The sequence below is a fragment of the Sapajus apella genome, unplaced genomic scaffold, assembly GCF_009761245.1.
Source record: "Sapajus apella isolate SASKATOON/1434 unplaced genomic scaffold, GSC_monkey_1.0 scaffold27, whole genome shotgun sequence".
Taxonomy (NCBI): Eukaryota; Metazoa; Chordata; class Mammalia; order Primates; family Cebidae; genus Sapajus; species Sapajus apella.
The window spans coordinates 17973647-18045735 of record NW_022436967.1 but is presented as its reverse complement, the minus strand read 5'-3'; the positions used below and the strand labels follow the sequence as shown (position 1 = coordinate 18045735).

At 38.4% G+C, this 72089-nt stretch overlaps 1 protein-coding gene across 3 annotated transcripts; it reads right to left on the bottom strand.

The window, feature by feature from the left end:
* Positions 1-22607: 22607 nt before the first annotated feature.
* NDNF (neuron derived neurotrophic factor) lies at positions 22608-66847 on the bottom strand. 3 transcript variants are annotated; one of them, XM_032292417.1, is made up of 4 exons: positions 66279-66847; positions 39126-39314; positions 33731-33855; positions 22608-30990 (listed from the first exon to the last, which is right to left on the bottom strand). In XM_032292417.1, the coding sequence occupies exons 2-4, from the start codon at positions 39311-39313 to the stop codon at positions 29597-29599; spliced, it is 1707 nt and encodes a 568-aa protein (XP_032148308.1). In that variant the 5' UTR covers position 39314; positions 66279-66847; the 3' UTR covers positions 22608-29596. The 3 variants fall into 3 exon arrangements, with proteins under 3 accessions (XP_032148308.1, XP_032148307.1, XP_032148309.1); XM_032292416.1 differs by lacking the exon at positions 66279-66847 and adding an exon at positions 39533-39537; XM_032292418.1 differs by lacking the exon at positions 66279-66847 and adding an exon at positions 65472-65539 and having other exon boundaries at positions 23531-30990.
* Positions 66848-72089: the final 5242 nt, after the last annotated feature.

The window sequence follows — 72089 nt, the reverse complement described above, 5'->3', positions numbered from 1 at the left end:
TAAATATATGTATATATAAAGTAGGCATTTAAATATGGCTTAGTAGGTTGAATTTAAGATGAGATAGCTGAGGTCAAAAATAGCAAAAATCTAAAGGATTATAATGACCATCAAATAGCAGCTTCCCCTTGTATCTCCAGGTCTGCAATCAAGTATAACACTCATAATGGATCAAAGAAAGTCAGCACACAAAGGGGGTCTTCACATTCTTGAGTTTCTGTCACTTTGATTCTACACCTAGTGGGAAACTCAATTGTGTCTCTTAAAATTTTGACTTAACAGTTGTGAAAATGTCTTAAATGATAGAGGTTTTACCTCAACTTGAAGATCAAATGTTAATCACAACTGAAATAACACCCTTTACAGACTGTTTTGTTTAGCAGCATCTTTCTTTTCTCCATCAAAAATAATGAAGAGATATTTGTTTGAGTTTTCAAATTCCATTTGCTCTGTTAAAACAGCATTGCAGCCAAAAGACTCTAATGAAAGTTTCCCTGTGACAAGCCTAAACAATGATCCAATAGGAGTGAAAAACCAAACTAATGAGAAAATGATGTAAAAGGCCAGCTTTCTGCTCTCCCTACAAGGATTTTAATTACAGAGAAATCAACAGCTGTGCCAGGGGTAACACAGGAGCGCTGGCCATGCAAAACAACACCTTGGAGGGAATGAATTTGAAGTAAATGGGCTGGAAATATTGGTTTTCCAAGCAATCAACAACAACACACGAGGGGTAACAGAGCCTTTAGTTTGGTTAAGTGTGCCGATCCCAAATTTAAGTATAGCAAATGAATTCCCATGAGTGTGTGGATATGTGTGATCCCTAATTAAATGGAAAAATTATCTTTCACTTACACTGCCAGTCACAAGATCTGGGAAAGCAAGATGATGTCCAGCCCAGGACCTCAAAACCTACTGTATATTTTCCCAAGACATGAACGTAAATGTTCTCCTGACCCTATCACTCATTGTAGGAATATAATGTTATTCCATATTGTTTCTTTTCTGTTCAGTTCACCTTATACAGAATATTTTGAACAAAAGTTTTTTCTCTCACTTCAGGATGGCTTATATCTTTTTCTTCTCCTGCTCCTTTCTATGTGAAGGTTGTGCTTAAACTGAAATTACTTAAAACATGCTTTTATTAATCAGCTCACTAATGAGAAGCTTAAATATACCCCTGGATACTAGAAATACTATGTCAACCAATAGAGTCAACCAAAAACCAATGTTAAATAGGTTCAAAATAGCATAATAATGCAAAATCCAAAGCAAAAGAGACAACATTTTCAGCCTTTCTGATTAGACGATAACCTTGAGCTTTTATTATTCCTTTTTTTTTTTTTTTTTTAACGTGAGTGTTGTGATACATTTGAGTCATGACTTCAGTGTTTTATGATAGTGGTCCCCAAGCTTTTTGGCAGCAGGGACCGGTTTCCAGAGACAGAGGTGGGGAGATGATTTTGGGATGAAGCTGTTCTCAGGCATTGGGTTTGCATAAGGAGCACACAGATCACTTGCAAGAGCAGTTCACAATAGGGTTCCTGCTCTGAGAATCTAATGGCGCTACTGACCTGACGGGAAGCAGAGCTCCCGCAGTATTGCTCACTTGCGTGCAACTCACCACCTGCTCTGTGGCCTGGTTCCTAACACGGTCCAGTACTGGTCTGTGGCCCATGGGTTGGGGACCCGTGTTCTATGACACATCACAAAATGAAAGGCAATCATTTTTATTGAGGAAAGGAAATAAGCACTTCCGTTCACCAGTTAGGGGTGTGGCAAGGTGCAGCTCTGTTTGCTCACTCTGGACATTCTTTTCCTGGGGACAGGCAGCTGGACACCCTGACCATGTGGGACGACACAGCTCGGTCTCTCAGGGCGTTCTGCACAGGACAGCAGCTTTGGGAAGTGGATAAAGCCAGTGGTTGGAATTTCACTTGAGTTCAAATTTCACTCAGCTCAGCTGTGTGATTCAAGTAGCTTGCTTAACCTTTCTAAGCCTTGGTTTGCTTAATTAAGCAACTAACCTGAGGTAATTTTGTTAGAAGGTAGAAGAGACAGCATTCGAATTCAAGGTGACTTTAAGCCTGTGCTAACTTAATTCCTGTTTTCATGGTAAAGATGGGTGTCTCACATGTTTAATACAGAGGATTAAACATATACTGATTTCCTTAGAAGGCTCTACCTCCTTCCTGAACGCCTTGCAAAATTCTGGTTGCTGCTCACTTTATAACAAGATAATTCTGTGATGCCATGGCTCTCACCCCTGACCAAGCGTTCTGTGGCTGTGCTCCACCTGCAGCTCTGCTCTGCTCCCATGCCCCAGGTTCTTTTCTGTGCTGTGCCAGTGCTAGAAACTGCTGAAGGAAAGAAAGTCTACATTTTAATGTAGAAGCCCGAGCATCAGAGTCAGTGGTAATGGTCTCCTGATTTGCGAGAAACAGAAAAACAGGGCTACATTCTGACAGTTTTGTTTTGCTTTGTTTTGTTTTAATTTTTGAGACAGAATCTTGGTCTTGCTCTGTCACCCAGGCTGGAGTGCAACTAACACCATGATCTTGGCTCCCTGCAGCCTTGACTTCCAGGGTTCAATGAATTCCCCACCTCAGTTTGCTTAGTAGCTGGGACTACAGGCGTGTGCCACCAAGCCTGGCTAATGTTTCTGATTTTTAGTAGAGACAAGATCTTGCTGTGTTTCCCAGGCTGGTCTTGAACTCCTGGGCTCAAGTGATTCTCCTGTCTTGCTTGGCCCTACAAAGTGCTAAGATTATAGGTAGGAGTTATTGCGCCTGACCTCTAGCAGGTTTTTTTGTTTTTTGTTTGTTTGTTTGTTTTTGGCTTCCTTTACTTATTTTATTTTAAATTTGTATTGAAACTGTTTCTAAAGTCCTGGGTACCTTCTTATTCCTTTGATCCCCATGCTAAAGACTCAGAAAATATCCAGGATTCTATCTGTTGCCTATACATTGCTACTGCTGTAGCTGGAAGTCATGTCGGTAGGCATTGCCTTCACTCAGCTGTCAGAAAAAATAGTTTAGTATTCAGTAGACTAGACTTTCTAGGGAAGGCAGTGACCATGTCTGGTTTTTCCCTATTTTCTGCCCGTTACCTAGAATGGTGCCTGGGTCATGGGGAGCACTCCATAAATATTTACCAAATGAATAAGTGAATAAACTATTATAAAACTTATCACTGGTTTTTTCCCACAAGTCTTCACTATTTGTTTCATATCCAGTAACTTCATACAGTGGATATATTTGTCTAGATGCTAAGTGGTATATTTACACTAGACCATTCTTGTGGATTCATAGGAAACTATATTTTTCAATATCAGTCATGTGCTGCTAGTGTTTTCCATATTTTCCTAAGGTCATAAGGCAACATGTATTGTAAAATAATAAATCTTTTTTTTAGAAGAATATTAGATTTATAGAAAAATTGTAAAGAGAGGACAGAGGGTCCTCATCTACCCCACAGCCAGTCTCCCCCCTATTATTAGCATCATATGTTGGGATGGCACATTTGTTACAATTAATGAACCAATACTGATACATTATTGTTAAACAAAGTTCACACTTTACGGAGAATTCCTTAGTTTTTACCTAATATTCTTTTTCCTTTCCAGGATCCCACTGAAGTTAGCATGCTACGTTTAATGGTCATGTCTCTTGGGGCTTCTCTTGGTTGAGATAATTTCTCAGGCTTTCCTTGTTTTTGATGACCTTGACAGTTTTGAGGAGAACTGGTCAGGCATTTTGCAGCAGGTCCCTCAACTGGAATTTGATGATCTTTCTCATGATTAGATTAAGGTAGTAGGGTTTTGGAACCCAGAAAGACCGTAAAGATAAAGTACCATTTTTCACTGCTTCATGTGTCAGAGTACTTACTGTCAAGATGACTTGTCGTTGCTGATGTTGCCCTTAATCACCTGACGGCGGTAGGGTTTTGTCAGGTTTTTCCACTGTGAAGTAACTTCCTCCACTTGGCTTTCCCTACTGTACTCTTTGGAAGACAGCTTACACTTAAGGAATGGGGAGTTTGGAGAGTTTTGCTTTCTACTCCCTCCAGGGAGAGTATGTACGTAATTATTGGGAATTCTGCCTGGAAGATTTGTCTCTTCTTACCCTCTTATTAATTTATTTAATTATTTATATTAGTATAAACACATAAATATTTACTTATGCTTTAAGTTATAATTCAACACTACTTTATTAACTTTATTGCTCAAATTGTTCCTGGTTTGGCACTGGGAACACTTTCAGCTGGTTCCTGTGTTCTACTGACATGCACTTACCATTGTGGGGTTTAAAACTTTTTATTTTTTTTGAATCACTTCCCTACTTTCTGGTAGTATAAAATGTTCCAGGCTCATCTTGTGTATTTTGGCCCCAGTCATAGAATCAACCATTTCTCCAAGGAACCCAGAATCTTTTTTTGGAGAATGGTGTTAGAAACAAAGATTTGGGTACTAGATGTGCCCATTGTGATAAGGGTATTATTGCTTCTAGGCCTTCTCGGATGGCAGAGTGTGGGAAAATGTATATGTATAGTAACCCTAGCATATACAAAAGTGATAAATATTTCTATATATAAATATTTATATTAATCAAAACATGAATATATACTGGCATCTTTGACTCTAATTCATTATCACTTGAATCATTCTTGTCTCCTCTCCTTGCTTACCTGTAAACTCCCACTCCAACAGTGAGAAACCTGCCTTCAACTATCTGTAATCCATTTACCTAATTGCACAATTTTATTATGCATGCATGGCATTCTCAGAATTGTTCACTTTTGCCCCCATTGGAAAGAACTTTATCAAGTAGGCTACAGTGCTTATATACAACTTATTTTGGCCTTAACCTTACAAAATGTATTTACAAAGTTACTGAGGTCAGCAACTTTTCCCCACACTTTCTCCACTGAGGTTGTTTCATACATTTGTAATACAGTAAGAGTCTCTGATCAAAGTCTGCATTCTATTCTTGGATCCCTGAGCTCCCAAATGATTTTTTAAAAATTTGCATACATTTACCAAGACCAGCTCTGCCGTAGAGACTCCCACCCAGTCGGCACTGAAGGAATTGAGAAGCAAACACCCAGATGGAACAACAAAGTGGGGCTATCGGGGGCCAACAGACTTCTGAGCTGAGAGCCTCAGGGTGCTGACAGCATTCTGGGCTGAGGGCCTCGAGCAGCCTCTGACCCACTCATTTAGTCTCTCTGAACAGGTGATGATCATTAACAAATAGATGTTTGGTATTTTCTCATAACACAAAAATAAACTAGGTAGGCAGCTGGTGCCTGCTTACCACTGATCACAGACAAACTAAAAAGTATTCTCCATGAGGGAGCCATGAGGGCAGGGTCACCTATCCCATACTTAAAGAAATGTTTTAACCTGTGTATGATATTTATATATTGTCCTGCCACTTTAGAATGCCCCAAAAAGTTTTCCACTGTAGGGGGCAGCTAGGTTTTCCTTGCCCTTGTTCTTCCTAGCAAACAATATATTCTATCATACACTCAGCATTTCTCAGCAATTATACACTTAGCATTTCTTAACATACCTTAAGGTATACGTAGTTGTGCTGTAAAGTTTAATGGATTTTAAAAAATGCAAAGTGTGCAACATCTACTTTTTTTAACATGGCCAAAATCATGGCCATGTTATACACTGTAGAAATGTGTTTTTTTAAGCAATCACTTCCCATGTATAAAATGGACACCTTCTTTTTAAAAATCATTTGTTGTTTGTGGTTGAACACTCTGTGTATAGTTGAGATGGACCTACATTCATCATGTATTCTTGCTTAGATTGTTCAATTCCATGAAAAGATGGCCACATCATTTTCATGTTTTGCTTTTAATGTACATGGAGTAAATTTCAATCCATAACTCAACAGTTCAAGTCCTCACCAGAGAATTCAATCTGAAGTGACAATGCTAGTCTATCTTTATCAGAATCCCACATTAGAAAAATATATGTGGTGAGACTAAATCAAGACTATGTTTTATGGAACACTGACTCACTTGATCAGATATTCTACAGTTCTAGCAAATCAGATTATCAAGTACATGCTGGTGCCATATTGTCTTGGCCCCAGGCAGATTGTCTACATGGACCTTGTGTTTTAAGGTTAAGCAGGTTAAGCCTTAGGCTTTTTGTTGAGGGATTAGAAGAAACAGCCACATTAACAGCCCTAACTGCACTTGCTATGGGAAGGCTGTTGAAGATATTTTTTATTACATAACCTCATTTCTCTACCTTCCATAAGAAGTTCCAAATGAGAAATGCAGGCATTTTTTTTTTAAAGAAGAGCTTTTTAGAGCTTCACTCAGGGGAATGTAATTATTCATATAATCCTTCTAAAGAAAATCCTCCTCAGCTAGGAAGATAGATCCTCATAATATGATTGTCCAATTTTGCACAAATAGGAATGGTATGAATACAACACACATTTTGCTGATCAGATCATATAAGCCCTGATAAATAAAAGCATACTGAGTTAATGACAGATCACTCTCACATCCAATTCTATTTAAAATTTAGTGATAGGAAACACTTTATTTCTTTAAGGAATTGGCATGATACCATTCCTCTATGACAGTACAATCTATGTAACTGGCCATGTCTTCTTTTTAACCTGGCCATCAAGGAGAGTTTAGAATTTAAAATTCAACTTGAATGACTAGCCTTTGTAATTAATGCATCATTGTTACTAATTTTGTAGTCTCATGTTGTGTTCTCATATAGTCTGGTTTCACACTGCTGATAAAGACATACTCAAGACTGGGCAATTTACAAAAGAAAGAGGTTGTAAATTGGACTTACAGTTCCACATGGCTGGGGAAGCCTCACAATCATGGAGGAAGGCAATGAGGAGAAAGTTGCTCTTACATGAGTGGCAGCAGAAAATAGAGAATGAGAGCCAAGTGAAATGGGTTTCCCTTTATCAAACCATCAGATCTCATGAAACTCATTCACTATCATAAGAACAGTGCAGGAAAGACTACCTCCTACTTCCTCCCCCCACACCCCTGCCCCCAGTCTCTTTGACAACACACGGGATTCAAGATGAGATTTGGGTGGGTAGGGACACCGCCAAACAATATCATTCCACCCTTGGCTCCTCCCAAATCTCTTGTCTTCACATTTGAAAACAAATCATGCTTTCTCAACAGTCCCCCAAAGGCTTAAATCATTTCAGTATAACTCCATAGTCCAAAGTCTCATCTGAGACAAGGGAAGTCCCTTCTGTCTATGAGCCTGTAAAATCAAAAGCAAGTTAGTTACCTCCTAGATACAATGGGGGCATAGGCATTGTGGAAATACAGCCATTCCAAATGGGAGAAATTGGCCAAACCAAAGGGGCTACAGGCCTCATGCAAGTTTGAAATCCAGAGGGGCAGTCAAATCTTAAAGTTCCAAAATTATCTCCTTTGACTCCATGTCTCATATCCAGGTCATGTGGATGCAAAAGGTGGGCTCCCATAGCCTTGGGCAGCTCACCCCTGTGGCTTTGCAGGATATAGCCCCCTTTCTGCTGGTGTTGAGTGTCTGTGGCTTTTCCAGGTACATGGCACAAGCTATAGTTGGATTCATCATTCTGAGGTCTGGAGGACAATGAATGGTCCTCTTCTCACTCACAGTTCCACTAGATGGTGCCCCGGTAGGGACTCAGTGTGAGGGCTCTGTCCTCATATTTCCCTTCTGTACTGCTCTAGCAGAAGTTCTCCATGAGAATCCCTCCTCCCCCAACAGCAAACTTCTGCCTGGACATCCAGGCATTTCCATACATCTTCTGAAATTTAGTTAGAACTTCCCAAACCCCAGTTCTTGACTTCTGTGCACTTGTAGGCTCAACACCACATGTAAGCTGTCAAGGCTTGGGGCTTGCATGCTCTGAAGCCATGGCCTAAGCTCTATGTTGGCCCCTTTTATCCATGGCTGGAGTGGCTGGGATGCAGGGGACCAAGTGACCAGGCTGCACAAAGCATGAGAACCCTGGCCCTGGCCCACAAAACCATTTTTTCCTCCCGGATCTCTGGACCTGTAATGGAAGGCGCTGCTATGAAGACCTCTGACATACCCTAGAGGCATTTTCTTCATTTTCCTGGGGATTAACTTTTACCTTCTTGTTACTTATGCAAATTTCTGGAGCCTGCTTGAATTTCTTCTCAGAAAATTGGATTTTCTTCCCTATCACACTGTCAGGTTGTAATTTTTTAGAACTTTATGTTCTACTTGCCTTATAAAACTGAATGCCTTTAACAGGACTCAAGTCACCTCTTGAATACTTTGCTGCTTAGAAATTTCTTCCAAATGACACCCTAAATCATCTCTCTCAAGTTCAAAGTTATACAGATCTCTAGAGCAGTGGCAAAATGCTGCCACTCTTTTTGCTGAAACATAACAAAAGTCACCTTAGTTCCAGTTCCCAGCAAGTTCCTCATCTCCATCTGAGACCACCTCAATCTGGATTTAATTGTCTGTATAGCTATTAGCATTTTTGGCAAAGTCATTCAACAAGCCTCTAGGGAGTTCCAAATTTGCCCACATTTTCCTGTTTTTTCTGAGCCCTCCAAACTGTGCCAACCTCTGCCTGTTACCCAGTTCCAAAGTTGCTTCCACATCTTCATGTATCTTTTCAGCACTGGCCTACTCTACTGGTACCAATTTACTGTATTAGTCCTTTTTCACACTGCTGATAAAAACATACCTGAGACTGGGGGATTTGCAAAAGAAAAAGATTTAATTGGACTTACAGTTCCATGTGGCTGGGGAAACCTCATAATCATGGTGGAAGGCAAGGAGGAGTAAGTCATGTTTTAAATGAATGGCAGCATGCAAAGAGAATGAGAGCCAAGTGAAATGGTTTTCCCTTATCAAACCATCAGATTTTGTGAGACTCATTCACCATCATGAGAACAGCACAGGAAAGACCTGCCCCATAATTTAATTACCTACCACCAAGTCCCTCCCACAACACATGGGAATTCAAGATGAGATTTGGGTGGGGACATAGTCAAACCACATTACATGTGTATTTTACCATTATGCTGTTCAAAAGAAATGTAATTTAAACATATTTGTAAAGGGACAAAAAAGAAAAAAAAAAAAGGGCTGTACCAAACAACTGCTAACCTAAAGAAAGTTGAGATAGAAATAAAAATATTAGACAAAAAAATTCATTAAGGAAATGACTAGTATAAATATTATTTTTTAATAACAAGGGAAAATCATTGAAAAGTTATAAATATTGAGCTTGCATGCACATAGCAAGACAACTTCATAATATATGAAGCAAAATAACAATATTACATGGAATATTTGATAATTCTACAATTGTTGGAAATTTTAATAAACTTTTCTCAAAAGTGATGTATCAAATAAACCACAAAAGAAAAGATATAGAATGTTTGAATCACACAATTTACAAGCTGTGTGAATGGGCATGTTTTCTGTAGAAACTTAATAGTTTGAGAATATATGTTCTTTACAGACTCACGAAACATTTTATAAAGTGATCATAAATATGACATAAAGAAAATCTTAATAACTATGACTCCTATAGAATTAATTGCACACAGACCACACTCTCTGACCATAATGAAATTATCTATATAAATAACCAAAAGAAAATAATACTCCAATTGTTGAATAATAGAAGAAATCATGGTGAGAATCATGAATGTCTTCTCACTTAACAAAACACATTATATAAAAACAAATAGAACACTGCTTGAGTTCTACTCAAAAGGAATGTAATTGTGGCACTTAGAAGGAAATGTAGGGTCGGAAAACCATATATTAGAAAGTAAAAACATAAAAACAAGCAAGCCAAATGATTAACTCAGGGAATTAGAAAAGCAGTATAGGGCCAGGCATGGTGGCTAATGCCTATAATCTCAGCACTTTGGGAGGCCAAGGCAGGCAGATCACCTGAGGTCAGGAGTTCAAAACCAGCCTGGCCAACATGATGAAACCCCATCTCTACAAAAATACAAAAATTAGCCAGGCCTGATGGTGGGTGCCTGCAATACCAGCTACCCAGAAGTCTGAGGTGGGAGAATTGCTTGAACCCAGGAGGTGGAGGTTGTAGTAAGTCAAGGTCATGCCACTAAACTCCAGTCTGGACAACAGAGCAAGACTCCATCTTAAAAAAAAAGAAAAAACAACAACAAACAAACAACAACAAGTACAAATGCAAGAAAGCCAAAAAAAGAAAATAATAAGATTAGAAATCAACAAAACATAAGACAAAAAAACAAATTGTAAGATTAACAAAACTAGAAACTGCTGCTCCTGAAAAAAAATACAGCAATAGGTAAGCTCTTGGGAAGATTTTTAAGAAAATGATAAGACACAATTTAAAACATAATAAAGGAAACAATGCTATAAATAGGTAAAATATGTAAGGACCATAACATAATATTATGAACAGCTTGAGGGTAATACATTTAAAATTTTAAGTCAAATGGCAAATTTTAAAGAAAAATGTGAATTGAACTTTTGACTCAAAAAGAAATGGAAAACTTGGATAGAATATAATCAGTAATGAAGTAGGATAATAAAGTAGTCATAACACCCCAAATGATAATAGAATGAGATAAAACACAGCTGTGTTTTATCAAATATTCAAGAAAACAATAATACCTAATATACAAAATTTGTCTTAGATAGAGAAGGAATACCTCCCAATTCATTTTGTGAGGCAAGGATAATATTTATAAGAAAACCAGACAAAGGCAGTATGAGAAGGAGAAATTAAAAATTAAAAGGTATTCTCATTCTGGAACATGAAAACATAAATCATAGTCAAGTATGTCATGGTTAATATATGCCATATATAGTTTTTATACATAACTCTATATCTTCTATTTATTCAGGTAAAACATACATTTCTGTAAGTATGCGTAAAATCAGGACATATACAACAAACCAGATGTTAGCATTAACTGTATATTTTATCATACCCCAAATACAGATGCAATAATAATTTTTACTGTATATTCCTTAAATATACTTTTCAAGTCTTAGTCTTCTATGGATCCCTTGAGAGTCTTTTCAGTTTACTTTTTTATGGTCACTTCATTTAACCAGAATTTGGAATGAGCATGAAATGGAAATTTTAAATGTATTTTTGCTCAAGTTCTTTACAGAGACAGCTGTCTTGACATTTAATCCCCAGACAACAGAGACACCGAACCCACATCTCTGTCTTCTTTTGGGCCAGCCACACGTCAGTCTTCTGCCTGAACATTCCAAAGAGCAGCATGCAAAGAAGAAAGCTGCCATATAGATTGAAGATGTTGATTCTTCTCTCCTATGACTGGATTGTTTGGCCGTAATAGATGAAAAGGTAAGAGTCTTTCTCTTCCCACTACCCATTACCCAACCAAGACACTACTAAACTCTTCAGAATATTGAATTGTTGTTCAAACATACATGTAGAGTGAAGATTTACTTTGAAAGGGCACGGATATGACACCAAAAGCACAGCCAACAAATTAAAAAATAAACAACTGGGATTATATTGAACTAAAAATCTTCTCCACAGCAAAGGAAATATCAACAGAGTGAGAGACATTCTATGAAACCTATGGGAGAAAATATTTGTAAATCATATATCTGATAAAGAGTTAATCTTCAAAATATATTTTAAAACTCCTATAACTCAGTAGGAAATAACTAGTTACTGGGTAGTGGGAAGTGAGAGATAGAAAAAGATTGGTACAAACTTACAGCTAGATAATACGGAAAAGTTCTGGTGTTCTGTTGCACAGTGGGATGATGGCATGATTAACAATGTTATATTATATATTACAAAACAGCTCAAAGAGAAAATTTTGAATTTTTTCGCCAAAATGATAAATGTTTGAGGGTATGAATATGCTAAGTATCCTAATTTTATCATTACACAATGTATACATGTATCAAAAATCACGTAACACCTCATAAATGCATGCAATTATGTGTTTATTAAAAACACATTTTAAAAATTGGCTGAGGACATAAATAGACATTGCTCCAAAGAAGACATGCAAATGGCCAACAAGTTTATGAAGAAAATGCTCAACATAGCTAATTATCAGGAAAATGCAAATTAAAACCCCAATGAGATTTTTTTTATCACTTCACACCTGTTAGGAGGCTGTTATTAAAACAACAACAACAAGAACAAGAACAACAAAAAAGACAAGTGTTTCTGAGGATGTAGAGAAATTGAAACACTTGAATGCAAAATGGTGAAGCCACTATGGAGAACAGTATTGAAGTGTCCCCCACATTAAAAATAGAGCTACCAAATGATGCAGGAATCCCACTTTTGGATATTTATTCAAAGAATTGAGATCAGCATATTGAAAAGATATTAACATTCCCATGTTCATGGTAGCACTATTCACAGTGGCTGAGATATGGAAACAATCTAAATGTCCATTGATAGATGAATGGATAAACAAAATGTGGCAAATTCATACATTGGAATAATATTCAGCCTTAAAAAACAGTAAATTCTGCAATGTGCAACAATGGGTATGAAGCTTGAGGATACTATGCTGACTGAAATAAGCTAGTTGCAGAAATGCAAATACTGCATTATTCCACTTATATGATGTATCTAACATAGTCGAATTCATACAGTAAAAGGGTGGAAGGCTGAGTGTGGTGGCTCACATCTGTAAATCACAGCATTTTGGGAGACCAAGGCGGGTGAATTGTTTGAAGCCAGGAGTTTGGGACTAGCCTGGGCAACATGGGGAAACCACCTCTTTAAAAAAAAAAAAAAATGGAGGTTGCTGGAAAGATGGCCAAATAGGAACAGCTCCTGTCTGCAGCTCCCAGCAAGATGGATGCAGAAGATGGGTGATTTCTGCATTTCCAACTGAGGAACCCAGTTCATCTTATTAGGACTGGTTGGATGGTGGGTGCAGCCTACAGAAGGTGAGCCGAAGCAAGGTGGGTTGTCACCTCAACCAGGAAGTGCAAGGGGTTGGGGGATTTCCCTCTTCAAGCTAAGGGAAGCCATGAGAGACTGTACCAGGAGAAATGGTGCATTCTGGCCCAGATACTGTGCTTTTCCCATAGTCATCACAACCGGCAAACCAGGAGATTCCCTCTGGTGCCTATGCCACCAAGGCCCTGGGTTTCAAGCACAAAACTGGGCAGCAGTTTGGGCAGACATCAAGCCAGCTGTAGGATTTTTTTTTTTTTTTTTTTTTTTTTTGCATTCCAGTGGCACCTGGAACACCAGCAAGACAGAACTGTTCACTCCCCTGGAAAGGGGCCTAAAGCCAGGAAGCCAAGTGGTCTGGCTTGAGGGTCACACTCCCATAGCAGCCAGTAAGCTATGATCCACTGGCTTGAAATTCTCACTGCCAGAACAGCAGTCTGACATCAACCTGGGATGCTCAACGGTGGTGGGGGGATGAGCATCCACCATTGCTAAGGCTTGAATAGATAGTTTTACCATCACAGTATAAACAAAGAAAACTGGGAAATTCAAACTGAGTGGAGCCCAATGCAGTTCAGCAAGGCCACTGTGGCCAGACTGCCTCTCTAGATTCCTCCTCTCTGGGCAGGGCTTCTCTAAAAGAAAGGCAGCAGCCCCAGGCAGGGAATTATAGATAAAACTCCCCTCTCCCTGGGACAGAACGCATGCGGGAAGGGGTGGTTGTGGGCACAGCTTCAGCAGACTTAAATGTTCCTGGCTGACAGCCCCGAAGAGAGCAGCAGATCTCCCAGCACAGCATTTGACCTCTGATAAGGGACAGACAGCCTCCTCAAGGAGTTCCTGATCCCCATGCATCCTGACTGGGAGTCACCTCCCAGTAGGGGCTGACAGACACCTCATACAGGAGAGCTCTGGATGGCATTTGGTGGGTGCCCCTCTGGGACAAAGCTTCAAGAGGAGGAAACAGGCAGCAATCTTTGCTGTTCTGCAGCCTCCACTGGTGATACCCAGGCAAACAGGGTCTGGAGTGGACCTCCAGCAAACTCCAGCAGACCTGCAGCAGAAGGGCCTGACTGTTCGAAGGAATACTAACAAACAGAAAGGAATAGTATCAACATAAACAAAACAGATATCCATTCAGAGACTCCATCCAAAGGTCATCAATATCAAATACCAAAAATAGATAAATCCATGAAGATGCAGAGAAACTAGCACAAAAAGGCTGAAAATTCCAAAAACCAGAAAACCTCTTCCCCTCCAAAGGATCTCAACTCCTCGCCAGCAAGGGAACAAAACTGGAGGGAGAATGTGTTTGACGAATTGACAGAAGTAGGCTTCAGAAGATGGGTAATAACCTTGAAAAAAGGCTAGACCAATTGTTAACCAGAATAATCAGTTTAGAGAAGAATGTAAATGACCTGATTGAGCTGACAAACATAGCATGTGAACTTTGTGAAGCGTACAAAAGTATCAATAGCCAAATTGATATAGTGGAAGAAAGGATTCAATCAGAGATTGAAGATTAGAGAAAAAAAAAAAAGAATGAAAAGGAATGAACAAAGCCTCCAAGAAATATAGGTCTATGTGAAAAGACCAAACCTACATTTGATTGGTGTACCTGAAAGTGACAGGGAGAATGGAACCAAGTTGGAAAACATTCTTCAGGATATTACCTAGGAAAACTTCCCCAACCTAGCAAGACAGGTCAACATTCAAATTCAAGAAATACAGAGAATGGCACAAAGGCACTCCTTGAGAAGAGCAACCCCAAGATATATAATCATCAGTTTCACCAAGGTTGAAATGAAGGAAAAAATGTTAAGGGCAGCCAGAAAGAAAGGTCAGATTATCTACAAAGGGAAGCCTATTGGACTTACAGCAGATCTCTCTGCAGAAACTCTACAAGTCAGAAGAGAGTGAGGGCCAATATTCAACATCCTTAAAGAAAAGAATTTTCAACCCAGAATTTCATATCCAGCCAAACTAAGCTTCTTAAGCAAAGGAGAAATGAAATCCTTTACAAACATACAAATGCTGAGAGATTTCATCACCACCAGGCCTGCCTTACAAGATCTGATGGAAGCACTAAACATGGAAAGGAAATACCAGTACCAGTCACTGCAAAAACACACCAAATTATAAAGACCATTGTTGCTGTGAAGAAACTGCATCAACTAATAGGCAAAATAACCAGCTAGCATCATAATGCCAGAATAAAATTCACACATAACAATATTAACCTTAAATTTAAATGGGGTAAATGCCCCAATCAAAAGGCACAGACTGGCAAATTGGACAAAGAGTCAAGACCCATGGGTGTACTATATTCAGTAGACCTATCTTACGTGCAAAGACAAACATAGGCTCAAAATAAAGGGATGGAGGAAGATTTGCCCAGCAAATGGAGAAAAAAAAAAAAAAAATCAAGTATTGCAATCTTTTTTTTTTTTTCCCATTTATTTATTTTATTGCATTTTAGGTTTTGGGGGTACATGTGAATAACATGCAAAATTGTTGCATAGGTACACACGTGGCAGTGTGATTTGCTGCCTTCCCCCCCATCACCTACATCTGGCATTTCTCCCCTTGCTATCTCTTCAGCTCCCCACCCCCCACCGTCCCTCCCCTATTTCCCCCCAACTGACCCCAGTGTGTAGTGTTCCCCTCCCTGTGTCCATGTGTTCTCATTGTTCAACACCCGCCTATGAGTGAGAACATGTGGTGTTTGATCTTCTGCTCTTCTATCAGTTTGCTGAGAATGATGGTTTCCAGGTTCATCCATGTCCCTACAAAGGACCCAAACTCATCGTTTTTGATGGCTGCATAATATTCCATGGTGTATATGTGCCACATTTTCCCTATCCAGTCTATCGTCGATGGGCATTTGGATTGGTTCCAGGTCTTTGCTATTGTAAACAGTGCTGCAATGAACATTCGTGTGCACGTGTCCTTATAGTGGAACGATTTGTAATCCTTTGGATATATACCCAGTAATGGGATTGCTGGGTCAAATGGAATTTCTATTTCTAGGTCCTTGAGGAATCGCCACACTGTCTTCCACAATGGTTGAACTAATTTACACTCCCACCAACAGTGCAAAACTGTTCCTATTTCTCCACATCCTCTCCAGCATCTGTTGTCTCCAGATTTTTTAATGATCGCCATTCTAACTGGCATGAGATGGTATCTCAATGTTGTTTTGATTTGCATTTCTCTGATGACCAGTGATGATGAGCATTTTTTCATATGTTTGTTGGCCTCATGTATGTCTTCTTTTGTAAAGTGTCTGTTCATATCCTTTGCCCACTTTTGAATGGGCTTGTTAGTTTTTTTCTTGTAAATCTGTTTTAGTTCTTTGTAAATTCTGGATATCAGCCCTTTGTCAGATGGGTAAACTGCAAAAAATTTTTCCCATTCTGTTGGTTGCCGATTCACTCTAATGACTGTTTCTTTTGCTGTGCAGAAGCTGTGGAGTTTGATTAGATCCCATTTGTCTATTTTGGCAATCTTAGTCTCTGATAAAACAGACTTTTAACCAACAAAGATCAAAAGAGACAAAGAAGGGCATTACATAATGGAAAATGGATCAATGTAACAAGAAGGGTTAACTATTCTAAATATATATATATGCATCCAATAAAGGAGCACCCAGATTCATAAAGCAAGTTCTTACAGACCTACAAAGAAACTTAGACTCCCAAGCAATAATAGTGGGAGACTTTAACACCCCACGGTCAATACTAGATCGAGACAGAAAATTAAAAAAGATATCCAGGACTTGAACTCAGCTCTGGCCCAGGTGGACCTAATAGACACCTACAGAACTCTCCACCCCAAATCAACAGAATATACATTCTCCTCAGCACCACATTGCACTTATTCTAAAATTGACCACATAATTGGAAGTAAAACACTCCTCAGCAAATGCAAAAGAATGGAAATCATGACAAATAGTCTGTCAGACCACAGTTAAATCAAATTAAAACTCAGGATTGGCCGAGGCGGGTGGATCACGAGGTCAAGAGATCGAGACCATGCTGGTCAACATGGTGAAACCCCGTCTCTACTAAACATACAAAAATCAGCTGGGCATGGTGGTGTGTGCCTGTAATCCCAGCTACTCAGGAGGCTGAGGCAGGAGAATTGCCTGAACCCAGGAGGCGGAGGTTGCGGTGAGCCGAGATCGCGCCATTGCACTCCAGCCTGGGTAACAAGAGCGAAACTCCCTCTCCAAAAAAAAAAAAAGTAAAAAAAAACTCAGGATTAAGAAACTCACTCAAAACCACACAATACATGGAAACTGAACAATCTGCTCTTGAATGACTACTAGGTAAATAACAAAATTAAGGCAGAGATAAAGAGGTTCTTTGAAACCAATGAGAACAACGACGCAATGTACCAGAATATTAGGGACACATTTAAAGCAGTGTGTAGAGGGAAATTTATAGCACTAAATGCCCACAAAAGAAAGCAGAAATGATCTAAAATCAATACCCTAAGATCCCAATTAAAATAACTAGAGAAGCAAGAGCCAACAAATTCAAAAGCTACCAGAAGACAAGAAATAAGAGCAGAGCAGAACTGAAGAAGATAGAGACATGAAAAACCCTTCAAAAAATCAATGAATCCAGGAGCTGGTTTTTTGAAAAGATCAACAAACTAGACTGCTAGCCAGACTAATAAAGAAGAAACAAGAGAATAAACAAATAGACATAATAAAAAATGATAAGGGGGATATCACCACTGATCCCACAGAAATACAAAACACCATCAGATAATACTATAAACACCTCTACACAAATAAATTACAAAATCTAGAAGAAATAGATAAATTCCTGGACAGATACACTAAACCAGGAAGAAGTCAAATCCCTGAATACACCAATAACAAGTTCTGAAATTGAGGCAGTAATTAACAGTCTACCAACAGAAAAGGCCAGGACCAGACAGATTCATGGCTGAATTCTACCAAACGTACAAAGAGGAGCTTGTACCATTTAGAAGGAAAGTACATTTCAGAAGGAAAGTACCATTCCTTCTGAAACTATTCCAAACAATAGAGAGAAAAAAAAATTCCAAATAGGGAACCCTCCCTACTTCATTTTATAAGGCCAGCATCATCCTGTTACCCAAACCTCACAGAGACACAACAAAACAAAAAAAATTTCAGGCCAATATACCTGATGAACATCTATGCATAAATCCTCAATAAAATATTACCAAACCGAATTCAGCAGTACATCAAAAAGCTCATCCACCACAACAAAGTCAGCTTCATCCCTGGGATGCAAGACTGGTTCAACATATGCAAAGCAATAAACTTAATCCATCACAAACAGAAACAATGATAAAACCACATGATTATCTCAATAGATGCAGAAAAGGCATTCAACAAAATTCAACAGCGCTTCATGCTAAAAACTCTCAATAAAATAGGTATTGATGGAATGTATCTCAATATAATAAGAGTTATTTATGACAAACCCATAGCCAACATCATACTGACTGGGCAAAAAAAGTTGAAAGCATTACCTGTGAAAACCAGCAGAAGACAAGAATGCCCTCTCTCACAGCTCCTATTCAACATAGTATTGGAAGTTCTAGCCAGGGCAATCAGGAAAGAGAAAGAAATAAAGGTATTCATTTAGGAAAAGAAGAAGAAGTCAAATTGTCTCTGTTTGTAGAGGACATGATTGTATATTTAGAAAACCCCATCGTTTCATCCCCAAATCTCCTTAAGCTGATAAAGAACTTCAGCAAAGTCTCTGGATACAAAATCAATGTACAAAAATCACGAGCATTAATATACACTAATAACAGACAAACAGAGCCGAATCATGAGTGAACTCCCATTGATAATTGCCACAGAGAATAAAATACCTAAGAATACAACTTAAAAGGGATGTGAAGGACCTTTTCAAGGAGAATTACAAACCACTGCTCAAGGAAATAAGAGAGGACACAAACAAATGGAAAAACATTTCATGCTCATGGATAGAAAGAATCAATATTGTGAAAATGGCCATACTGCCCAAAGTAATTTATAGATTTAATGCTATCCCCATCAAGCTACCACTGATCTTCCTCACAGAATTGGGAAAAACTCCTTTAAGTTTCATATGGACCCAAATAAGAGCCCACATAGCCAAGACAATCCTAAACAAAAGATCAAACCTGGTGACATCACCTTACCTGACTTCAAACTATACTACAAGGCTGCTATAACCAATACAGCATGGTACTGGTACCAAAACAGATATATAGACCAATGGAACAGAACAGAGGTCTCAGAAATAACACTGCACATCTACAACCATCTGATCTTTGACAAATCTGATAAAAACAAGCAATGGGGAAAGGATTCCCTATTTAACAAATGGCATTGGGAAAACTGGCTAGCCATATGAAGAAAGTTGAAACTGGACCTATTCCTTACACCTTATACAAAAATTAACTCAAGAGGAATTAAAGACTTAAACATAATACCTAAAACCATAAAGACCCTAGAAGAAAACCTAGGCAATACCATTCAGGACTTAGACATGGGCAAAGTCTTCACGACTAAAACACCAAAAGCAATGGCAACAAAACCAAAATTGACAAATGACATCTAATTAAACTAAAGTGCTTCTGCACATTAAAAGAAACTATCATCAGAGTGAACTGGCAACCTACAGAATGAGAGAAAATTTTTTCAATCTATTCATCTGACAAAGGGCTAATATCCAGAATCTACAAAGAACTTAAACAAATTTACAAGAAAAAAACAACCCCATCAAAAAGTGGGCAAAGGATATAAGCAGACACTTCTCAAGAGAAGACATTTATGCAGCCAACAATCATATGAAAAAAGGCTCATCATCACTGGTTATTAGAGAAATGCAAATCAAAACTACATTGAGATACCATCTCACACCAGCTAGAATGGTGATCATTAAAAAGTCAGGAGGCAACAGATGCTGGAGAGGATGTGGAGAAGTAGAAATGCTTTTATACTGTTGGTGGGAGTGTAAGTTAGTTCAACCATTGTGGAAGACAATGTGGCAACTCCTCAAGGATCTAAAAGTAGAAATACCATTTGACCCAGCAATCCCATTCCTGGGTACATACCCAAAGGTTTATAAATCATTCTACTATAAGTACACATGCACATGTATGTTTCTGTGTGCAGCACTATTCACAATAGCAAAGACTCAGAACCAACCCAAATGCCCATGAATGATAGACTGGATAAAGAAAATGTGGCACATATACGATATGGAATACTATGCAGTCATAAAAAAGGATGAGTTCATGTCCTTTGCAAGGACATGGATGAAGCTGGAAACCATCATTCTCAACAAACTAACACAAGAACAGAAAATCAAATACCACATGTTCTCACTTTTAAGTGTGAGTTGAACAACGAGAACACATGGGCACAGGGCAGAGACCATCATACACCAGGGATTATCAGGGGTTTGTGGGTTAGGGGAGGGATAACATTAAGAGGAATGCCTAATGTAGATGATGGTTGATGGGTACAGCAAACCACCATGGCACATGTAGACCTATGCAACAAACCTGCACGTTCTGCACATGTACTCCAGAACCTAAAGTATAATTAAAAATAGCAAAAATTAATTGGATGTGGTGGTACACACCTGTAGTCCCAGCTACTTGGGAGACTCTGGTGGGAGGATCGCCTTAGCCCAGGAGGTCAAGGCTGTAGTTAACTGTGATTGTACCACTGCACTCCAGCACTTTAGCGTCAGAGCAAGATCCTGTCTAAAACAAAACAAAACAAAACAAAACAAAAAAACGGAATGATGATTGTCAGAGGCTGAGAGGAGAAGACGTAGGGAATTACTAATCTATGGGGATAAAGTTTTAGTCAAGCAAGATAAGTACCCTCTAGGGAACTGCTGTGCACATGGTACCGTACCGTCAATCATATCGTATCATACACTTAAAATTTTATTAAGCAGATATCATTTTAGATATTTTGACTAGCATAAAATAAAATTTAAAAAAAAGAAAGTACTTGCTTTTTGGCTTTTATTAGATCAGGCGGTTGGGAGTAGAGATTTGTGGAAGATAGGAAAAGAGAAACCAGGGGATGACCTGCTTTTTAAATTTTATTATTTATAGTTATTATTCTTCTTTCAGATCCCACTCCACCAGGATGGTTGACTTGCTTTTAACACAACCTCTTTGTCACAGGTACTCAGGGAAAATTTCTTCACAGAATGTCGTCTTTCCTTGCCAAATATCAACTTGATTAGTGTGAAGCAGACACAGAATTCAGTAAAATCTTAATATAAAAATCACTTAACTGGGCTTTAAGAACATTTTCTTTGAATTGACATTTAAATATATTTGTCTGACTCTTAAAATCATGCATCCATGAACTCCTAAGAAATATCCCATTTTGTCTGGGAAATACTCCCACAAAGATGCTGATGAGCCTAAAGATGAAAACAAGTTCTAGAGTATGTTACTTGTTGGAGAGGAAGCTTATATGCAACAGTGAGCATAGAAGAGGTAGGTGATGGTTCAGCACTAAATTTGAGGATGGTTTAATATATTTGCTCATAAGACACACGCCTTCACAAATCATTGGAGAATGTCTGGAAAGAATTGATTTTTTAAAAGGTCGGGTTGGCAGGGATTGTAGGTCAAAATATCAAATTCAATGAAAAAAGCAAAACTGAGTATTCATATTTCATTAAAATGAAAGATAATAAATATTATTTTATGAACAGGAAAGAAAAAGTATTGGAATGCAAGTAGAATTGTAAAAATTAATTTTCTTTGGGGACAATAATCAGGGCATATGTTCAAGTTTCATGTCATGTGTTTCAGTAATTTGTAGTTTATATATAATATTACTTTAGCAACTAGAAAAAAATATTTTCAAGTTTGAGGAGGACCCAGAGAATAAACATTACCATCATTCTTCCCTAGCCTTGTCCAGGAAGGAGTCCAACCAAACAAGCCCTGATGACGCTACCTGAACCCTGTCATAGCCGGCTTCTTTCCCATGCAGGACATGAAGTTCCCAGGCTGATTCATTAACTCTCAGACTGGGACTCTGGAAGTGGCTGTGTGAACTCCTTAACTGTGAAGTACATGAGGAAAACTTTATATGGGAACAAAAGTGTAATAAAGCAAATCATAAGAATGTCAGTAGCAAGTATCTGATGTGCCATCAAAAGAAGTGCTTTGTAGAATGAGCACAAGTCTAACAAATTCAAAGGTAGATTTGTGCCAGTAATTTCTTGGAAAACAGTCAAAGGATCTTTCCCAAAGGCAGTAAATGAGTATCTTGTCTTCCCACATTGGCATTATGTAAAACCCTGAATTGGACACAGAAATGCACCCCATATTAACTTCATGAAATTGGGCAAGTTACTTAACTTCTCTGACCCTCAGCTTCTTCATCAGTAAAATGTGAAAAATAACAGTGCCTACTTCATAAGGTTATTACATGGACTAAAGACATGCCTCAGCTCAGGCTATAACTCTCATCTCAGGATGTGGCACCTAATGAAGGCCCAGTAAACATCTGCTGTTAAAAAATGATAACAGAAATCAAACATGCAAGGGCAAAACAGGAACAGAAACAAAGACAACCACAGACAACTCTTTATGTGCTAAAACACAAAAGCATTAAATAAAGGTTTATTAACATCATATCGAAGACACATTATATCATATGTAAGCATTACATCAAACTCTGTATAATAAGACACAAACAAATACCAAGCAAAATTGCTATGGTAGTATAAGTTACCATGAAAACAGGAAAGTTCTACACGATTAAGAGCAGCTTAGCAATACTTTGTCAATTATTCATCTTCTGTCCCTAGTGCTTGATATTTATCCATGTCAGAGAAAACTTGTTTATATATAGAAAACATATTTATGCAGGCCAAGCTTTAATACACTTTAACTTTCCCCAGTTTTAGTAAGTTACTCATCATGTATGCTATTGTGGTGAAATTCACTAAGTAGCACTAGAGTTCACAATCATACAGGTGGATGTGGAAAAATGCATTCACTGGGTACCAGATGTATCTGAGTTTTAATTTCAACTCCATCTTGTATTAACTTTGTGACCTTGAGCACATTATATAATTTATTTGTTCTTTGGGTTCCCCCTGTGCTTAATGAGAATACAAAATGTCTTCATCTCAGGGTTGTTATGAGGATTAAATAATGCCATTTCAAACGCTTGGCACTCAGTATGTGCTTAAAAGTTGTTAGTTTCTCTGCTTCTCCAAAAAGGAATCTAGGAGATCATCACCCTTCTCATTTTACCAATGAGAAAGCTCAGGTCCACAGAAGTTTTAAAAAATGCCCAAAGTCCCACTTCTGCACTCTTTCCTCTGCTGTCCTCTTATTAGCTTGCTTAACTTCAATAGAGAAGAGAAAACTCAGTGGAATAAAAAAAAATTATTTTCCTCTTTTTAATATAGGTAAGCCACCAAGAGACTTTTAAAGTAGGAGTGAGTTTTATGAAAGGTAATAAGTAGTCTAAGAACTGTTTTAAATCCTCAGAGCTATCAAAACCAGAAGTTCTGTTCTTCCAAGATTTCCATAGCAGAACATAAGTATTCTGTATGCTTTGGCACCAAAAAACTCCAGAACTGAGTATTTATCTGCACATTTTTACTCAGGCCTCTCAGAATGCTTGCCCATGGAACTGGCAAAGGAACTGGCATTCAGTATTTAGAGCAGCGAAGTTTGCTCAGCCCACAGCTGTATTTGAAGCACAGCTCTCTACCATTAGTCAATGGAACATGTACAAAATGCAATTTAGATGTAAATTTTGTGATTCTTACCCTGCTTTCATATCTCTGTCATCTTTTCCATACCTGAAGATCACCCCAGGACAACCCAACAGAACCCGTGATCCCGTGCAGAAGAGAAGGCAAAATTCTGCAACCTGTAATTTACAGCTTGACCGCTTTATTTGAAGGAGAATGACAAGTTTTATTTAGCAGGAAGGAGATATTCAATACTACTCTTTTAAAATAGTCAACCAAGAAAGAGTCTGCTATTTCTTTAAAAATGTTTTTAAAGTTATATTTTACCATAAGAGAACTGGTTGAATTTTATTTGGTTATTTAAAACATATACATATGGTTGTTTGTCTCTCTCACTTGAAGTTCTTACCACATCCAGAAGAGCTGGAAACATCCAATGTTGCTAAAGCTACTGTAGCTACTGTGATACATGGAAACTCAACCATTGGAAATGGGGCATATTTATGACTAGATCAGTTGCTCTTATCAAATTGCTCATACAGCAATCTATGTCTATAGTTATAACTCTGACATTGGTTAAGCCACAATCTTGTTACTTCAGTTGTATGGACCCGCAGAGCACAAACCAGGTCAGACAAATGTAGATGCTTATGAGACATTTCCCAGTGGTTCTTGAGGGTGGCATGCTATTTCCAAAAACTTTTGGTCTGGCAATGTGGAAATTATCAGGCCTACATGATGAAAGAAACTAATATATTAATCCTATTTAAATAGGTCTGAGTTCATTTTATAGGAAGGGATGAGAATAAACAATCAGACTTCTATGCCAGTGATGTATTAATATACTTGGTTCTGTTTATTATAAATATTTTCTCTCAGAAACACACTACTGTCAGAATTATAACAATTAAATGTGGGCATTTTGGGGTTTTTTTCAGTCTATCTTAAAACAACTATTGGTGTTATTCTGTTAGATCCTATTTACACAAATTGAAAAGATTATACCAAAAGGTAATTATAGAGAAGAAACGGATATTTGTTTATTTCCAAGTCAAGGCATTTGATTGGGTATTAGTCTTGGCAGATATTTATAAGAAAAGAGAAAGACAAACTACATTTTGAAGTTTCCCCTAAAAACTGACCAGTTTCAGACATAAATACTACTAGACTCAAAAACAAAGTAACACATCCATCACACCCCCTCATTGTAAGACAGTTATTTTTTTCAAGACTATTTTGTCTGGATCTCATCACCCATAACCAGTACTGATCTGCTCTGACCTCTCTGTTTTACACCTCTGTTTCAATTCAAAACATTATTCCCAATTCTGAAGAGGCTTGGGGCCTGGCTATATCCCGGGAGGTTACTTGATTGTGTTCCTGGCTCAATGTCTAGACGACATTTCTAACAAATTTCAGGGAAATCTTACACTGTCTTGCAAGCTCTCCTCTGTAGCATAAAGGGATGATGAATTACATTCTGGCACATCATCCTTAGCTCAGTTTTTTAATGGATCTTTTACTAGGAATCAATGTCTTTCCCTGCACTGTCTTCCTCCCCACAATACTGTGGGATAATCAATCCCACCCTCTCTTTGTTGGGATCTAAATAACGACAGTGTAAGATGTAACCGTGCCTAAGACCTTGAACTATTCAATCTTGAGCTAATGGTTTTTCCATAACAAAGATCTACAGCTTTTTATTTCTTTTACACTTAGAGTGAATATTTACAAATATCTTTGAAAGAGTTCTAAGAGTCAATCTGGAAAGGCATTCTAAAAGACTTTATTTCTGAACTTTGATGACTATTTCTCAACGGTCAGGAATGGGGAATGTAAAGAAAAATGAAGGAAATCTTGCCCAGATGCATGATCAACCACTCCTGGGAAATGAAAATGTCCACAAAATGTCCAGAATTGCAGAGATGCAATTCTGGCAGAGAGGATGGTGATCCAGGTCCAGTGCTCCAGTGTAAGGTTGCATGAAAGGCAGAATGCAAACATTAATAAAATCAAGTTACACTGAATCTCTTATCTTGACTTCTTAGACATCTCAGAGAAAGAAGTGAGATAAAACTAAACTTCTCTCCACACCCCACTTCTCTCCGTTTTCCTTTCTCCTACTTCCCACTTTCAAAACAACAAAGGCCCAAATCCCCAAAGACCCTGTATTTTTCAGGCTAAAACTCTCCGGTGAAACAATGGTAAGTGTGTCCTGATGCTTTCCAGGTCATTTAGACGACTACATATAAAGGCCAGTTAAAGTCTGGCAGTGGTCACTCTACTTGGTCACAGGGAGAGGGCCAGAAGGCAGGTTCCCAATCGAATGAATCTCTGTCACACCATATCAGAGTTGGGGGAGGAAGTGGCTGGAGATGCTCCAGATGACCTTGTCCTCCAAATTAGACACTTGTTTTTCTTTTGTTTTGAAGTGAGCCAGTGAATAAAGACAAAAGAAGTACACTCTGGGTGAGTTGTCCCATACTTTCTACAGTGAAGAAGTGTTTAAGATGAAGTCCTGAGTGGACATTAAAGTGGGTGTAAAGGAATCTGGATTCTAGTCTTAATTGGGCCTCAATTTCCTCATCTGTAAAATGAGATGGTAGAACTGATAATCTCTAGAAGCAATTGGTGAAATATTGGAAGGAATACTGGACTGGTTTCAGCAACAATGAATCCCTTGAATTATATACAAAAGTGTGTGTGTGTGTGTGTGTGTGTGTGTGTGTGTGTGTGTGTATGGTTTTATTGAGTCAAACCATTAAGAATCATTAAGCCTTTTTCAAACTCTAAAGTTCATCTTTGTCATCTTTTAAGTCTCTTCATCTTACACAAATTGTAATTTTCTCAAATGTGTTCTGAGTAATGAAAATAAGTGCTTTTCAGCACTAACCCTTTAATGCATGTTTAAACATTTAATCTAGAAATTGATTATAAGGTAATTTAATGAAGAAAATAATCTGTCATAATTCTTATAGATTCTGGTTAGTTTTAGATTTAAAAAAAACAGGGCTTATAATTAAAGCAACTGACTAATGATCTCACAGCCTCAAGTTTATATGTGCAATGCAAACCTAGATTAGAAATACTTTGTGTCTCTAAAAATAACAAAATGACCACAAAATTTTTTTTTCTTACAAGTTTGAAATGGTCAATTATGGGTAACACATACATTCCTAAGGAAATCTGAAATGGTCTTGAAGAATAAGTTTCTTTGAAATAGTAAGTAACACAAAAAGTGTACTACTTTTTTTGGAAAATGATTCACAAAAAAAACCCTTTAAACCAAGAATTGGTGATTTATATTCTGGTCAGGATTTTGGAGTCTGGGCAATGCCATTACTTAGCTGTTTTGACTATGAGAACTTTTACAAATTTATTCTGACTTCTATGATCTTTAATCTCTTTTCAACACCTGAAAAATAACAAAGATTGTAAACTAAATGTCCTTAAAGATTCTTCCCTCCCCAGCGATGTATGACAATACTTGGGACTCTAAATGCCCTGCTGTCTGCAGAGCTATCCTGGAGCTGAATGAACACAAGGTGGTGCTTTCATATTAGCTACTTTCTAGTTCTTTTGTTAATTAAGAACAAGTTTTTGTTTTTGTCCCCAGTTTAGCCAAATGCTCCTAAAATAGAAATGCAATAGTAAATAAGAGAGCTTCATTTTTAATAGGCTTCCCCTTTCTTTAGGAAAATGGTAGAAATTTCACATGTGTATTCCATTTTTCTAATAATTTCAAAAAGGCAAATTTTGCTGGGACCATGAAATAATTTTGGATTTATCCAGACTATGTAGAAACCACCATCACAGCTGACTAAAAAGCAAAACCTTGGTTAAATTGACTTGGCCTGGTTCCCAGGTTTCCCAGGCATTAAGCAATATCTGAAAGTTAAGTCTGTCACCTTCAGAAGCTGCAATAACTCTTTCATTCACTACAGTCCCACTTAGCACATTGTTCTGTAATAATATATATGTGCCTACTATGAGAAAGTTGATATTTATTCAAAGGCAACACAATCGTAACTTAGGATACGACATCTCTGGGATGTTGTCAATTTTAAAGTCTCCCCTTCCAAGTTGGTTGGGTATATAACCATGGGGTACTCCTTTTTATCATTTAAAAAATTCTTTCAGGTGTCATTACTGTTGTGTACAGATATGGTCACTTGTTTAGATACCTTAACACTGAGGATTGGATGATAACATTTTTAAGGAACTATTTTCTCCTAAGGTAAGCAGAGAATATTTTATAAGGACCACCACTCACACTACCTTAACCATAGCCATCTATACTCCAGAGCAATGTTGCTGTTGAATGCCTACCATATGGAGGCAGTGTCAGCATGCAGGGGCAGTGTAGGGGTAAAGAGATTATACCCATCCACACTTAGAGTCACAGCACTTTGGAATCATAGAATTCTACCAAAAACAACCTCTTAGGATAGAAGGTATCTGACAATGTCATCTCATCTAAATCTATCATGTAATGTTACAGATGGGAAAGAGAGATGATGGGAGGTAAGATTTCTTAACGTCATATGCTTTAGGTGATTGTAAATTCCAGACTTTTCTGACTCCTGGACCAATGTTCTCGTAATACCTCATGATTTATGTATAGAACCTATGGAGAATGAAGCTACTTAAAAGTGCCCTTTGTTCATGGTCTCTTATAAAAGATTTCTGTTATTATTTGCCTAAACTGCTTCTAACACCCGAAATTACTTTAAAAAAAACCCATGAAAAATCAAAGTTAAAAGTAGTAGACCATTAATGCTATGAAACAGCAACTTTCCTAGTTTTCTTCTTACTAATCAAAGTCCTGATTGGTGTTTGTTGTGTCAGCTAGAGATTAAAATAATTATTTAACTATTTTGGTAGTATTGAAACATACTTGAAATATCCCAATTTTGTACTTAAAATCAATGCTTATAATGTGATGTATTTTATGTTATTAACAACAATTTGTTGAATAGTTATCAAGTTAGTGTTTGGCTTCTCCTATTCTTTTAAAACAAGTCTATTGTAGCTCTCTCAAATCTCATAACAGCTGGCTCCTATTCAATGTCAAAAATACAAATTTTAATAACTATTTCTAATGCCATAGTAACTTTAGAGAGAGGAGGCATCCCTTTTTAACTACTGAAAAGGGGCTTATTTTGGTGCCAAACTACAGAAGATGCAGTTTTGAGGACAGATTAAATTGAATACACCAAAGTAGCTGCTTGGGAAAAAGAACAGCATATAATCTAGTATCTTTAATTTTATGTACATGAATATAATGTATGTCAACTTTGTACATGAGATACATACAGTATTTAAACATTTTACTCAACAAATAAGAATTTACAATAGCAATATAACTGACTAGAGGGCTGTCCACTTAATAATACTTAGATTAGATCTGTACTTTAACAGGAAAAGAACTTAATAGTTTACAATCATAGAAACACTGACATTTAAAACAAGAATTTATAAAATAATTTATATATATATATATATCCTAGCATCTATAGAGAGGAATGATTTGCATTTGTGGGTGTGTGCAATGAATGGTATATTTTAAATTTTTAGGTAATAAAATAATTTAGAAGCAGTTCATGCAGGGGTCAAAGCAAGGAATGGCAAGTTCCTTCAAGAAGTCCTCTATCTTTGACACCAACCGGCATCAGACACACACTAGGTACCACGGGGCACTCTAGAACAAGTCTCCTTCAAGAGTTACTTATTAAACATCAATAAACACATGTTGATATCCTTCCTTCCGTAGTACAAGTACAGGTCACAACTTCTCTCAGCTGTGGGAGTAGTCAGTTTATACTTAAAGTGATTTAATGTCCCTCCTGAAGTTCTACGTAATATATCTCTATCATAAGGTAACTAACAGAACTTCCTAGTTTTCACAACCTTACTCTGATACTTTACAGAGTGCCCCCCATGTCCTATGACATAAACATCCAGCAGGTAAGATTTGCCAGGCTGAAGACCTTTAATTGTTTCTGTGGTCACTGCTTTCTGCAGGTTTTGACTGTGGAAATATTTACAGAGGACCTTTTCTGACTTCTTCCTTATATCTGGTCCTAGGCATTGGTTTTGCTCTCTTTTCTTCTGGTCTTCATTGTAGTTATCATCCACTTCTTTTTTGTAGATGCAAAACTTGTTCCTTTCCTGAGTGCCTAGCCAAGCCACGGTGGCCGAGGAACAGGTACGGAGCTTGTCAAAAGCTTTGATTCTTGTGTCTTCAGGAAGAGAGGGAAATGACTGCTTAGTAGGCCTTGTGGTAGCTAGTATTTTCAACATAGATGCTCCCTTCTTGTTTCCTTTCAGCCGAATGAGGTATTTCGCTTTAGGTTTTCCTCTAAGCTGAAACTGCCGAATGCCTTCCACATTCTGAGACAGAAGAAGTTTCCCATCTCTTCTCACTTGGATTTGGACAGCATCCAGACAAGAGTGAATAAAGAAGGTGACTTTTTGGTGAGAAGAGACTGGAGCAAACCGTAGAATCTTTGCTCCCTTCCTTTTAACAAATACATCTGTAACCTTCCCGTCTTTTAGCTCGACTGTCTTCTGTTTGGCTTCTTCCTTGGTCCTGGCAAAGGTGCCTACATAAGCGGTGCTCATGTTGCTGTTGATGTTGACTACAAATACATCAAAGTAGTACTGCGTGTCAGGTTTCAGATCAGAGACAGTAAAGATGTTCTTGTTTCCTATGCAGATTTTTTGAATGTCAACCTTGGGCCTGGAGTAGACATGACGCCCCAGTTTTGGAGAAGGCTTTGCTTGGAAGCCGCGTTCTTTACCTGAATTATCTGAAGGAAATCCAAAATGGGCAAAGTCAAAGGGACTGAAGTCTAGACCAGGTTTCGGTGCCATCATAAAAGTATCATCTGCACTCAGTTTTGCTTCCACTGCACAGAGACTTTTGAAATTGTGCTCTTTGTTGATGACCACACAGTACTGAATGGGTTGTTTCAGCAAAGAGGCAGTGGGGCTCGGTTTCCAGGCCAAAGTGACTGTGGTGCGCCCCAGGGAGGTCACATCTACTCTTGGGTCATAGGGTAACTCAGGGTATGGCTGATCAGATTCTGGAGTTGTTGTGGCATATATTTTGAAATGTGTGTCTTTCTCTGTTGAAAGAAGATCCAACTGATATAAACCAGATGGGGAACTAGAAGATATAAAATACTCAACATCATTGCCTTTGTAGGAGAATAACTCAGTGCCTTCCTCATTAATGATCTGCTGCTTCTGCTGCTCAAGAGGTTCCAGATCACCTAGAAGATACACAAGAAGAACAGGCTACTGTCAGGGCATACACTGTGGCTTGCTAACCTTAACTTATGCTTTTATCTCATTTTTTCTCATTATGAAAATAATATATGTTCATACGTAAAAGTATTCATAAATGTATTAGAAGTAATATTTATTTTGACCATTATACATAATGCTTTCATATATGTGTAAGGCATTTCTGAATTTAAATTATTTCTTCAGAACAGAAGGCAATTAGTAAAAATTTTAGGTCAGAGGCTGTAAGCTTTTGAGAAATTATTAATCCTATCAATCTGCTTATGAAAAGAATTTTATCAGTTTGCATTTGGATGGCTAGCCATTTTGCTAATTTCACTATTGTTAGAAGGACTAGACATTCTGATTAAAATACAAATATAGAACCATCCCAGCAACCCAATCACAGCTGGTCTTCCCTGGACGCCATGAACCACACTGTCCAAACCTTCTTCACTCCTGCCAACACCAACTGTCCCACCGTCCCTCCAACTATGAGATGCTGAAGGGGGAGCATGAGGCGGATGTGCTGTGGGTGCCCCATAACACTGCTCCCCCAACATCCACTGTGATCCACATCTATACCGAGACTTCCATGCCCGACCATGTTGTCTGGTCCCTGTTCAACATCCTTTTCATGAACTCCTGCTGCCTGGGCTTCATAGTGTTCCCCTACTCCTTGAAGTCTAGGGACAGGAAGATGGTTGGCGACCTGACCGGGGCCCAGGCCTATGCCTCTACCGCCAAGTGCCTGAACATCTGGGCCCTGATTTGGGCATCATCATGACCATTCTGCTGATCATCATCCCAGTATTGATCTTGCAAGTCTATCAATAGATCAAGAGGAATCATCCGGGCCAGGGGCTCTGCCCGTGACTGGTTTCCCATGTACTCCACCTTCCATTCCTCGCCCTGCCCCGAGCTGAATCCTGTATCAGCCCTTTATCTTCACACACTTTTCTATAATGGCATTCAATAAAGTGCACGTGTTCCTGGTAAATAAATAAATAATACGAAATAAAATACAGAATATAAAGTACCAGTAAGACTGTTTGGCCAGGTGTCATGGCTTATGCCTGTTATCCCAGCATTTTGGGATGCTGCAGCTAGAAGATCACTTGAAGCCAAGCCTGGACAACAAAGAGGGACCCTGTCTCTACAAAAAATAAAGATTAAAAAAATTAGCTGGGCACAGTGGCAAGTGCCTATAGTTCCAGCTACTTGGGAGGCTGAGGCAGGAGGATTGGTTAAGCCCAGGAATTCAAGGCTGCAGTGAGCTATGATTGCACCACTACGCTCCAGCCTGGGCAACAGAGCAAGACCCTGTCTCAATAAATAAATAAATAAATAAATAAATAAATAAATAAATAAATAAAGGATCGTTTAAGGTGCATTGTATAGAACATGCATGCAGGAATAACACGGGAATAGTATTACAGCTAAACTAATTTTTTACATCGTTTGTTACTATAAGCATCAGATATCACACAGGTATCAGTGTATAGATAAGTTTCCAGGGCTTGGTGAATGATTGGATAGCTACAGTAAGAAGAAACCTTTTCCAGCTTATCACTGCAGGTTGAAAGTGAGCTACACAGAATTTCATATTCCTAAAACATGGGATAAACACAATCATCAAACAGGTATATTAGCATCAAGATTTGGCCAGGTGCGGTGGCTCACGCCTGTAATCCCAGCAGTTTGGGAGGCCGAAGTGGGCAAATTGCTTGAGCTCAGGCATTCGAGACCAGCCTAGGCAGCATAGTGAAACCCCGTCTCTACAAAAATACAAAAAGTTAGCTGGGTCTAGTGGCATACACCTGCGATCCCAGCTACTTTGGAGGCTGAGGCAGGGGAACTGCTTGAGCCTGGAAGGTGGAGGTTGTAGTGAGCCAAGATTACACCATTGCACTCCAGCCTAGGTGACAGAGCAAAAGCCCATCAAGATTCATTTTCTGTATCTTAGTCTCATTACTCCCCATACATACTTCCATAATTTTCCTAATTGCTTTCCAATTTTCCTAATTGTTCCTCTTTGGAACTACTATGGCTCCCTGTTAGCCTCTTTTGTAGGGCACCCGTTGTCAAGCCTTCATCTTTAACCTATGATGCCCTTAAAGAGCCTTACTCCAGGGCTCCACACAGACTCTTCTCGTTTCCCTTTTATCTTATTATTTGCTCCCCATCATCTGTGTCTTCTTTAAATGCTTAGCCCACTCATCCTACTAACTTTGTTTTCATCTTGGCCTTTAACTGCTGCTGAATGCCTCTCTGTTTCCACCTCTTATTCCCTGGAGATCAGAGGTTCTTAACCTTGGCTGTAATCAGAATTACCTGGAGGGTGCGGGCTAAAAATCCCAATGTTCAGACCTCACCCCATGGCAATTAAATCAGACCTTTGCAAGATCTAGGCATCAGCGGTTTTTAAAGCCTTACATGAGATTAAGGTGCTTAGGCAAGATTGCAAACCACAGCTGAAGAGGTTAGTCCAAACCTCTCCCCTTCTCCTCAATCTGTCAGTCCCCCTACCTGTCTCTCCTAGCCTTTTATTTTACCAGGGTCAATGTCATCTGATGCCACCCTCCCACTTTCCTTGTCTCCATCTCATACCTCCAGCTTCACCTGTGCATGCTACTTTTTCTTACTAACACACAGAAGGTTGTATGTTTCACAAGCCTTAAAACCAACCACTCAAAGGTCCAGGGTCAGACCTATCCTGCTGCTTACCTGACCCTTCCCCACTCGTGTCCTCTGGCAGCTCCTGGAGGCTCAGCTTCCACTCCAGAGGTGCATCACAGGGTGTCACTGTGACTGATAATGGAGTATTGTCTTCTTCAACCACAAAGAAATACCTGTGGGAAAGTGGGCCAGGTTAAACTGTGGTAATTTTTTCTAACATATACAATCAAAACTTACTGCAGAAATCATTTGTGGTTTTTTCATTGTATAAATTTTATAAAATTTTCATCAAACGTCACTGTATTTTCACTTAACAGAGAATAAAATTGGCTATTTGACACAAAAGATGATACAGCATTGACTGTGGAAGTCCAACAGCCCCAAGAATCTGCAACCAGATTTATCATCAGATACAGTGTGAAATAAAATACATTGAACCCAAAGTGTTTTGAGTTAAAAATCAACACTTACCTGTTGTCTGTTATTATTTAACACGGGCCCTGCCATTGCAAAATAAATCACAACCAAGAAAATTTCCAGGTTTGTAGCCTGTTAGGTGCTATGCCTTCCATACGTTTGGTGACAAATTTGTACATTACCTTGTGGGCACTCTGACATAATTGCAACTATTTCAATAGACCATTTTCACAGCATCCTAGTTCTAAAGTGTTTGTCTCTGGCAAAAAAAAGAAAACATGCTGTATTCACATTTTTATATTGGTGACTTTTATTCACAGCTTTACTATTTCTTATCTTTTTGTTTGTTTGTTTTGAGACAGTCTTGCACTGTCTCCCAGGCTGGAGTGCAGCAGCGTGATCATAGCTCCCTGCAGCCTCAAACTCCTGGGCTCAAACGATCCTCCCAACTCAGCTTCCTGAGTAGCTGGGACTACAGGCGTACACCACCATATCTGGCTAATCTTTAAATTTTTTGGTACAGATGGGGGTCTCACTCTGGTGCCCTGACTGGTCTCAAACTCTTGGCCTCCAGTGATCCTCCTGCCTCAGCCTCCCAAAGCACCGGGATTACATGTGTGAGCCACCATGTCTGGCCCATTTCATATCTTTTTGAGTGGTGTTATCTAATCACCAGATTGTGAAATATTTTAAAAAACTAAAGATCACTGAGTCAGTCAGTAGAAAGATACATTTCTTGATCACAAGATTTTCTGTTGAATTAAATAAGTTAATGATTTTAAAACAAAAATTTAAAAATCAAATGTTCTACTCTATGCCTTCACCTGAGCCTTTATTGTAATGCTTTAAAAAGAATAAAAATATTGCTTAACTATAGAAATACCATACATTGTTACTCCAAATGACTTACACAGTTTCACTTACTTATCTTTCAAAACCTATAATCTTGCCAATCAGGAGACCGTGGTTTCAGTTCTGCAAGCCCAGAGTTGCTCATTGATTCCATGCAGGGAAAAGCAGGCCTTGCCTCCTGTGGATTGAACCTCCTGGGTATCTCTCGTCTTCCTATTCTCTCCATAACCATGACCAACACTGACCACCAGAGTCTCCAACCCCAGAGGTCTCTACTGGTTCCTTCTCACCTCCCCAAACTCTAATGTCAGGAGTGAACCACAAGACTATGCTTGGACGTCTCTTTTCCACCTATGCTCATTCCCTGTGTGACCTCAACCAGGCTCATACAATTAAGGAATTGTTTCCCACAGCTAAAATCTAAAGCTCTTATAGGACTCTGAGCTGGAAGACACATAGTATATTTGCTTTTTTAGGAGATTCCTCTTGCTGCAGTTTTAAGGAATGATTTGGAGGTAGTGAAAGTGAATATATAGGAAACTACTCATTAGTTCATCCAACAAACATTCCTTGAGATTTATTTTAGCCTTTTAAACTAAAGGAAATTCATCCTTGAAGAAGTGACTTTCAATGTGAGTAGGGACAAAGGAGTTCATTTCAGGCAGAGAAAACCACATCCCATAAATGATAGGGTAGGTAGGGTTTGGGAACTAAGGATGCCCTTTGGGGTTTGAGCACAGAGACTTAAATGGGTAGTCACAGGACAAAAGACAGGTGAGGTGGGCAGAGGCCCTGTCACTGCAGAGGTTTGTGACACAGACCCACATTTAAAGTCATTTCTTCAGGGGTGCATTTTCCACCTCACTCTGGATCAGATCCTCTTATGTATTCTCAGAATGTCCTTTACTTTTTACTTTTGGGCACGTATTATAACTTGTGACTACATAATTGTATTATTATTTGATTATTATCATTTTCCTCAAAAGGGCCTTGTTAGGGTTCATTTATCACCTTTGTATTCCCATCACTTAGCACAGATTTCTGCATGTAGGTGCTTGATCAACATTTTAAAATCATTGAATTACTAAATGAGTAAATAAAACCTAAGAATCCTAACACCAAACTTCTTGCTCTGGCCTGGTTCATATACCTAGAATCTGCTTCTATCTGAAGATACAGGATCTGAATGGAAATATAAGTACCTCCCCCCAACCACCGCCATTCAAAGATGCATTTGGAGATGGAGAATGTGAAGGGGGCAGTGGGTGGACAAATAAAGCGAAGACCCTATAAATGCAAAAGCAACTTATTTATAAACAGTAAAGTTAAACAATCATCTAGACGAAATAGGTGATTGAATTGTTTACTGTATGGAAAGTTTAATGTACCATAAGCATTCCTGAGGAGAGTGTCGGAAGGCTTAATTTTCATTGCAGTCTACTTTTTGTGAGTAGAATTTTGTCCCTTTGGCCAGGTCGCATGGGAGTTATTAACCATATAAACACAATTGAGCCTATCTATATTACAAAGACATAGGTACAACAATGTAACTAGTTTGACATCATGAAAGTAAAAGAGTTTTGAAAACCTCTTGTTTGATGTTGAGTTTTATCTGAACAGCAGAGCTAACCAATGCCACAGAAGGAAACAATGTCCACATTGGTCTATTATCTTCTGTTCTCATTTCATACAAGGAAGTAGTTTATTTCCCAAACTGTGTCTCAGTAACTTAAATATCGGTCACAGGTGACCAATTACAAATAAAACAATACTTGCATTCCACAAGGTAACCATTATGCATATAAAGCAGCAGGGAGTCCCTCTAAGTCAACATTTTCATATGGAAGCACTTACGATTAGGGATACATGATAGTTTGAATATATTTAACAATTTGACAGACATTTATTGTCTACCATCCACAAAGCAGCTGTAGAAGAGAGTGACAATCAGAGATAACAGGACATAATCTACGTATTCAAGAGATTTACTGGCTAGTGAGGGATACAGAAACGTAATTAATAACTAAGGAAACATGGCACAGAATTATAGTGCCAAAGCTGAGGGATAAACGCACCATGAGTCATTTAGCCTTTGGAATTTATGTATAAAAATAAGAATAATTAATGTGTTTGTTGTCTTTTTAAATTTACTGCTATGCAACTTTATCTGGAATTTCTTTTTTTAGTTGGAATATCAACAACATCTATGTGTGTTTATCACTGCACGTTTCACCCCTAGAAATGAAGTTTCTACTTGTGGCTATAATTCATTACTAGTGTAAGTCTGCTTTTACTAGTTCATGTTAACATTTTTTCCAGTTGTGGCTACCAAGGGCCTCAATGATTATTGCTGGAAAAAAGATAAAAATAAAGAATGAATAAATGAAAGAAATAAAAATGAGAAAATGCTGTTTTATAATGTCTCATAATAAAAACATGGAATTTTTCTTAAAAAGTGTAATTTCTAAAACAACTCTTAGAGGCAAAACTTATTTAAGTTTTAAGAAACTGGAAGACTAAAGAAGATAAATTATTTGCTTAAGTGATGATTATATAATGAGGAATGCTGTGTTTAAACTATGCTGCAAAGAAGGCAGTGCACAAGTGCATTTGGGAAATGAAGGTAATTTCTACAGAAAAATTTTGATTTGATTTCACTCACACGTAAATTTCAAAGGGCAAAATAATATGAAAAGCCAAATGTGTTCACCAAGAGCTCAGTTAACATTTAAGATTAAGTTAAAGTAGTACGACTGCTTTATATGCCTTTTACTATTTTTACAGACTCAATTTTAGTCAGGACCAAGACAGCAAGCAAGTTCCTTCAATGTAATCATCCTTTCCTCTTCTGCCTTTACTCTCAGGAATGTCATTTAAAGATTCATAATTATTTTATATGTTACTGACAAGTCAGTTACTAGTCTAGTGTGTTCATGCAAACAAATAATTTCACTCAAGCAGTGCTGAAATAATATCCAAACAATAGTTCACTCCAGTCAATGTAGGAAAACTGATCACCTGCCATCATTTTGACTAAGCAGATGGAGATGCAACTGGGCCATTAAGTGGAAGGGGTTCAGATCACCAACTTTCATGATTACTGTTAATCAGAACTGAAAAGATGACTAAGTATCTGATACACCTCAATCTCTAGAAAATGAATTACTGATGTTCTCAGACAGTTTAATCCTTTGGAATGTCAATGTATCCCAGGTTAGAAGGAGCAACTGGTTTTGAAATGTAATTATCCGAAGATTAACTGTGTGTTCTAAACTTGTAAAGGGAGAAAAGAGTTTGATCACTACAAAGTAGATAAGGTTAAATACAAGTAATTTATAACATATTATATATATATATATATATAAATTTTAAAGGTCAAAATATTTAGAAACTTTATGTGAGCCCAATTTGTTGATGTTGGAGTAAAGGTAAATAAACAATGTCAGTTGCTATGACTTTTTAGTTTGATTCTCTTAGTATCTGATGATATTTGGTAAAGAAATATTATACTCCTAAAACAATGTGTTGAGTGTGGTGTCTCACACCTGTAATTCCAACACTTTGGGATGCTGAGGCAGGAGGATCACTTGAGCAAAGGAGTTAGAGATCAGCCTGGGCAACATAGTGAAACCCCCATCTCTACTAAAAATTTTAAAAATTTGCTGGGCGAGGTGGCACACCAGACCTGTAGTACTAGCTACTTGTGAGGCTGAGGTGGGAGGATTGTGTCCTCCTGGGATGTTGAGGCTACAGTTAGCCATGATTGTGCTACTGTACTCCAACCTGGGCTACAGAGTGAGACCTTGTCTCAAAAACAAAAATGAAGCTTAATGCAAACTCTTGAAGAATCATACATATTCATGAAAATTGATTTCATTTTAATCCTACAGAATCCTTCTTAGTTCTATTGTAATGAAAATAAGAAAATAATCATTCTAAAGTTTAAGAAATGTAAGCATTGCCTCCTCTACCCAAAAGGAGATGACAATCAGCAGGCATCAAACAGTTTCTATGTCATAATTAGAAGTTGCATGTCCATCTTCACCCAGAAAATCAGTAATACCATTCATAGGTTGATTTGTAAATTATCTGAACTAAGTCTAAAAGATTATTTTCTTTTTTGGAGGCATCACTTGTGAGCATTTTAATAAAGAAAATACTGCAGGGAGAATACCTTTTAGGTGTATCTCTAAAGAGATAACTGCTGATTTCAGCTCCATCTGGAATTACTGATGAATCATGAAAAAATGCCTTGTCCCGGATCTGCATCTGAAATAGTTCCTCATCCCTGGTGGGTAACTTCTGGGTCCTTGAGCTGAGTGGAAACAGGAGCCACAGCAGACACCAGTGGAGCAGCACCATCCTGAGGCAACAGAAATGACTGCTTGTATTAGTTCTGCAGGCAGACACTCAGGCAAGTCACAGACTTTCTAAAGGGTCAACACTATTTTAGTTTTGATGGAAACTTAGGGAGGCATCACATATTTTGGATACATGCACATGATCTTGAAGGGAACTTTCCTACATTTTTTCTTCAAATGACTTCATGATGTTGAGAATAAATTCACTAGAATTTCAGACATTAAAAAGATTTTGAAATGAAAAGACTCTTGTTGCATTAACTTCCCTGGGTATTCAGAGAGAAAACCCTCACTTCATTACAGCAGAAGCCTATATGAACATTGTAGATAACACTGTGTCAATGTCTCAAAGCTTATACAAAAATAATCTCTTATGGTCAGTTCTTTGAACTATTCTAAAGCTTAAACCAATGGTTGGTTGGTATCATTGCTCAGCAGTGAAGTTGCTAATTGATGGTGTGGTTGAACTATTACATTCAACATAAATCACAGAGACTCTTTGAGAACCAGAAAATCATCACTGCTCAGTTGTTTTTATTCTTCCCTAAAATCTGACTACAGACTAAACATGTATAACTCTCTCTATATAGTATTATGCTTTTTCCAAGATCAAACTTTCATAAGTCAGGGATTTTTAGAAATCATAAAGTTCATCTTCCTCGCAGATTAAGCAATTTGTTCAAAATTACAAGATGAGTTAGTTGTTGATGTCTAGTTATCGGGTACGAGAGTCTTCAACACAGCGTTGACATATACATCCCATCATTTTAGGAAGTGGGCTTGAACCCCCACTCACATATCAAGCTAGAAAGATGTATATTTAAAACATTTGTTTTAACCTACAGCAGAGTTACATTTTGGCATGTGTCACTGACTTTCATCAAAGATTCTCTAAATAAAGATGAGTCATTCTCTACTGTACATTGCTGTAGGGGTGTTGTCACAGACACTGTGTTCCACATGTCTTGGTGTTCCCAACAGGAAGCCCCAGGTAGGCAAATTCCTTGACATGACAGGTGCGCGTGAAAAATTTTGCTTCCTCTGACCATTTGGTAAATTTTTTTCTCACAGAAAGAAATATGTAAAGAATTGTTTTCCTTTACTTCTTTGACTTAATATTCATCAGGGAATTATCTTTCTCATCAGAGAAATATGTTTTTACATTGAGGTACTTTAAATAGCAAATATTTGTGATAACTTAAGATGAGGTGAATGCCAGTTTTATTTTTAAATGGACATTACTGTAATCAACCTCTACTTAAAACATCATTTGATTTTAGTTTTATCTTTTTTTGAATGCTATCAAAAACAGATTCAGATAGCAAAAAAATGTATATTTTAAAAGAAATAAACATTCTCTTTTTTACAATGTGGACATGAGAGTTGTTTTTTTCACAGTGAGCTTGTGCAAAAAGCATTTTACTTCTTTTTTCCAAATATTCTTTTCTGCTCTGTGTTGTGCAGTTTTCAAACAAAATATCTGAAGTGATTTAGAGCTACTATGTGCAAAGCACTGTGCTAAGTTCATATGTTGCACCACTACATTTAGTCCTCACAATCAGCCTGTGAAGTCGCTGCTATCCTATGCAAAAATAAACCTCCATTATGTAAGTAGAGAAAGGATACAAATACAGGTGGTTCTGACTGCAGGGCCCAGTGTTCATCCTCTGTAATATCTCTCCAGAAAGCCATAATAACTTATTACGAGGCTTTTATTTCCTACTCTTATTTCTTAATTGTATTGAAAATGTAAGAAAATTCAACTGAGAACTAAGAAACTTGATGTTTAGTTTCAGTTCCTAACTAGATGTGTGATCTTAGGCAATTCACATAGCCACTCCGGACCTCGGTTTTCCAAAGAGTTTGAATGGGTGATCTCTGATGAGCAATGCTTCTGTGACTGAACTAAAACCTCTTCTTCCTAACAAGCTGGCAGTTTAAGAATGAGACCAGGACTCCTTAAGTAGCATGAAATAATCTCTCCCTCAGGTATCCAGACGATTGTCAAGGAGAAATCTGAAAGAAGTTGGGGATGCCAGTGGGAGCTCATGAGAGTTACTAACAGTACACAAGGGTTATGTCTGCAAAAGACGGCTGGATGGGTCAAAATCAAGACTAGGTTGATCTAGTCTAACCAAGCAAGGACATGGTGGACTGACCTGAATGGGACCTCCCTCGCCGCTTTCTGTCCCTTCCCTTTGCTCCTCTTTTGTTTGGAGCTAACAAAAATGGAAAATCCAAATGGCATTTGCTATGCTACCTCTGTTTAGAAATACCATAGAAATGCCACATACAACTCTACCAGTTCATCTCTCTTTGTAGTACCATCCCCAAAACTTGCCTTGTAAGGACAGAAGAGGCCAATTAAAGAAGAAAATCTCTTTAGAAATAGCTAGAATTTGGCTCTCCATACTTGTTAGGAACTTATAGCAAACATACTACGAGAGAACTTGAAAGTGAGATACACAGGCATGTTTGCCTCAGAGCCACTCAAGGCTTACCTCCTCAGGCCCCATGTTTGCCCACAAAGCTACCAATGGCAGTGCCACAGTATGACTTAGCAGGACAAGCTGCCCAACGACCCAGGATATCTGGGATATTTAGGTCAGCCCCTGAGTTGGGAAAATAGTCACGATGGTTAGGAACTTTCTCTGCATCCTAAACTGCCCTAGGAAAGAACTCTTTCTTTATTAAATTGACTAACTAAAAAAATGAGAAAAAAGAATAGTGCCTACTTCATAATGTTGTTGCTAGCATTAGATGAAATAATATATTTAAAGAACTTAGAAGAATGCCTGGTATGTGGCATGTTTATAATCCCCTCACTTCGGGAAACCAAGGCAGGAGATCACCTGAGGTCAGGTCAGGAGTTCAAGACCAGCCTGGCCAACATGGTGAAACCCTCTCTCTACTAAAAATACAAAAATTAGCTGGGTGTGGTGGTGGGTGCCTGTAATCCCAGCTACTCGGGAGACTGAGGCAGGAGAATCTCTTGAACCCTGCGCTGCCAAGGCTGTAGTGAGCGGAGGTCGCACCATTCATTGCACTCCAGCCTGGTGACAGAGCAAGACTCCATCTTAAAAAAAGAAAAAAAAACAATTCTGAGATTTCTGAAATAAAAACAATATTAATAAATTTTGTTGTATACATGCCGCATACCAGGCATTCTTCTAAGTTCTTTAAATATATTATTTCATCTAATGCTAGCAACAACATTATGAAGTAGGCACTATTCTTTTTTCTCTTTTTAAAAATGATCAAATTGAGACTTAGCTAAGTAAGGTTACATGGTAAATACTATCTGATGTAAAAAACATGAACTATTTATTTTAGGTGGCTTAAAATATGGTAAATCTGATTATTATATATTCTCCAAGTCAGCTACTTAGCAAATTAATATTAATAAACAATTTCAAGTTATAGAATTATGCAGAGTAAGTGTTGGGTGGCAATTCTCCATGGGTCTCTGTGTTTCTTTTTGCATATCTTGGGAGCAGAAGTACTGATTGCTTTTGTTCCACATTACCTTTTCAATAATATTGAGCGACCTTGGAAGATAAAGCCTCTGGAACAAAGAGCAGGCATGACTACCACCCATTATAAAAGATTTTAGGTCCCTAAATTCAGGGATCCTCTCCTCTCCTGTAATAAAATCCAAAGCATGGGCTGGTGGTCTCTGGCCCTCTTTGCATTATCCTGTGGGAAATAGTGGTCAGGCAGCCAGTAGAAAAAATAATGATACTATGCCTACTGCATTGTTCTGAGTAATAAAGTCCTTTATCTGATCCAGGAGTATCATGCCTTCTTCTAGCATCCATGAAACCATGACAGACTAATTTATTAGATTGCAAGTGCACTAAAATCTCAACTCTTCCAATAGTTTTTGACATTAAGCTTCAATTTATAAACTATTTTACTGGTTTACCTACTTTATTGGCTCAGGTAGATACTATTTAGACTATCACCAATAGGTAATAGACTCAACTTTATCTTTTGCTTTATCAAAAACATCATACTTCCCAAACTAAAATTCCATCAGGTCATATTTTTTTGTTTCTGAAATCGTTTTAACCATTTAATTGCTATACCAATTATGGGCAAAACACGCTTTTCAAAAAAGTTTTAAAAATTAGTATGGCCCCCAAACACAGGAATTTATACTCTGTCGGATTCTGATTCTCAAAATATTATTCTAGTAACATGCAACTATTATTGGGAGAAAGCTTAAATATTAGGGAACATTGTTGGCTTGTTCAATATGATCAGGTTACAGGAAGAAGTTAAAATGTATTTAAAAGAAGCACTGAATATAGCTAATAAAAAAATGACAGAGCAGATACATTGTGTATGTTTTTACAACTTACATTTACTGTCCAAAAATTGAAGGTTTACATAGATATTATTTAAATGGTGGTTTTTTAAGATTTTATACGTTTTCCCCACCCATAAAATGTTCTCTCTCAGGTATACAGTTTAAGAATTACTCACTTAAAATAAACAAATGAATATTCATTCTTCTTAAGCATAAGCCTTAAATTAATTTATAATAACAGACTTTTTTTCTAAGATTACAAAGTGCCTTCTAATGGCATAACTTCTCCTCTCATTTCTTTTTTGTTACTTCTAGGTATCCAGAGCTTATCTAGATTTAAACTTTATATTAAATAACACTAATCAGAGTTTCACTTTAAGCACTCTTTCTTTTCTCATGGCCATCTGGTGGATGATGTAGGAAATGTGTTTGCACAGCAACAAATCTTGCTATCTTTCTACAATTTAGGCTTTAGTTCAAACATAAGTTGAAAGTTGCTAGGATAATTCCAAATATTTTTGTTTTGCTAGGCAGATCAACTTGGTTGCAGTTATTCACAACCCAGAAGAACTTGGTGGTGTTACTCTATTACTGAGAAAATTGACTTTGTTTCAACTGAAAACTTGTAATGAATAAAAGATAGATGCTAATCCATAATTCTGCTATTTTTATGTTGTCAAAGGCCTTCTTCATATTTGGCACAAGCCCTCAGATCCTGCTAAAACTGAGGTGAGAAAATAAAAATGACCTAATTATTTGATACACTTCAATCTTTGGAAAATAGATTATTGGTAATATGAGACAGTTTTTTTCTTTGGAATGCCAATATCCCACAAGTTAAAAGGAAAAATAAAATTGTCCCAAGATTAACCATATAGTCTATTCTTAGAAATGTAGAGATAGGTTTGGATAATCCAAAGTAAATAGTTTATATGGTGTATGAATATATACATACACATATTTTTATATCAAAAATGTAGAAACATTATAAGTTCAACCAGTTGACGTTGTAGTTAAGGCAAATGAATAGTAGTCCCCAAAGAGGAAACTTTTAAATATAAAATGGAACATCTGCTGCCCTCTTTCTGGTGAGCAGGCAAATACTATACAACCCAAGAGATGTGGAGAAGGGATTCCTTGTAATGTTTTAGGACTATAGTGATGGGAACTTGCTTCTCCCTTTCATCTCCTCCAGTTTTAAAGAAAATGTCAGTGAATAGATTGAAAGCATTTTTATTGTTTTGCAAGGAGTAGGGAGGGGAGTAAATGTTGGATAGCTGAACATGTACAAACAATTCTAAAACTTTCTTTACATTATTTTGAACTTCATATTCTACGGAACTTTTAGATAAAATAAATGGTCCAACTGACCTGCCATACCCTTTTCCCACAAGCCTGTGGAAATGCTTGTGAATTATAAAATGGTCAATGGTAAGCAAAGTAAAACTTTAAAGGGAATTTGGATAATTCATCAGTTTCAATTAAATATCCAGAATTACCTCTATCATCAAAAAAGCACAAAATACCTTTAAAAAAATTGAACTTGCCCAGAATGTCTATAGCCATTTCACTGATGTCATTTTGCAAAATTTATCTGCAATTACACAAGATCAACTAGTCAACTTAACAATTTTGGTCAAACCACTGGTTCACTTAGTTACCCTAACATTTATTATTCAAAATTGTATGAACAGTGATTAGAAATAAATCTGGCTAATTGTTTATCACATAAAAATCCACTAAATGGTTTTACCACATATAACAATCAAGGCTCTTAAGAGCAGACTCTTATTTCAACCACTAGAAACTTTGTCTTGAATATTTATAGACTGCTATTTGGTTATATTATCTCAGCACTGCAAAGAATTGCAAATCTGGTAAATATAAAGTTCTTTTGGACTTGCATGTAACTGTCCAAGGCTCTCAAAATAGACGTGTGATATAAGTTAAGGCACCATGACCTTTCTCAGCACCGCAGCTTCCTGAGAACGGCAGTCAACAGCTTTACCTACCTGTGATAATAGGATCAAAGCAAATTCCTCCATCCCTCTATCACCAACAACCAAGTTCCGTGCAGAAATGTATATATGTAGTCATCAAAAATGTCATCAAGCTTTTATATGCTTCACATATTATAAAACTTAAGATCAGATTCATCAGTATAAATATAACCCAAAGCATACAATTTGAAAAAAATATATAGTATCACTGAGATTCACTTAAAAATTATCTAATGTGCCTGATCATGTGCAGATCACAAAGTTGAAATAAATTTACAATAACAAAAAAAAGGATGGGCATTCATATTTACTTGAAGCAAATGTATCTAGAATAAATGAAATCTAAAGTTTAATTACAGAGAGTGGAAAGTGCAGGATTATAATTTAGCAAGAATAATTTCAAGGAATGGTCTAGCACAAACATTTCTGTTATTTTCCTTTCTATGTGCAAATATTTAGTCTTTGAAATTTCTATTTTTAAACTCAAGGGCATTTGTTTTTGTTTGAGTCATGAATGTCACATATGATAATAAATCTGAAGCATTTGGTCTAGGTGTAAGAAAAAAATGTATAGCTTTGGGTGGGGGAAGAGCTTTGTGTTTGCCATGACTTGTTGGGCAGCAAGCAAAGGGGACTGCAAACTTTAGTACTGAATGTCCACCATGTGCCAGAGTTTACGGACTCCCTCAAGGCAAAAATGCAGTACTAAAAAGTTGAATTCCCAAAAGTTTTTTTGTTTTCTTTTGCAAATAATGAAAATGTCTGAAGTTACTTGTTCTTAAAATCAGAACTTGTTAAAAATTTGAAGGAAATACAGCGTATGATGGGCTGGCATTTCCGTATTTGAAAAGGGAAAAATAAAGCAGATGGAAGTAAAGGGTTCCTGGTCTGCCCCGAGGAGAGATCTCTGGCACATGCTAGGTGAGCTCTCACTCTACAGTAACATGCCAACTTCTACCTAGCCCAACAAAGTACAGCTATTATGTACAGAACTCATGCACTAAAGCTTTTTAAATGCAGGCTGTCAGTAAACAGTGGCATGATTATTAAGGGTTTTAGAGTTCATTATGTCAATAATCTATGGATTAGGGACTTTCACATGCATTTCAACTGCAATGATTTCAACTTCCCTTAGCACTTCTCTAAATGACTGCCAACTTTCCTTCTGGAAGGAAATTAGGTTAATATAAAAAAGCAATGTGAAATTAAAACATACCAAAGATTCGAATAAAGTTTCCATTCTGTCATGCACTCCCTCTGAGCCTCATGATGTAGAGTTCATAACAGGGATAACATTAGGGCATTCTAATTTAAAAGATGGCCAAGCCTACAGAATAAGAATTACCTCAAAGAGGATCAGATTTCAAAGTAAGTAATCTTGTATTCCCGTCAATATTAATGCCAATGAGAAGAAAAATGAACAACAGAAATGGTCAAAATAAATGTCCCATAGATAGGAGTGGTCTGTAGTTCAGGAAGCTAGACTCATTTTAATAAAGACAGGAGTAGAACTCTTAAAATGTATCAGATGGGTGATTAGAAAATATGATAAAGTTTAAAAACAGTGTATAAGAGAATGCAAAGAAAAACTGAACAAAATACTAAATATCTTCTTTCTACCAAAATGTCCTCTATATGTGAAACTGAGATAGCTGGGATAACTTCCACTATCTTAGGAGATGCTAATGATTCTTGGAATAGTGAAAGCCCCAAAGGAAGGAATAACATGCTTGGTTGCTTTTCTTGCTTTTGTTTGGCAACTAAGCCTTATTTCCTGTTGATCTGCAACAAAATGAAAATGACTTCCTGATCAACATTCCCCAAAGCAGTTTACAAACTGCACACTTCATTCTCTACTGAAATTTAGCTAAGATAGAGCATGGCAGTGTGCCAGTAACATTTAGCAACAGCACATATCAGCCTGGAAGGTGAGAGGCATGAATTGACACAGTCAACAAAAAAATACTGAGTCCTTGCAATGTGTAGCCCCCTAACAGTTTGATTTTTATAACCATTTTATCCAAGAAGTGAACTCTTCAGTAAGATACTCCATGGATTTCTTAGGATACCAAAACCTAAATATGTCCAAAAGAGCAAAAATGAAGAGAATAAGAGTTTGCCAAATATTGGTTTCATACTCCAAACTCAACTGGTAATGCAAAGTCTCAAAAAAAATGCATCTTAGTAACTTATCTTCTATTTATGGGGGGAAATGTACCTGCCCAACCAAGAGTCCAATGTCAGCATTTCCACTCATTCATTATTTTTTAATTCAGTATCTACAGAAGTTTTTTTGCTACACGCCAGATACTCTCCTAGGGACAGTGGTGACCACAGGAAGTGAGTGTTCTAGCAGGAGTGACAGGCAACATATAAACAGATACACAAACAAGAAAACACTATTGCTGCTAGTTATGCTAAAAATTAAAATAGGCTTGTGTAAAAGACCGTAGTTATGGCCATTTTAGATTGAGTGTTTAGAGAAGTTTTCTTAGAGGAGATGACATTTATGCTGTGATCTGAATGACAAGAAGAAGGCAATGAAGCAAATAAGTGTCAGGAGAAAAATCATTCTGGGCAGAGAAACAGCTGGTGTAAGGGCACTGAGGTGGCATTAAGTTGAGGTGTTGGCAAAAGGAAAGGACATCAGTGTGGAATAGAGTGGGTGAGGGAAGAACGGAATATAAGTTCCGATCACATAGAGATTTGCACCTGTATTAAGGAGTTTGAATTCTGTTCTAAGTGTGTTGGAAAGCCCCCACCACCAACTTTTTGAGATAGGGTCTTGCTCTGTTCCCAAGGCTGGAGTGCAGTGTTGCAATCATGGCTCACTGCAACCACTACCTCCTGAGCTCAAGTGATCCCCCCGCCTCAGCCTTCTGAGTAGCTGGGACTACAGGTGTGTGCTACCTTACTCAGCTACTTTTTAAATTTTTATATAGAAGGGATCTTGTCATGTTGCCCAGGCTGGCCTCAAACTCCTGGGCTCAGGTGATCCTTCTGTCTCGGCCTCCCAAAGTGCTGGGATTACAGGCATGAGTGGAAAGCTCTTTAAGCAAATGAAGGCCATGAAGTGATCTAAGCTTTTTTTAAGGATAACTCTGTCTATTGTGTAGAAAATGGATTTCAGAGATGGGGTACTTTTTAAAGCAGAAAACTATTTCATCGTTGTGAAAGCAAAAATATCAGCTGAAGGCTACTGCAGTTGTCAATGGTAGAGATGGTGATTGTTTCAACTTTGTAGAGATAAGGATTAATGGAAAAATTGAGGATATGTTTTGGAGGTTGGATTGCCAGAATGTGCAGGTAAGCTGAAGGGAGAAAGTGAGGGAAAAAGAGAAATCAAAAATAACACACTGATTATAGATCATGCATATGATAAAGTGACAAACATAAAGTAATGCAAAGGTGTAAAAAATGAGAAAAATAAATGACTCACATAGAATTTTCAGTGGCACCAAATAACCTGAATAGTTGTCTATCTTAGATGCAGTTTTAAAAATTAGTTATTATATTTAAGAAGGTATTGGAACAGAGGAGAAAAGAGGAAGGATTCTCTTATATGATGAGAAACATAAATGAGAAAAGGCTATGGTTGAAAGTAGGATGTGTGGTTAAAAAATTAAAAATACTGATTTCAATTATCATGGTGGGAAATGAGAACGGCCAGATACCTGGATGGTTGAAGAGACATATAAGAGAAAGGCAATACATACACACACACATGCACCACTCCCCGGAAGTTGCTTCTATGAACTTAAATTTTAAGTGAAGGGATCCATATTATTTGAGGCCAACCAATTTGTTAAAAGTACCCAGAGGAGAAAAGTCCAAAGGCATATCTTCATCCTGTAAAGTGGTTGCTTATGGTAAATGAGCAGGAAACAGAATTAAGAAAGACAGATAGAGAAGGTAAGAAAATTTGACAAGAAAATATTACTATTTGGTATATGTGACCAGACCTGCTTATAAGCTATGTCCAAACAGATAGGCCAAATAAAACCTATGCACCTTCCTACAAACTGAGACTTGCCAAATGCCATATAACTTGTGCTACTAAGCACTTATTTGGGTAGCAGCACCATCGCTGGAGGAATTCTAAAGGCAATGGAATAATCCAGAATTGGAGGGAATTCACTGCAACCACTGAGACAGTCGAGAAAACCAGGCTGGAGAGAGTAAGGAAGTTCCTGGCAGCGTCTTCAAGACAGCAAGCTTTGACATATGATACTCTAAAAGGGAAAGATCAATCTTTTCATACATTTTGCAATACACGTTAAATGCTCACTAAATACTGATGGATCAAATTGAACCATCACTGTTTCTTCTGAACTGAGACAGTTACTGGTTTGTTTGCTAGTAACAGCAAGGATAAAACTGAAAGACTAAAACATAATACTACAGCAAGAAAAAAAGATTCTTAAAAACTATCAATCATTTCATTTAGGCACGACCTTGAATTTTTGCATATTTTCCATTTATCTCCGGCCATACGCACTATCTTCTCAAAGGATCTTAAACATTCAAAATGGTTTTCTAGTTCTACTCACCATATTAACAGGACAAGGTACTTAAAATGATGCAAGTTCAAAGATGTTTCTATGACAAACCTGGTTTTAAAAACTGCCTTGGTGATTCTGCTGGCGATGTCTGTTAAACACATGGGCTTCATCCGCCCTAAAGTTTCCATCAAAGAAATCTTTTATAACCCAGCTTCTAGTGATGTCATAAGAAGTGATACCCACCAACAAGGCAGTAACAACAGAAAAGAGCAAGGATGGTGGGAATATAGACTTCACTGGGTGATTCCACTTTATTCTGTACTAGGCCCTGCCTGACCTGCTGGGAATGAGGTAGGGAACAAGATGTGTGAAGATCTTGAGCATGTAGAGCTTATACTCAGTGGATCAGAGGGATGAAAAACAAGTGAAGAACAAGGTAATTAATAGAATGATTCCAGAGGGCACTGAGCTCTCTAAAGAAAATGATACAGGCTAAGGGGCTAGAAGGGACATATAGAGAGGTGAAGGTTGGAGAATAAAGGGCCCTTGCAGGCTTAAGTGGTCAAGAAGCCCTCTGTGAGGAAGGAACATTTCAGCAAGGCCTTGCATAAAGAGTAAGCCATACAGAGTCACGGGATTTTGGAAACAGAAGGGACGTTCAACAGACGGGAACCCTGAGGAAGAGACAGCAGAAGGACAAACACTGGTGTCCCAGGATTTGTACCTGGGAACCTGCCTCACCTGAGTTAACTGCAACCATCAGCCACAAAGAGGGACACACTGCCAAGCTATGAGGGCCGGAAGACAGGCACTCGCTCACTGAGGCCCAGCAGTCATGTCAGGTGAGGAATAACTGGCCAGTGTTAAACCCAGGGATGAAACCAGATGCTCTGACGTCCATTATCAGATGAGACAGATTAGAGGCTCTCCAGCTCACCCAGCCAGTACCCGTGATTTTAGGGGGAAGGAGCTTGGAGCTCAGCAACATAAAGGCATACATGACAAAGCCGTTCCACTGAAGGAAGCAATTTGAAAGGTAGGAAGTGTTCCTACAGAGGGAGGATGCTTCCTGACTTGCTGGACTGAGATATCCAAAACAGAGTGCTATAAAATCTCTGGGGAGATTCTTAATAGAATTGCAACAGTGTGGTGTTTATTTAGATGGTTTGTTATCTGAGCTCTCTCTGTACACTGTCAATAAGTCAACCAGTGTTTATGAAGTGCCTACTGCAAGTCCCTGGGAACCTCAGAGACCAATAAGATGGAATTACAGTCTTCTGGTGAAACCAAAGACTTTGTTTTTTAATGTTACTTTCTCATCTCACTTGAATTATAATTATTTTTATACTTTTCTTGTACTTATAAAAAAGTTCTTCATGGGGCTTATATAAACACAAGTTTATGAACAAAAATTACTTTTTGCTCATTTTTATATCCCCTACGTAGCTGTTTTTAGTTTTCTTGTGCAAAGTAGGCAATGGATAAATATTTGTTGAATTATACAGTTTTCAAGAAGCTAACAGCAGACAGCAAAGCAATCTGAAATATCTCCCATCAGAAAAATTCCTAAAATTTCTGTACTATGCAAAGAAGTTGGGGGCAGCTGTTTACCAAACCCTCAAAGCTAATTCTTAGCTTCAGATTCATTCTCCTTCTGAAGCCCAGGCACCTAACCCTCAACAGTGTAAAATGACTCAGTGGATGCCTCTGCAAGCCAGACTCGAGAGAGAGTCAGGCTTGAAATGGAATATAAGCTCCATTCCTCCCTCTGCCAGAATGCCTCCATACTACTGAGGGTAGATGATGCAACTGCTCTGAGCCTTGGTTTCCATGTTTGTTGACTGAAATGCAACAGTAGTTCCTGACAAGGCTGCTGAAGGGTAAACAAAGATGCTGCATGAACATCAGGACATGTCAGGGCAACAGGACGATATTTCCAGTTATGAAACTAGAGACCTCCATGCTATCTGACTTTCCATCCCCATGTCCTATTAACCATCAAATCCTGCCAATCCACTTGCTGCATATTCTCTCAAATTTGTTCTTTTCTATCCAAATTGCCAATGCCTCAGATTATCCATTGTCAGTACTGTAGAAAATGAATGAGAGATACTGGAAATGGGTATGAAAGCAGTTAGACTGCGTCCCATCTAACTGTTCTCATACCCATTTCCAATATCTCTCATTCATTTTCTACAGCACTGACAATGGCACCTTTACAAACAAAAATGTTTCACTTTTCCAAAAAAAAAGTCAAATGGCTTCCCATTACCCAGAGGATGAAGTCCATGGCCCATGAGGTCTTTCACTCTCAAGCCCTGCACTCTGCCACACTCATTTCCTATAAGCTCCTCATCCTCTGCTTCATATTCCCAGCAAGAGCCTCTAGCTTAGGCCCAGGCCATTTCTTTTGCTAGGATGCCTTTATTGCCTCTCTGGTTGGCAAACTTCTACTCATTCTTTAAGACTCAATCTTCAACAGTGACAAGTGAAATTTGGTTGTGCACTTCTGTATGCTCATATTTCTACTGAAGACCATCTTAAATTGTTTTTACACATTCTGGAGTTTCCTAAGGGTAGAAAAGGAATCCTACATATATCTACAAGATATAGTACTGACCACAGAGCCCAACATCAAGCAGATACTCGGGACATGTTTTGGATGTGTAATGAACAAACAAAAACGAACATTCAAGTTGACTATGGTTGTTAATGTATGGAATTTGTTTCAAGAGAGAATATAGGCTAAATAGCAAATAAGATATGAATGCTTTTGACAATTTAATGGGTGCTAAACTTATATACAATAGGTCATTGTGTAAAACCTAAATAGTTTGAAAGTGTATCTTTAATCTGTTGAGGGGGACATCATGGACATCCATTGGCATGGATGCCTCAGAGTAATGGCATGTGCTGGATGGTCCAGGAACCTATGTAAGGATGCATTTTTTCTGTCTTTAATTTTTCTGTCTTTAAACACAAAAATAGCATATTACTCAGGAGGGCCTCTTTCCTCTGAAAACATGTAAATTTTGGTTTGGTCAGGATATATTCTGATCTGAGCACAGGAAGGGCATAGACAAGTGCTTCTCAAACCTTTATGTGCACACAAATCACTGTTTTCCCATTAAAATGCAGATTCTGGTTCAACAGGTCTGGGATAAGTCCCTGAGAGTGGTCCTTTCTAATGGACTCCCAGGAGATGTTGATGCCGCTAGTTCACGGACTGCACTTGGATAGCCAGGTGATGGGTCTGTCTCTTCCAATCTCGTGATTCTCATGTATTTTTATTTTGAAACTCCAAAAATATGAAGACCTATCATCTGGTAGTAGCAGCACTAGGATTTTCATCTCTAGAATTTTGATTGTTAGAACTTTCTGATCTTTAATTGTCATTTACTACCAAGTTTTAATATTTTAAACCTCTATTTAGGAGAAGTATGAACGAAATAGGCATTGCTCATATCCTTTTTCTTTAAGGACCATTATTATATCCATACTATTTCAGTTTTCTCTTTCGTCTACCTTCTTTTTTTTATTATTTTTTTTATTTTTGAGGCAGAGTCTTGCTCTGTTACCCAGAATGGAATATAGTGGTGCAATTATGGCTCACTGCAGCCTTGACCTCCCAGGCTCAAGCAATCCTCCCACTTCCACCACCTAAGTAGCTGCAACTACAGGCACATGTCACCATGTCTGGCTCATTTTTTTGGTTTTGGAGAGATGGGGTTTTGATTGGTTGCCCAGGTTGGTTTGGAACTCCTGGCCTCAAGCGATCCTCATGCCTTAGTCTTCCAAAATGCTGGGATTACAGGTATGAGCCACCGTGCCCAGCCTATCTTTTTTACATTACAAAAAAAAGCTTATTCCCTCAAGTAGTTTGTGTTTATCATAAAGCGCAATAATGAATCAGTGGACTACTCAGGAGCTGGTGACAAGATTCAAAATTACACCAAAGTTTCTAGTTGTTCATATACTTAATAGAGTTTGCAAAACTCTACTAATAAATAAAATGAGATTAAGAAGAAATCATTTATTACTACTATAGAATAATGAATTGCATAGAGTAAAAAAGTGATGCTTCATTCTGTGGGCCTAATCCCACATTTACCCAAGTATTTGATGGTCCGGAAGCTTCAAATTCTCTTTCATCCTTACACTCAAGGTCCCCAGCAGTTCTTTTGATGGGTCAGCACTAAATCCTAAGTATTTATTATTAAAGGATAATAAATACTTTGTGGTGACCTCTAGTGCCAAAGCACAAGACATCCCCAAAATAGTAATTTAAAAAAAACTATAATAAAGCTAACATAATCCACAGATAGATTAATGAATATTTCCTTGCTCTGGAAATATTATTTCAAGAAAAAAGGGGAAGGGCACACAAGTATGCAGTTAACTTGTTTTTGTAAAAGAAAGTAACTTAAAAGTTACCATCTTTATTTATTATATGTATTTATTCAACCAGCCCTCTTATAAAATCTAAGGCCCCCCAAAACAAAAACACCTCTGGAAAGATTAGAAAATATTCTCCAAAGACAATGGTTCCTGACAAGTAATTTGAGGGCTTGTTTGGAGGTTCTAGCAGGGGAGCATAACTACTTGTATACTTTTGACCAAAGACCAGTCCTCCACCATCGGGGATGGTTGTCCTCTTTGACACAGCACGCAGCTTTGGCAGGGACATACGTGGAGCAGGGAGGGAGGAAGGGGACAACCACCTAGCCAGCCAGATCAGCCGAATCAAGCCTGGTGATCAAAGGGGTGACAGATGTCGCAGCCAGATTGCCCTCACATCCACAATCTAGCAATTTGGAGAAAGAATAGTTAATATCATTTCCTTTTCTTTCTCTCTCTGTCTCTTCTTTCCTAGCTCATAGCTCAATGTCTCAGGTGAACTCTTCCCATGTCTGACTTTCTGGTCAATTCGGGATTGAGTTTTTCTCCAAACACCTGAATGTACTTTTTGGTCTGTTCTTTACTGCCCCCTGCCCCTCAATTATTATGTAATTTTTATTATTTATTTATTCATGCACTTAGTCATTTATTCAAGTTCTGAAACACTTGAATAAATGACTAAATGCATGAATAAATAAATAAATACATGAATTTAAAGGCTGCCAAAGCAAAATAGAAAAAGATCACTCAACTTAAAGTAAGATCTGAGTCGAAGATCTGAGTTGAAGAAGTCCTGATTAAACCATGATCGGCTTTGGTACTTTGAGTGAGTCTCTTAATCCCCTTCAATCTCAATTACCTCATCTACAAAATGGAGATAATTATTCCCAGGATTGTTATGAGATTAAATGAAATAATTGATATGAATGTTCTTTTAAATTTAAAAAGGTTCTATTTATCTTCAAGTAGTGTAAGCCCGTTTCACAAACTAGGTGCAACATTTTATTCGGCAGCAAAAAACATGTCTTGACTTGCTCTTAAAACAGAGATATGTAAAGGAGTTTCAGCATCAGATTATTCCGTCTTTATTTACCTAACCTATCAGGTAAAAAGACTAGTACCGTAATTCAATTAGAGATTGACTAGAAGCACAGGGTAAAGGTCAAGATGTTGCATTTAAAAAAAAAAATCACAAAATAATAGTATACTCTTAATATGCAGTTATCCTTCATACATCTCATCTGAGGACATCAACATTGTTTAATAAATAAAGCCAGATCAACACTAGTTCAAATCGGGCTTTTTAGGCATTAGATCTAGCAAAGGATTTAAGATGCATGTGTTGAGATCAGAGCACTGAGGATCAGGATGAGTTCCTGGGATGTTCTGCATTATTATTTCTGGATTAAGAGATGATTAAAGAAAATAACACTTTCAAAAGGCAAACGACACAGACAGACCCCACAGTCGTTTTCAATGAAGAGTTTATAGCAAATTGTGATGAAATAATATCAGCATGACAAACCACAAGCACTGACACAATATGGGAATTCAGACCCACAATTATGTAATCCTTTTCCCCCCAAGGAAGTAAGATACACAGTTAGGTGTGGTTTTTCTTCTTCTCCTGTTTTTTCAAGGGAAGCACAGAGGAAAAAGCTGCAGCTGGCGAGTGTCACGGTCAACAACATTCAGTGATCATTACACAAGATAGAGTCTACCAAGAGAAAAAGAGGTCTCTAAACTGCCTGATTGTTGTCATTGCTTTGTAAGTGTGGATAAACTTTAAATGTGGATTTTTTTTTAAAAAGTACACACTGAATTTGGTGGCTGGAGTGTTAATATGAGTATCTGAACAAATACTTCCACTGTCTAACTTATTTTTCTTATTAAATTTTAAAGGGTTTTAAACTTTTCAAGCTTTGGAATATCTTTTCTTATATATGTCTACAAGCGCTCTCATTTCTCTGAAATGTACAATTTCATCGAATTTTTAAAAAATAAACTTAAAAATAATTTTAAAAATCTTAGAACTGATCTAACTTCAACTCTTGCCTTTCAAGAATGCCACACAATTAACATTATAATAGAATAACTTGATAGGTAAATCACTACTAATTGCTATTAATTTCACGAGGGATCCTGAAGCTTATTGATTTTTTAGTGATTGCAGCAACCATACATATTGGAATATGTTTTAATATCATGAGTTATGTATCTCTAATAAACTTCTAAGTTATTTTTCTAATCCCAAATTTTCTTATTGGACTCTATTTACAGAAGAAAATATGTTTTATTATTTCCTTTTTTTGAATAACTTGTCACCAAGGTATGTGAAAGGCTTTGTCGGTTACACACATGTGCTCACACACACACACACACACACACACACAAAGACAGAAAAAGAGAGAGACAGAGAGTGAGAGAAAGAGGAGAGAAATTAAACTCAACAAATCGCATATCTTAGAACACTGTAATATCCAGATTTGAATGACTGGGTTAGTAGGACTAACTAAAAGGAGGGCTGAAAAGAGAAAATTTGCCTTCAAGAGATGATTTCAGGCTATAAGTAGACTTAATAAAGCAAATTGATAATGTAATTTACCTTTTATGACTGGAGGAGTCTCTGTGCCAACGGTGGTTGGGGGTGTGGGGGAGTAGGGGAGGTTTACATCAGAACCTGTCATGTTCAGAGATTGATGTTCCACTTCACTTTCAATGATTTCCCCTATTAAAACAGACTTTAACCTTCTGGAAGGAGAGATATGCGGATTATTTATCACTGTTAGCCCTTTGTGCCATTTAGAGCTAGTGTTTTTACTCTCAAAGGTAAGTTTTCTGCTTTACCTGAAATAATCATTTATATATGAAAAAGTTTAGTTTCCCCTTTAAAAATTCCCTAAGAAGTTAACTATTACCAAAAACAAACAGTGAGTGCATAGATAGTCTACAATTATGGTTGTGTGGATTTACGTTAAGTAAGTGGTCTTCTGAATAATTAAATTGTAAAACAATTCTAAGCAAATTGTCTGGAAAAATTAAATTGACAACTAATCTCAGCTTAAGTTTTTAAACATTTTCATCAATTTTGCTTCTAAAACCAAAGAGTTACAACTTTATTTAAAAAGTTTCTGTGATTGCAGTTAAGTCTCTTCACTAAAACTGAATGTGAGATTTATCAGGAGTAGGAGGGTTACTGTGAGGGTTAAGGAAAGTGATGGATGTGGAGGTACCTTGTAAACAACAAGGGTTATACAAAGATAATAGCATTATTAATAAATAGAATCTCTTCCACTTCCACTGTAAAATTCCATGCATGGAAACAATTTTAACACTAGTTAATAACTGACAATATGACTGAGAAATAATATAATTTCAAAAGAAAACTTCAAAATTTAACACACTATACATGAAAAATGTTGACTAGAACTTTTTTTTTTGAGACAGAGTCTCACTTTGTCACTCAGGCTGGGGTGCAGTGGCACCATCTTGGCTCACTGCAACCTCTGCCTTCTGGGTTGGAGCAATTCTGCCTCAGCCTCCTGAGTAGCTAGGATTATAGAGGTGCACCCCCACGCCCAGCTAACTGTTGTATTTTTCGTAGAGCCAGGGTTTCGCCATGTTGGCCAGGCTGGTCTTGAATCCTGACCTCAGGTGATGTACATACTCGGCCTCCCAGAGTGCTGGGATTACAGGCGTGAGGCACCCCGTGCCCAGCTGTATAGAACTTTTTAAACTCTCAGATTACTGAAAGTCCCAGAACATAATGGGGCACATCTATTTATTCATAACAGAGGAATTATCAAATAAGTCTACAAGTTATTGAGAATCGTATTGAAAACAGTGACTAGTTTGAGAGCTCTTTGAGCTATTTGCTCACTTCTTTTCAATGCCTCTCACTCAGTAATGTGTTGTCTGCACTGAGGTCTCCGAATCTCTTAGAATTGTGATTTCAAAAAAAATACGTGTGTGTGGGTTTGTGTGTGTGTGTCTGTATACACACATAATACATTAAAAAAAACTTAAAAGCACTCTATACTGGGACGAGTATCATAGATAATTATAGTAGATATAATTATACATTTCAAATAGTTTTCTGGTTAATTTCAGGTGTTTTGTAAATGGCTGATTATAATGTCACTATTACTATTATTTTTAGAAACGGGGTATCAGTATGTTGCCCAGGCTGGACTGCAGTGGCTATGCACAAGGGAGATCATTATGTGCTATAGCCTCAAACTCCTGGGCTCAAGTCGTCCTCCTGCCTCAGCCTCCTCAGTGGCTGGGACTATAATTGTGCCACTGCACCTAGCAGAATATCATTATTTTTATCTCGCATTATTTTTGCTTCATACACTCTGTCACCTCTGCCATTCTTTATTGTTCCATGACCATCTGATATCCCGAGTAAGAGTGATTTTGTTGATTTATACAGTATTAACTAATATTCACAAAACTTGATTTCATTCTTTACAGATAAAAGTGACTATAAATAGATCTTCTGGTATTTGCTTCTTACACCATGATGCAATCTGTGCTCCTCAATAAGGCAAAGAGGGCACCCCCTTTTAGAGACCTCTGCTTTACAAGGTTGACACTATCAGAAGCTGAATATCTGTTCAGTAAGATTTTAGAGGCAATGGGCAACCTCTACTTCACTGTAATTAAAAGACAAGTTTTTAAATGCGAATATTCACTGAGCCTAACCTTGCAAAGATAATTTCAAATGTCCTTTTCTAATTCCTGGACAGCTTCTGATAGTGTCAACCTTGTAAAGCAGAGGTCTCTAAATGGGGGTGTCCTCTTTGCCTCAGTGTGGGGCACAAATTGCCTCATTATGGTGTAAGAAGGAAATACCAGAAGATCTATTTATAGTCACTTTTATCTGTAAAAAATGAAATACACATACACATACATATATATATTTATAAAATTACCCTTCTCTAAAATTTTGTCTTAAGCCATCTGGCTTCATCCAGTTATTAAAATATCTTTGCAAAATAGTAGCTGATATCAGCTTACCCATGTCCCATTGCAGAGATATTTTCATATTTATAGGGGACACTGGAAAAAATAAATTACTGTAAAAGTTTTGAAAAACTGTATTTTTTCAGATACGTTTTGATATGCTGAGAGGCCTTGGGAGCAGGGTGGCTTCCCTGGTACCTCTAAGGCCATCTCTCACTCTCATGTAACCCACCTGTCAGTTCTAGTATGAATCCTGCTATTGTGATCATTAGAGTGTTAAATGTTCATCTCTCATTTAAGAGGCAGTTTTCTTTTTCCATAAAAAGTAACATATTTTCATAACACCCACATAACTGACAATACCAGAGACTCGGGGAGGCACAGAGATTAATGACTGCTGTTTTTCCCCAGTTTACTAGGTGTCTTAGCTAGCACTGCAGTTTCTGATCTCTGCCCCACTGCTGGCAACAAATCTCTCTTCAATTACAAGATCCAGTGACTTATGAATCAATCTAAATTTGAAGCTTTTGATAATGAATTTTAGTGAATGCTGGAATTTAACGTAAAATTACAACAGCTATTGAGGGTGATCAACATATACATAATATTTAGACCTATATCATATATATATATATGCACACACACTAGTGTATCATTATGGGTAAGCATGTATTTATCATGTGCTTTTAAATGTATTTTTTAAAGAAGATAAGTCAAATGAATAAAGTGATTTTATGTTTGTGTGGGTTTTTTATAGGTCTGATAATTCTATCAGAAATGCATTTTATTATGGAATAAAATGCATAGTGTTGTGCCACAGGCTCAGTATCCCTATGACTTGCACTCAAAAGAGTCATCAAAGCCATCTCTGAGGTGTATATGGATTACTATGCTTTACTTTTCACTACAACATAATATAAATTAAAACCATCGACACACCAGAAAGCACCATACACTGGCAGCAGCTGAACTGGAGAACGTAATCTTAAATAAATCAATCAGGCCCTTTTATTCTACTTTTTCTCTCTTAAACACAGTATTTTCAAGTAAGTACCACAACACTACCCCCAACTGTCTGCCAACAGTTTGTCTGCCAACTATCAGGGCAGAGCATTGTCAGTCTTGCATATACCAATTTGTTCATAGTTCCTACATTATAATTTTTAAAAACAGTCATGATGATTTCAAGAACAAGATACCACACTTTACAGGTCTCATCAGGAGTTCAAATCTTAGTGCTTATTTTAGAAAATATTAATTTCAGTCTCCTATTTTTATCTACATCTGTGTACATAAGGACATTGCCTAAGAAGACAAGATACGGTGATTTTCAGTTGTTGATAAAACACATATTTGGATATAGTCCATATTTTTGGCTATGCTTTTAGACTGTGGAATATATGTTCTCAGAGCACACAGCTGGAAGAAGAGGGTGTTTGCCTTGATTTCCTCTTAGAGAGAAGAAACACTGACAGAAACTTGTACAGTCTCCATTTACTTCAGCTGGTCACTACTATTTGTGACATTAGCTGAAATCATTCGTTAGAAAGCAAACGTCCATGCATGTTGCGAACTTTTATAATTTGGTTTTTATATTTAAAAGTCTCCACGCTGTGGAGGCAGTGTCTAAGAGTTCCGTTCAAATAAGTTGACTTCCAGTCATGCATAATCACATTTTTATTGAGTACTCTCCATACTTTATATAACCTTATCTTTACTCCTAAAAAGGTTTTCTTTTAAATATAGAAAGACAGAAAATTATTATTATTTTTGAGACAGAGTCTTGCTCTGTCGCCCAGGCTGGAGTGCAATGGCATGATCTCGGCTCACTGCAACCTCCGCCTCCCGGGTTCAAGCAATTCCCTACCTCAGCCTCCTGAGTAGCTGAGATTAGAGGCACATGCCACCGTGCCCGGCTAATTTTTGTATTTTTAGTAGATATGGGGTTCCATCATCTTGGCCAGGCTAATCTTGAACTCTTGACCTCATGATCCATCCGCCTCAGCCTCCCAAAGTGCTGGGATTACAAGTGTGAGCCACCGCACATGCCGACAGCAAATTATTTTAAAAGAAAAATTAAAAGAGACATTTGATAAATTATACATTCATGCTACCTCTAGCCATATTCTTTTTGCAAGAAAATATTCATTTCAGAGTTTTCATAAGTGAGACTAAAAATAAATACTTCAGATAAATATATAAAATATTAACTGTGTTATGTTCAAATTTGCTACAGAAAAAATTAACAAGTGAAAATCAAGACCTGTTAACTAACTTACTAAAATAAATCAGTTTCCAAAGGATATGGAAATTATTGATAGAATAATGACATATAATCTTGGAAGTTTCTACGCCTTTCTTATAAACTTGAGGTTTGTGGACTTTAAAGTAAGTTTAAATCAAAGTAAACTCAGTGAGTTCCTTGAAAAAAAATGGCATTTTAATAGGGCCCAATATGCAGTTGTCCTATGGCCAAATTTGTCTCTTTATCCCAATGCAAAAAATCTAGAGAAACATTTTGCTAGTTTGCTTTTACACCACATTGATCAAATTCTTCACCCTTAATTTTTAAAATCAAAACAAGCAACACGTTTTTTAAAAAAATTGGGGGAATTAATGGTATATGTTACATGCTTTCCATATATTTCAAAAGAGTAAAATTCATGTCTTTGTTGGTTTGCAGTTTTTAGTAAAGGACCAGAAGGAAGGGGAACGTGTGGATGTTGCGTCTTTGGGTTACGTGTTTAGGAAGGGAGCAGCCAAGGATGCACCTGCTTTTAGCACTGGCTTAGGCACTGGAACAGCACATGTCAGATGTCATCTCAGAAGAGGCAAGAAATACGTGAAATGCACACAACCAAGGAAACATAGACTTAATGCTGAAATGGTATGATTCCAAACAAAGACATAACTGAGTTTATGGTCAACATACCACCATGTGATACAATAAAATATTAGCATTCTTGTTTTTCCATCACACACTACGTGATTATTTTTTAACAACAGCAGCAAAGTATTTACTTTTTTTTCTAGGAGGAAATTAACATGGAAGCATGACTAAGTGTCATGTAATTTTACATTTGTAATATGGTGGAAAGATATAGCAAAATTTATCCTAACTTCAGGGAATAAAATGCAAAGTATTTTTAAATAGAGTATTTAAATATTGGAGGACTTTGATTTTAAAATCAGCTTTCAAAGCAAAGATTTCGTGTGGTTTACTATTTACTATCAACTATGCTGTGGCTTCTAATAAATGATTATGAGCCTACAGGGGAAGAATAAGTTATGTTCTTTAGAATAATCATTCTAAAATAAACAATTAGAAGTTCTAGAAATTATTTCAGGGTCAAATGAATTAGTTTATCCTTGCCTTTGACCAGTACAGATGACTATGGGACATAATTTCTTCCAAGTGATTAGCTGATGGCAACTGACCCTGGCAAGGTTCAGTTGCTACTGTAGGTGTATGGCTCCCCAAAGCAAGACCTGACAAGAAGGCAGGGCGCCAAAAAGTGAGAAAGAGAGCACTGTTTGGTCACTATCAACCATCTTATCATGGAGAAACTAAGGAACGGAGATTTAAAAAATTTTAATTAGTGCATATGATGTGGAATTCACACTCTGTTCCTATGCTCTCCGTTGATTCAGACATCACTATTCCATTTCCAATATCTACTCATCCATCATACCACCAAAACACTATGTCCTAACAACGACAACAAAAACACGATCAGATTTAAAGTAAAAATTCTGACCTCTAGATAGGCTGAAAAGAACTGCTATAAAACAAATAAAGGAAGATAACAGATAGACTTTATTTCCACCTTTCTCCCTCCTCTTCATGTAAATAATTTGTTAGAGTTTTAAAATACGTATTTCCCCTTCCTCAACAAAGTCTGGTCGATAAATCCAAGTGAGGAAACTAAAATCTGAAAAGACAAGGTTCATGCAGCCAACTGGAAAAGTCTCTACATTAAGTTGACAACTGACCCACTGTGGCTATTTCCAAGGTAGCATTCCATCGGCCTGGTATTGGCAATGTTGTGACAATAGTCTTTACTCTTTAACATTCATACTTTACCACATGAATGTTAAGCAGTCCCAGGACAAATAAAATGAGGGTGGGGGCTTCTCTTTTCCTTAGAAGGATATTTTTCAATTATATATTTTGTTACATCTTGAGAGATAAAAGCTGTATCTGCAAGGGATTAAAAGATGTTTTATATTCATGGTTTCATTTCTGCTGAAATAAATGCGTAATTTATACCACACATAATTCATAGCAATTTAGGCCTATTACAGAGTTCTAGCTTCTTTTTTATGATAGTTACTAATTAAAGCAGAGTGTTACTGCCACACTGAGCCTAAGTCTTTGACATACAGGCTTAATGAATAAAATGTCCTGACACAAAAATGAAAGCAATAATGCAGACAAGACTGCAAGCTGTTATGTTTCAAGTGTGTGGTAAAGATTAAGGGCTTTCACTGAAGTGATGAACTGTGCAGAGAAGGACCTTGTAATTTCTTTCTTTAAAGGAAGAAGTAAGTGAACTTTTAGAGAATCTGAAATAGTACTAATTTCTGTAACTCCTGGGCCCCTCATTCCCAGTTATCCTTCTCTCCCCTCCAAGAATTTAAACTCCTAAGAGTCATTTTTGAAGAATAAATGATGGGGCATTTTAATATAATCTTGAATATAGGTTTAGATTGAAAATGGGAATTGGGACCATAATTAATTATGTTGCCAAGTTTTTTAAACTTTAAGAAGACAGGTGGAGGCAAATGACATTTTATAAGAGTTCAACCTTCTAAAGGTTCACAGATTAAAACTTCGGTAAAACGACAGTATCTTTTTGACATCTGATTAATCCCATATGCAGAATGACTGAAGAATTAATATCGTTTTGATGTTTTCATTTTCTGAAACCACTGTAATAAGAGACCGACATAAACTCAAACCAAGTATAAACACAATCTTAGCGAGGGTTGTGGCCTTATTATCACTCTCAGCAATCAATAATGAATAATCATACCGATCGCCCTCACTACACTTGGAATACACATTTGGAATACAAATATTCCCTCTCGGATCCATCTATCACTTCTTTCAAGATAATAAAATAATTCAATCCCATCAAATCCTCAGCAGCCTCTCCCTCGAGAGGGATGTTTTATCTGTACTTCTGTAAGCCCAGGGAGGATTTTACTTGTTTGAAGGGGGCGGAGAATGGAGCGGGCTCCTATTTATTTCCATTGATGACTCCCCTGGTTCTCAAAGGCGTTCTGGGACCGGGTGGGAGGAGGAGAGGAGGAGGTGCGGAGATTCCCTCCGTCAGAAAAGAAAAAGGGTTCAGGAAGCGAGGCAGGAGGAGGAGGGGTGAAGGGGGGAATGAGAGGGTAGTATGTTTGGAGAGAGCAGCAACTAAATGAAAAAATAAATTCTTCTTCATCGACAGATGAAAAGCAAATTTATCAGCCCAACAAAGTTGCTTAAAAGATCTGTGTAAAAAAAAAAAATTTTTTTTAAGGAGTAAAAAGCATAACAACAACAAAACCCCGAACACATATCAGGTTCATTTCCCGCTCAAGGTCTTCGATTTAGGAAGCCATCCGTACCCAACAGCAAGAAATGGACAGCGCCCCGAAGGGGGCCGGTAGGGGAACCCCGACTTCGCTGGAGGGACAGCTCAGCGCCAGCGCAAGGGTGCCCGCGGCAAACTCCGAGGAGTTGGTGCGGGGCAGGTCCGGGGAACTGCGGGAGCTCTCACGCCTGGGCCTGGGATAGGGTGCGGGAAGGAAGGGAAACCGAGAGCGCACAATGCAACGAAACCACATCCAAAATTCAGCAGTTTGCAAAGTGCCACCAAGAAAACAGCTGGGACCTGGAATCACTCGTTCGGACTCCTGGGTTGTAGGGGCCGCGGCTATTCGGCTCAGGAAAAAAGGTAATGCGGCTGAGAGCGAACCCCAACTCACGCGCAGACTGGAGGAAGGCACGAAGCCGAGTCTCCGGGCTGGAGCGGGAGGGGGCGTCCCCTCGGTGGCCGCTCTGCTCTCTGCAAGAAAGTGTGAGCCGGTCCCAGGCCACCTCGCTCAACCAAGGAAGTTTAACGATGCTCGCCTACCACGCAGAGGACAAATGAGGAGCCAGAGCTGTTGAGGGACGGCCGAGTGAGGCAGCCGAGCTCCCGGCCCCGGCTGCCCAGCTCCCAGACGCCCTACGGTAACCGGCGCGCTGCCTGGACCTCTAGCTTTTCGCCCCCCACACACAAGCCCTCCGCAAAACCCACTCCGGCTGACTTTCCCTAGCGGAGGGCGGAGGGCATGAACCTGGAGAGGGAGGCAACAGCCCTCTTGGCAGGCGGGCAAAGTAAGTGTCCAGGCCAAGTCCGGGATAAAGGCTCCACGGCTCCCGGGACCCCACAATACCCCGAGCTCCCCTCCCAGGTCTTCCCCGCCCGTGCGCTATCTGTCCACCTCCTCTCGTCTCTCCGGGCCGCCTAGCTTGGAAAGCAGCTTAAAAAAAAAAAAAAAAGAAAGAAAGAAAGAAAAAGAAAAAACAAAAACAACAAACGAGGGAAACCTGCTCCTGCCCCTCATGTCCTCAGCTCCTACGGATAGGGCGCCCTCGAGAAGCTTGTTGGACCCTTACGATTTGGGGGCGCACGCCTCAAGCCCCCATCTCAGATGACCCTTCGGGTGTGACCCATCCTTGTGCTAGGTTTCGGGGTGGCGGGCTAAGGCGTCGGGGCTCTGGGACTTTGCTTTCCTCTCCCCACTTACCTTAAAAAGATCTGTTTGTTTTTCGTAGGGAAAAGAGGAAAAATCCCTCCCAGAGGTGTGGTGTGCGAAATAGTCCACGTCCCCAGACCCTGCCAAGATGCTTAGCACCAGTATTCAGGAACAAGGAGCCTGGAGGGCGGGGACGGAGGCAGATAAAAGAGAAAAATTCAATCCGATGAAGTGTCCCAACTTTGCGGTCGGCACAGCAAACTTTAAAGGCGGGCGAGGGCGGGCTGCGCGCGGCCGCCGAAGTTGCTGCGAAGTGGAGCGGGGAGCGGCGCGCGGCTGGGGAATCCCAGGGCAGAGCCGGGAAGCGGCGGGAGGTCCTTTTAAACGGCGGGGAGCGTGCGGGGGCCGGGCGGCTGGTGGATGCCGCAGCTACCAGCGGGGCTGGCGCTGGCGCTGGCTTCGCGGGCGGCCAGGAGCCGCACAGGCGCCTGGCTGGAGCGCCGCGCGGGGTGCGGAGAGAGCCGGGCGCACGGGGCGGCAGCGGCGCTGGCGGGCGCTCTGCTCAGTTAGCTCTGCTCCCTCGCGGCTCGAAGCGGGGTGTGTTTGTTCTCTCCCGAGTGTCACTGCTGAAGCCCTGAGTCTCTTCCCCTCCCAGCACTTACCCCTCCCGCCTCACCGCTGCCCGCTCGCCCCCTCCCTCCTCTGCCCGCCGCTTCCCCCTCCGTCCCTCCTCTCCCTCCCGCTGCGCGCCAGCGCGCGCTCACGCGCGCACACACACACACACACACACACGCACTCATACACTTACACACACACACACTCTCTCCCTCCTTTTCTCCTTGTCGTCCTCCCCCCCTCTTTCTCTCACACACACCACCCTGCTCAGCGACCCAGCGCTCCCCAAACGGGACCCTCGCAGGCGGCAACGCGAGGGACACCCTGCTGTCCTAACCTCTCCGCCACTCGGGGAGAATGAGGGAGGCCCACCGCACCCCCCGGGCGAAGCTGCAAAACCCAGGAGACGCGCACGCGGGACCATCGCACTGTCAAGGAGACTGGGGTGCACAATAGAGGAAAACTCTGGGGTTGATTTGGAGGCAGGGAGGGGGACCTGTTAAATCCAGAAGGTTGGTGGTTGGAGGCGGAAAGCAGAGTGTGCAAACTGTGCATTTACGTCCCACTTTTCACCCGAACGCCTGCGTACCACAGCCTTCACTCGGGGAGCGCTTCCCCCTTGGCGCAGACCGAGCCTCCTCCGGTTTGAAACTCAGCAGCTGTTTTAACAATTGAAAAGCGGCCCTACAGTACCAGTGAAACCGAGCAGTGTGTGTGAAGCCATTAAGGCTGACTAGGTAATTATGATAAGAAGTTACCTAATTAGCAACCTGGCCTGGGCTTAGGAAAACGAAGGAAAAAAAAAGTGCTGTATGATTTAGTAATCTCATTTTTGCAACTAAGAACCTGGTTTCCAGCAAACCTGGTTTTACATTATATAAATTGTAATAATATATATTATTTATTAAGATATAGTGTCAGTATTGAAAACACTAGATCTATTATTGCCACAATGAAATTAAGGTAGATAATATGGAAATCAGCCTTACCCCGGTCATATTAAGAACTGTGATCTTTTTTGTTAAATAGCTGGTCACAGAGGGTGGACCAATGCAGCTCCTAAAGTTTTGTGGCTCCTAGATGAAAATACTGCAGGAAATGGATTTATGAAACCGTTTATATGTCACAAAGTAGTTTTGTAAAATTTTTAAACCCTAAAAAGGACATTTGAGATCACTGTGCAAGCATATTTTTTTGCAGATGAAACAATGAGGTGGGAAAAGTCCTGTACTTAGGAGATGTGATCTAGAGCAGATCGCTGGGTCATTCATTAACAAAAACTTATGAAGTCCCTGCTATGTACAGGTTTGTCTATCTTAGATGCTGAGATTTAGAGGTGATGGTGCTGCCTTTAAGGAACTCACGGCCTGGTGGGGAGACAGAGGCATAAATGAAAATGTGATTAGCACTATAGTAAGTGCAGGTACTTGGTCCTGCCAGAGCGTGGAAAAAGAAAAAAGCTAATTCCCCTTTAGAAGCTTCTCTTGGTGGAGATTTCAGTGTAGGGTTCTGAAGGACAAAGAAGAAATACAGGGCCAACAAGGATGTGGTGGGAGGGGGAAAGGCATTCCACAAACAGAGGCAAGTGAAGAGGTTAAGTGTCAAAGTACATGGTGTGTCCTGGAAACTGGGAAACTAGGTGTGGCTGGACTACAGGTGAAGTAATCAAAGCAAAGCCACACAAGGCTCTTTGGGTGTAAAGAGCCAGAACTTGCCTGGAGGTGGTGAATAGTTGGGAAACTATTAAAGGTTTTAAGGTAAGACAGATTTTAAGGTTTTTAAGTATTATCAGATAAGGTGTTTTAGAAGGTTTCCTCTGGTTTTACTGTGCAAGACAAATAGAAGAGAGATCACAGTGAGGGGGTTATTTCCAGAGGAAAAATTAGGTCTGAACTAAGGCCCCAGAAATGCCATTTGGGAGGCTGGGACAGCTCTAGAAATATTTAAGAGGTAGAATCGACAGGGCTTAGTGATTGATTAGACATAGAGGGTAATGGAGAGAACAGAGTCTAGACTGACTCCCAGTTTTCTGGCCGGGGCATCAAAGCAGGGATGGTGACACTAACCAAGAGAAACACATGGAGAGGAACAGTTTTAGGAAGAATGTAATGAGTTCTGTATTAAAGTTGTTGAGTTGGGGGTGCCTCTGTGACATCTGAGCGTTCTTCCCTGTAGGCAGCCAAAAGGGGAGTTCCTAGGAGAGTAGATAGGAGCTAGAAGGATACATTCTGGTGTTTGGCAAGCATGAGGGAGGAGTAAGGCAGCCAGGAAGAGAAGACTTAGGATGGGACATGGAAGAACATTAATGCCTTAGGCAAGGATAAGGAAGAGGACTCTGCAAAAAAAAGGGATGAAGACCAGGGAGGAAGGATAAGAGAGCAGGACTAAGAAGAGCAACCCCAAGGCACGTAATCATCAGATTCACCAGGGTTGAAATGAAGGAAAAAATGCTAAGGGCAGCCAGAGAGAAAGGTTGGGTTACCCACAAAGGGAAGCCCATCAGATTCACAGCGGATCTCTCTCAGCAGAAACCCTACAAGCCAGAAGAGAGTGGGGGCCAATATTCAACATCCTTAAAGCAAAAAAAAAAAAAAAAAAAGAGAGAGAGAGGAGGAGTAATGAAACCAAGGGAGGACAGGGCTAGTAACCAGGGTAGAATGAGGCAGACAGATCAACACAACCAGACTGAAAAGCTGCTGCTCCTCTTTACAAAACATCTTGGTAATCTTGACCTATGCCATTGCAGTTTCTACTGTATGTGTGTAAAGATCAATTCCCTCTTTGGTACAGTGGGGCGACACAATCTACCCCCATGCATTTCACAGGGTTGATTGGGAATTCAAATGAACCAGTGACTGGGGTATTGATTTCAAATTGCCATTAGGAAGAAACTGAGTGCTAATCATGTTAGAGAGACATCATTAATTCAGACAATTCATGACAGACCTGAGTATATAGACAGTTCTGTATGGACTCTGTGAAAGAAATTTTGATGAATTTTCATGAAAATTTATCAAAATATCTGTGTTTTTAACATCAGGATTTGAATACATCAATATACTCTGTCTTCTCAAAAAATGTAGCACCAATAAAACCAATGGCATTGTACATATTTATATTCACATATATATGTAAGTATCTTCAGTGTTTTCAGAGACTTGGGCAATGTGCCATATTAGATAGAGCATGCATTATTTAGCCAAACAGGCTTATATTTAATTCTAGACTCAAAATTTATTTGCTGTAGGACAAAACCTCTTTGAGCATCAGTGGCTTTTTTCAAATTAAAAAAATGGAATAAATTATAGTTGACTTACAGATGTTTGGTGAGGATTGGGTAGTATAACATATTCAAGTGTTTGCAAGATATTTACTTATTTATATCTGCATTTACTTTTAAACCAGGAAATTCATAAATATGCAATTGGAGAAAAAAGCTCAAAACTACTATAAAACCAAGAGTGAGTTTAAGTCTGTTTAGGAGAACTCCTACCTCAAACCTACGTTTTAAGGTAGCAGTACTCAAAGTGTGGTTCATAGACCCATGGGAGTTTCTGAGATCCTTTCAGGGGAGGTCTGCAAGGACAAAGCTGTATTCATATTGATTCTAAGACATAATTTGCCTTCTTGGACTGTGTTGACATTTGCACTAGTACAAAAGCAATGATGGGTAAAACTGCTAGCACCTTAGCCTGTTCAAAGCAGTGACACCCAACTATCCTAGTAGTTGTTGTATTTTTTACTGCCCCAAATGTCAGTTTCACTTAAGAATGTCTTTCATGAAGCAGTGAAAATTACTCAATTTTGTTAAATTTCATCTCTTGACTGTGTCTTTTTAATATTCTGTATGGCAAACTGGGAGGCACAAATAAAGCTCTTCTGCATCATACCAAAGAACAGTTGTTTGTCCTGAATGAAGACATTTATGTAATTGATTTGTGAGCTAAGCTGCCTGCTTTTAAATGTGACATATTTTTACCTGAAAGAACAACTGACAGATAAACTATTCAGACTTGGATACCTGGCAAAATACATTTTTTTAAACAAATGAATGAAGTCAGCCTGTCATATCAAGGCAAACAAACAGAAATTTTTATTTCCAATGAAAAATTTGAGCTTTTGAGTAAAAAATTAGCATTTAGAAAACTTGTATCTGTCATCATGAACTTGATAGTTTCCCAGTACTTAAAGTCTTTCCCATTAGATCGTGATCATTCAAATGAATGTGGTTTTAGGTTTTAGATATCATACAATGAAATGTATCAACATTTAGAAGATCTGCATAACTCAGTGAACAAATATTTTCCAAATGACTAATAATGCATGATGATCTAAAATCATGGATAAGTAAAGGGTCCACTCGAAGTGCAAAATAGACCAATGGGTTTTAATGTAACACAGTATGAAAAGTTAACTGATATGGTTTCATATTCCATACTGCAATTATAAGGTTTAAGAAATACCATTTGTTGAGTTATTGTGTAGCATTAAGGAATAATATCCAGAATTGCTTGAAAAGATTATTAAAATGTTTCTTCATTTTCCAACTACATATCTGTGCAAAATTGGATTTTCCTTATGTATTTCAAAAAAAACAACAAATCGCAACACATTGAAAACAGACATGATATGACAATTTAACTGTCTTTTATTAAGCCAGACATTAAAGAGATTAACAAAAATGTAAAACATTTCTTTGGAAAATGATGTTATTTTAATATGTAGTAGGCATACTATAGTTATTTAGATGAATAAATATTTTAAAGATTTCTGTTGTAATTCATATGTTGAATATTGAAAGAAATAACCTATATAACAAAAGCTCCTTGGGATCCTCAATAATTTTCAGACTGTCAAATGGTCCTAAGAATGACTGTCAGTCACATGGAATAGGCTCAGTCATGAAAGAAGGTTGAAAGATCATCAGAAGCTTATAATAATATTCTGTCTATAGATTGGCCATCACCTCAGTTGTATTATACAATACAGTTCTCATTTTACTCAAATGTAAATAGAGCCTTCTATACATAAACTTCTAGAGTATTACAGCCGACATCTCTACACTGGGGACTGCAGCAACAGAACCAATAGAAACAATCCTGCAAACCCTGAAGCTTGTATGAAACAGTATCACATCCTGGACCATACTAGCACCAAATAGTATTTTGTCTGTTGGTTCAGTTTCCATCTCTTCCTTACACAATTCAAGAAGTAGTTCTCTAAAGTCCCTTAAAAAGTAATGGTTAT

Excerpts from the sequence above, each read along its gene's own strand:
- NDNF (XM_032292416.1), bottom strand. Across the intron at positions 33,856-39,125 it reads TTTAGAGATACACCTAAAAG|GTATTTCTTTGTGGTTGAAG; the intron begins GTATTCTCCCTG and ends ACTTTCCCACAG. Across the intron at positions 30,991-33,730 it reads CACGAGTGGGGAAGGGTCAG|GTGATCTGGAACCTCTTGAG; the intron begins GTAAGCAGCAGG and ends TGTATCTTCTAG.